Source organism: Schistocerca nitens, chromosome 12 (genome assembly GCF_023898315.1).
Source record: "Schistocerca nitens isolate TAMUIC-IGC-003100 chromosome 12, iqSchNite1.1, whole genome shotgun sequence".
In the NCBI taxonomy this organism is placed as follows: domain Eukaryota; kingdom Metazoa; phylum Arthropoda; class Insecta; order Orthoptera; family Acrididae; genus Schistocerca; species Schistocerca nitens.
In genome coordinates, this window is record NC_064625.1 from 179,524,037 (window position 1) to 179,596,125 (window position 72,089).

The following is a 72,089-nucleotide window of genomic DNA, read 5'->3' on the forward strand; positions in this document are numbered from 1 at the left end:
AGAAGATTGAATCTTCTAAGAGTTTGTGCTTTGAGCGGCTCCTGGGAGACCAGTATTAGATTCCGATGCACCAGGGCAGGTTTACTGTATCCCTTGGACCTTCACATTGACGATGAAACACAGAAATCGCATCGGAATTGAATATAAAAGGCACAATGCCGACTTAAGTACAAGAAGAGGGAATATTCTATGAGTTTGTGCTTCGAGCGGCTCCTGGGAGACCAGTATTGGATTCCGATGCACCAGTGCAGGTTTACTGTATCCCTTGGACCTTCACATTGACGATGAAGCACAGAAATCGCCTCGGAATTGAATATAAAAGGCACAATGCCGACTTAAGTACAAGAAGAGTGAATCTTCTATGAGTTTGTGCTTTGAGCGGCTCCTGGGAGACCACTATTGGATTCCGATGCACCTGTGCAGGATTACTGTATCCCTTGGACCTTCACATTGTCGATCAAACACAGAAATCGCATCGGAATTGAATATAAAAGGCACAATGCCGACTTAAGTACAAGAAGAGTGAGTCTTCTAAGAGTTTGTGGTTTGAGCGGCTCCTGGGAGAACAGTATTGGATTCCGATGCGCCAGTGCAGGTTTACTGTATCCCTTGGACCTTCACATTGACGAAGAAACACAGAAATCCCATCAGAATTGAATATAAAAGGCACAATGCCGATTTAAGTACAAGAAGAGTGAATCTTCTAAGAGTTTGTGCTTTGAGCGGCTCCTATGAGTCCATTATTGGACTCCGATGCACCAGTGCAGGTTTACTGTATCCATTGGACCTTCACATTGACGATGAAACACAGAAATCGCATCGGAATTGAATATAAAAGGCACAATGCCGACTTAAGTACAAGAAGAGTGAATCTTCTAAGAGTTTGTGCTTTGAGCGGCTCCTGGGAGACCAGTATTGGATTCCGATGCACCAGTGCAGGTTTACTGTATTCTTGGACCTTCACATTGACGATGAAACACTGAAATCCCATCGGAATTGAATATAAAAAGTACAATGCCGACTTAAGTACAAGAAGAGTGAATCTTCTAAGAGTTTGTGCTTTGAGCGGCTCCTGGGAGACCATTTATGGATCCCGATGCTCCAGTGCAGGTTTACTGTATCCCTTGGACCTTCACATTGACGATGAAACACAGAAATCGCATCGGAATTGAATATAAAAGGCACAATGCCGACTTAAGTACAAGAAGAGTGAATCTTCTAAGAGTTTGTGCTTTGAGCGGCTCCTGGGAGACCATTATTGGATTCCGATGCTCCAGTGCAGGTTTACTGTATCCCTTGGACCTTCACATTGACGATGAAACACAGAAATCCCATCGGAATTGAATATAAAAGGCACAATGCCGACGTAAGTACAAGAAGAGTGAGTCTTCTAAGAGTTTGTGGTTTGAGCGGCTCCTGTGAGACCAGTATTGGATTCCGATGCACCAGTGCAGGTTTACTGTATCCTTTGGATTTGATGATTAGTTTGAGTTGTGAAAGTGTCCAGGAGGCTTGCCCGCATCTCGTGGTCGTGCGGTAGCGTTCTCGCTTCCCACGCCCGGGTTCCCGGGTTCGATTCCCGGCGGGGTCAGGGATTTTCTATGCCTCGTGATGGCTGGGTGTTGTGTGCTTTCCTTAGGTTAGTTAGGTTTAAGTAGTTCTAAGTTCTAGGGGACTTATGACCACAGCAGTTGAGTCCCATAGTGCTCAGAGCCATTTGAGCCATTTTCCAGGAGGCTTGGGCAAGAAAACTGCTGTGAGTAAATTCACTAATTTAATATACAAAATTATGAATGAGCTCACGATTTGGAGGTTATTGAGAAGATAATACGTTTCTTTGCCTAAAGATAATAAGATTTAGCACCACTCATGAGTGTATTTACGATTTAAGCTAGCGACGACATGCACAGGCTCCCTACACGAAATCTTAACATAATCAAAGAAAAAGAAAATTATGTAGCTAAATTAAATTGCACCCTAAGGAAAGAGCTAAACAGAAATGGAACCCTCTTAACAATTAAGTTACATTAGAGATTTGTCGATTCTGGGCAAAGGGATGGGAACCCGAGTGGACCCACGTAACCCCACTCTGTTTTGGAATACATTCAAGAGAATCATTGGCAAAACCGTCACCGAAGAACAGGATTTACAAATTGATGACCACATCACGGCGGACGAAAGGGAGAAGGGTGAAATATTCCTCGATATACTCGAAAAAATACACTACCATCCACAGGCCACCAAATTTGACGACAACCACGAGGAAATTATTACTAGGGAACTTCATTTCTGTAGGAAAATATCACACCGTGATTGGACTATTACATCTTAAACTATTTCTACCGCAGAGACTTGTTCTAGAGGTGAAACTTGTATTTAATTCAGTCTTAACTCAAAAAGACCGTACTATTCCAGTGGAAACATACACATGTTATCATGATTCAAAACTAAAACTTATATTTAATTTAGCCTTAACTAAAAAAAACTGTTCCATTCCAGTGGAAACATACACATATTATCATGATTCCGTAACGTGGAAAACACAAAACAACCATTACTCATAGAGACTTAACACGTTACTTCCAATAATTGGCAAGACCTCGAAAGAAATAATTAATAACAGACAAAAACAGTTTGCAGAAGACAACAAAAAAATGGTTCAAATGGCTCTGAGCACTATGGGACTTAACATCTGAGGTCATCAGTCCCCTAGAACTTAGAACTACTTAAACCTAACTAACCTAAGGACATCACACACATCCATGCCCGAGGCAGGATTCGAACCTGCGACAGTAGGGGTCGCGCGGTTCCAGACTGAAGCGCCTAGAATCGCTCGGCCACACCGGCCGGCGCAGAAGACAACAGCGTTATACCTCATGAACAAGCTCGTTTCAAAACGTGACAGTACCGTTGATCGATAATTAAGACTAACTAACAATATAGCAGAAATCTGCAATTTAACAGATGCGACTGATACCCTCTTTTTGGACACAGAACGTACCTTTGAAAATGTATAGAATGCGCGTCTTCACAAAATGCTAAAATAAAACTGCCCACCTGAAATAGTCCAACTTTTATCTAACCTCATCATAAACAGAAAAGTGCGAGTTGGGGTCAAAAATCGTCCTACTCCACAGCTAAAGCAGTCCCTCATGGTGCCCGCATGTCCACTTTATGTACGATATATACAGCGGACATCCCAACACCTAGGTGAGTGAAAAACCTAGTCCTGTACGCTGGTGACACCACTTATTGGTGTCATGTACCCACCTGGGATGCAATTAATAACAAGCAAAGAGCTTCATCAGCAAACTTAAAACCTGGATAAATAAATGAAAAATCCGATCTAATCCAACCAAAAGTTAGCTTTTCCTATTCAGACATAGCTGTATCATTAATCGCCAAAAACAGGATACCCACAAACTCCGTTTTGGACACTGGGGACAAGAAATTACTCCACAACTAAACGCCAGATATCTGGAATCTATCTAGATGACCCCTGAAATCAGCAGAAAAACTCGACTATAAATATTAAATAAGTTGAAGGGCGACTTCATCTAGTGCGTTTCGTGAAATACCGAACGCGTGGAGTGGCTCAACCAATTCCCTTCTTACATACAAAATTCTGTAATATGGATCTCAACCATCGATTATGTAGTCCAATCAAACGATAAAAAGCTCTATCTACTGACTAGAATAGATCTACAACATGAATTCCCAAAAACTCCCTTCACTAAAAATTTGAAACCAAGATCATACTAACGGAATAAAAGAACATACTACATAGCAACAAACTTACAAAATCACTCCTCCAGCACGATCCTACAACGATTAATTTTCCGAAATTCAAGTATGCATTTCATCCCTACATTATTCTCGAAGCAGTATCGAATTCACTCCAACATAATCCTCTGGAAAACGAAGAAATCAGTGAAATTGTCCACATACGAAGAACACGTACAAGGATTTGGAATGATGTAGCAGCCTGATATAGAAAGAACAAACTACTCAGCAAAGTTACTTCAATGAACACCCACAGAAGAAGAGAATAGTCTCTACTCGACTAGATTTTAAAGTTTCTTTTATTCTACAGAATTAGACATAAATTTTCTGCATCAACAAAATTCCAAGATCACGCTATAACGTTATCCAGACCACTGAGATAATATGAAGATATCTAAGACGAACAACAGGCAACTAATCCTTACAGCGATTTTATCGACCGAGACCTTTTTAGCTCAGCAGTAAGGCAAATGCCAGGATTCGGTATGAAGGAAACTTAATGAACAACATCTTCCTCTCAGCTATCCATCTACATGCAGTTAAAAATCCTACAAAATTAAATAAGCAACCAGTTGTCCTAAATAAAGTTTGTCACAGGAGCACAAACTACAACTATTGGCTGAAAATGGCTATGCTTCCCTGCAGCCACCGTCTCCTTCAGAGGTGGAATGAAAGATTTAAAAATAAATAAATAAGTTCATCAGCGCACTTGACGATGGGACATGTCTGGAAGCCGTTGTGTTGTGCCCGTTGGACCGGCAGTACACCCGTAGATTGTTTGATCAACTAATACGCCTGGAGAAATTAAAGAATCGCAAAATTAGCTTTGTTTTCTAAATGCACTATTTGTGTGACGCTGACGTGAAATAAAATGTGTATTTGCAGACAGGAATGTGTGCATGTGGTTTTCCCCCCCTACTCTGATTGTATGAAGTACTGGTACGTCGATTGGTGTTGGAAATACGTAACGCACTGATTAATACTTTTTCTCATATAACGAAAAATTGCTGCATGGGAATCAGTATTTTTATTTTTAATTTACTGATGATGATGTTTGGTTTGTGGGGCGCTCAACTGCGCGTTCTTCAGCGTCCGTACAAAGTCTCAGTTATTACACAGTCCATTTTCTTTTCACACTCCAATCTAGTCTTTCTCACAAATCATGATAATGATGAAATGGAGGACAACAAAAACACCCAGTCCCCAGGCAGAGAAAATCTTCATCTCGGCCGGGAATCGAACCTGGGACACCGTGATCCACAGGCAATAACGCTAGCCTCTTTTTTTAGTTTTTTTTCACGCGAAAACAACCTCAGAAAGGAATACGATTACCACATTTTTGCACAGGAAACACACCGAAAGATACACTCAAATGGCAGTGTATTCCTTCAAAAAACTAAAATCTTCAGTTTTTTGTTTTTTGCAAGGCACTTATTGAGGACAGTCAATTAAAATAAAACAAAAGAAGTCATTTCGACAAAAACAAAAGGGTGAAATCAGAAAAACGTATGTGAAGGAATGGGGCGTTAATTTTAACGTGCCCACACTTTCTTTCCTCCGTCGCTTCTACATCGTGGAACATTTGAATCCAAACAAGAATGTCCACGCAAAAAACAAAGGAGGGGGGATGGCAACTCATCCAACCCCTTGTCGATGAAAATCAAGATACAGCATATTAGAAAAAAGTTCACGATAACGGGGCACCCTGAGCCACGTCCAATGGGCTGTGGCCATATACTGGGTAAAGGCACACGGATCTGCGTCATATCCACTCACCATCACGTGGTGGACGTAATGTCCAACAAGCCACATGATGGCATTGTCCTTCGATTGGGGAAAGAAGTTTGAAACGGGACGCACGAGAATCTCACCCGAGATAGCAGCCTCCGACGTCCTGAGTGGAAAAGCCAGTTGTCGGCGAAGCCATCTCCAATGGCTATGACCGCAGGAGATCAACCGATGATGTAATGTTTCAGTTTCATGGCAAAGATCTGTCACATTGAGACCAATACGAAAAAGTCGCATTTTGATAGGTACAATATAATTAAAAACTTGGTACCACGAGGACGCCACTTCCATCGGGAAAATCGGGAGGCTAATGTTAGTCCAAACAATCTTCCAGTTCTTTTCTGGCGACAGGGCTTCCACAGAGGGAATACTATGAGGAACTGGCCAGCTGCTTAACAACATTTTTAGGGGAAGATTCTCTTGGGAAAGGATATTTAGTCCTAAATAACTGACATCAAGAAAAAATTCCTTAACGTGCCGTAGTTTATAACTAATCCTACCAATATCTGCTGGAGGTTATAACACTCCCCATCTGCTACTGTTATACCATAACCTCAGTGCTAGAAACAGGTTGTGACATAAAACTATTTTGTAAAAGCAATTATGGTACAAAGCAACAGAGCAGTGTTACCCTCTGAGAGGAATTTTGTTATGTTGACCGTGTTGTCCCTAACGGAGGTGGCTTATCGGAAATGAAAGTCAGAATTACGTAAATATTTAAACAGTGACAAACAAAATATTGCCTATCTGCACTGTTTAACGGATAACGAAACCGGTCGCCAGCCTAACTAGGCAAAAGGATGATTAACATTCTCGTTGAAGAAAATAGTTATTAGTAATTTTAACGGATAAACACAACCTATACTTGGCCATACGCAAGTGCAATGAACTCTGACACACTCATAAGTTTACGGTAAGATTGAAGCTAACAGTTGGAACAGCACAAACTATTTGCAAAATTATAACAGCTACCGAAACACACTATTACTTTCAGGGCTTACACAAAGTGAGTGGCCTTTATACTGTTAATATGCACACAAGAGATACAAACAATTGGTAATCATGAACATATAACGTTTCACTACTGCAGCTTTCTACTTTTACTACATCGAAACACAATGTTAACAAAATTGCAAGAAACTGACTCACCTGAGATCAACAACAGGCAGTAATGTGATCATTTACTAAGCAAAACTCTATAAGCCTCAGTCTTGAGAGATTTTAATTTGAAGTTGGCAACAACACATTAATAAGCATTTTTAATAAGAATGTTATTTTCAGCAAGCATCATTAACTCTAACTCACTCTCTTGCTACATTAACTTTAACTTTCACTTTACTATGTTTAAGAGGCATTAATTAGAAAACTGGATTTTTAACGTACTTTCAGTAAGGACACTCGGTAATCACTTTAGTTCAAACGGAGAGGACCCTGAGAGGTGTTATGATGAGGAGAAAAGTCAAGGTAGGTACATAAATTCAAATATAAATTACCTTATATTTCAGCACATTAGCACATCCATTAAGCTGATCCTTCACTGTACATCATTATAGTATTACTTTGCAATGATTGCGCAATGTGGTGGCAACTGCATGTTGGTAGGTGGAATTGCTGGACTCTGTCATTTATTGGTGGCGATGATAGATATAAATTCCAGAATAGCCCAGCTATTTATCCATCCATACGAGGCATTGGAAAATATCAGAAAAGCCTCTCTCGAAACCAGAACTATGCAACTTTTACACGGCAGTGCACGGACTCGTAGCTCATCTCTGACTGCTGGCTCGTCCCCGACTGACTATCAGTTCCACCTTTTCCACCTAGGCCAACCACAATTTGCGCGCGCTACACAGTTCCGTTCCCGGGGGGAACCACAACAACTTTTACATATAGAATAACTAAGAATCCTAAGTGAGGATCAGCAATTTACATAACAGCAACCAAATGCATTAAATAAAACAAAACATTTACACATATTGACATCTCTACAAAAAATTATTCACACAAATTTACAATCATATACAGTAAGTTTTTTTCCCTCCAAATGGGACAAAGAATATAAATTGCAGCTACACTACTTTGCATAGAATCAAATCACGACATCAAATGTTTGACAAAGAAAAGAGTATACAATTTTGTGTTATCTGTTCAATCAAACACATTTACAGGTACTCAATGTTATAACATTAAATAAAACAAAGGCAAAATAAATCAGTAGGGCATTAGAGCCATGGTGTTACAAGGTGTTAAACTCGCCGGTCGGATACAGTCATAAAGGCGAGCTGTAAGTGACTGGGAGGGAGGGGGGGGGGGGGGCGCGTTGACGTGTTAAAACGGTGCGACGGATGAATAAGGCAGAAGCCTTGGCCCGAATGTCAGGGAGACCCAAACCTCCCAGCAGACGGGGGCGCGCCATGACCCGATAAAGGACGCGAAATATAGCGTTGCGCCAGTTAAACTTTGCAACTTGCGGTACATCATCGCAGGAAGGGGGAAGATTTGTGCAATAAAATAAACCTTACTTAACACATACGTTTCCATGGCCCAAACCTTATGAAGAAGTGAGAGAGAGCAACGCTCGTGTTCAATGATTGCTCCCTGAATCTTATCCTTGTCAAACTTCCAGTTTATCGTAGCCATCTTTAGCGCACATCTGTCAATTATAACACCCAACGAAAGATATCGGATGACCTTCAAAGCCCATGGAATTTCAAAAGCGTCAAATACTCGCAACTGAGTAAGTGGCATTTCTGGTCATTAGCCCACACCCCCGTAAGAGGACAAAAGGAATCCAAAACTTCCTTCGGCAGTGGCATATCATCATGGGTACAGAGTACCACCATAATGTCATCAGCATATGCACAAATGGTAAACATTTCTCCCTACAGCGACCAGCCACCCAAACGAGCTGCTATAGTTCGCAGTAAGTGTTCCAGAAACAGCACGTAGAGCGACATAGGTAATGGACTCCCTCGAAGAACGCCCTGACACACCGCGATGGGGCAAGTAAGACGGCCATTTACCTCAATGGACGCCCAAACACCAGTGATTAGAGAGCTAAACAGCCGTAGCGCCGCATCGTTAAAACCAACAGTCTTCAATACTCGCATAAGGAATCCATGATTAACGCGGTCTAACGCTTGGTGAAAATCAATTAAAAGCAAAGTGCTTGGCACGGGAATGGTGGAAGCAATCGAAATTATATCACGACATTCAGCAACGGGAGTCAGGAGAGTACGACCCGGAAGACAACTTTGATGGCTGGCTATAATGGTAGGCGACAGTCGGTTATTTACCAGTAGTCGGTTATTTACCGCTGGCGCCACTATTTCATAATCGTAGTAGAAGAGGGTTATCAGGCGAACTTGATCCACATGCAAACTTCCCGGCTTTTTGGGGATCAGGACAGTTGTAACAACCTTAAAGCTGGACAGGAGAACGCCTCTGTGGCATACTTCATTCACTATGGAAGTTATCGTACCTCTTATCAGGGGCCAAAATCGAATATAAAACCCTTTGGGAAGTCCATCGGGGCCAGGGGATTTGCGGGAGGGAGAACGAGCCACAGTATCAAGGATATCATCGTGATGGAATACAGAGAAATACTCTTCCTGGAGAGATGGCGTAACAACACTATCAAGAATGGAGGTGAAATGAACGGACAGTGGACCGTCTGAATCCACTACCAGTACTATTCCGCACTTTATACTGCAAAGTTCACGCATGATACAGAATGGGAGGACCACTCACGCCCATCTAGAGAAGGGATGGTAGAAAGATATGTCCTTTGAGATCGCTTGTGAAGCCGGAGAAGATGATAGAGAGAGGTCAACTCATCCTGTACGATTGAACAAGGCTGAGAACGCTATCGGACACCATCCATTTGCCTGCGTCTGAGTTGTAGATGGATGGTTGGTTGGTTGGTTTGTGAGATTGAAGGGACCAGACTGCGATGCTCATCGGTCCCTTTTTCCAGGACTGCAAACACCCACACAGGATAAAAACGAAGAATGGAAACGACAACAGACGACACAGGACAAGAAAGACTCAGACAGAGATCAGACAAAACGAATTAAAAACACACAGAGTGTGACAGTGGTTGGCCGACCATAGAGAAAAACAAAAAGGAAAAGCCAACCACCGAGAAACACATTAAAAACTCAGTCTAAAACCGTAGGCCAAAAGCCAGACTCAACACAAAATAAAGATAAACAGAGCAAATGATAAAAGCCCCCTACCGAATAAAACGCAAAACTAAGCCTCCCATGGCAGTGTCATTGGTTAAACGGGCAGGGAGCGTGTGAAGCAGTGCGAACGTCCGCCTGAGCATAGCTAAAAGCGGACACTCCAACAAAATGTGGACCACCGTCAAAACGAATCCGCAGCGACATAGAGGTTGGTCCTCTCGGCGCAATAAGTGGCCGTGCGTCATCCGTGTGTGCCCAATGCACAGCTGGCAGAGGACAGCAGACTCTTTGCGAGAGACCTACATGGATGACTGCCACACAGTCTTCGTCTCCTTGATAGCACAGAGTTTATTGGGCGTGGTCAGATCGCGCCATTCAGCGTCCCATAGCGCGAAAACTTTGCGGCGTAAGACTGGCATGCTAGGGACTGATTCGCGAGCAATGTCCAGAGATGGTTTACTGGTGGCCTGTTTGGCTCAGCTGTCAACATGTTCATTGCTGGGTATCCCAACATGGCCTGGTGTCCACACAAAGACCACAGAGCGGCCGCAACGGGCAGGAGTATGGAGGGACTCCTGGACAGCCATCACCAGACAAGAGCGAGGGAAGCACTGGTAGACAGCTCTTTAACTGCTCAGGGAGTCGCTACAGATAACGAAGGACTCACCTGAGCAGGAGCGGATCTACTCTAGGGCACGAAAGATGGCGACCAGCTCAGCAGTGAAAACGCTGCAGCCAGCCAGCAATGAATGTTGTTCGTAGTGGTCCCCTAGAGTCAGAGCATAACCGACACGACCAGCAACCATCGAACAGTTGGTGTACACAACGCCAGAGCCCTGATACGAGGCAAGGATGGATAGAAAGGGGCAGCGGAAGGCCTATGGAGGGACGAGTCCTTCGGGCCCTGTGCCAGTTTTAGCTGAAGGCAAGGGCAAGGCACACACCACAGGGGTGTACACAGAGGGGCCCGGAAAGGAGGTGGAAATAGGAAAACCCCAAGCCCAGAGAGAAGCACTCTGATGCGGACCAGGGTCGACGTTCTGGGAGATGGACAACCGACTGTGGGAACAGAAGACGATAATTAGGATGCCCGGGCAAGCTACAAATATAAGTAGCATAAGTGGCCAGTAAACATTGGCTCAGTAACCGCTGTGGAGGGACACCTGCCTCCACCAGTATGCTGTCCACAGGGCTGGTCTAGAAAGCATCAGTGGCAAGTCGGATCCCGCTGTGAGGGATTGGGTCCAGCACCCGCAACGCAGATGGGGGGATGCTGAACCATAAGCCAGGCTCCCATAATCCAGACGGGACTAGATTAACGACTGGTAGAGCCGGAAGAGGATAGAGCGGTCGGCGCCCCAGCTGGTGTGGCTAAAGCATCACAGACCATGAAGATGCCGCCAACACATCTGTTTAAACTGCCAAATATGTGGGAGCCAAGTCAACTGGGCATCAAAAACCACACCCAAAAACCGATGTGTCTCCACCATGGCAAGAAGTTCGCTGGAAAGATAAAGCTGCGGCTCAGGGTGAACTGTTCATCGCCGGCAGAAATGCATAACGCTGGACTTGGGAGCCGAAAACTGGAAGCCATGTGCTACAGCTCAAGACTGCGCCTTGCGTATAGCGCCCTGCAGATGACGTTCAGCAGCTGCAATGCCAATGGAGCTATACTAGAGGCAGAAGTCGTCAGCATAAAAGGAAGCTAAGACAGACATTCCCGAGCCTGTTAATTGCCATTAAAAACTGGCAGACACTGAGGACAGACCCCTGTGGTATCCCGCTCTCCTGAACTCGGGTGGAACTATGGTAGGCCGCGACTTGCACGCGGAAGGTACGATGCGACAGAAAATTTCGTATGAAAATCGGCAGTAGACTTCGAAGACCCCAACCATGAAGCGTAGAGAGGATGTGATGGTGCCATGTCGTATCATACACTTTCCCCATGTCTAAAAAGACAGCGACAAGGTGCTGATGGTGGGCAAAGGCCGTAAGCATGGCTGACTTGAGGCTCACCAGATTGTCGGCCTCAGATGGAGCCAGAAGGCCCCAAGACTCGAGTACCCAGCTCAACCTCTGACTCACCATGCATTCGAGCAACTTGCCAAGGACGTTGGTGAGGCTAGAAGGGCGGTAGCTGTCCACCTCCAAAGGGTTCTTGCCATGCTTCAAAACGGGGATAACAATGCTCTCCCACCATTAAGACAGAAGTTCACCCTCGACCCAAATTCGGTTGTAAAGGTCGAGGAGGCGTCGCTGGCAGTCCACTGAGAGGTGTTTCAGCACCTGACAGTGGATGCGATCTGGCCCGGGAGCGGTATCAGGGCAAGTGGCAAGGGCACTGTGTAATTCCCACTCAGTGAATGGAACATTGTACAATTCAGGATGGCATGTGCGAAATGCAATGCTCCGATGTTCCAACCGCTCTTTAATGGAGCGGAAAGCCAGTGGGTAATTCACAGATGCGGAACTGAGAGCAAAATTGTCTGCTAAGCGGTTGGAAATTATGTCGGAGTCGGTATAAATTGCCCCATTCAGTGACAGCGCTGAGATGCTGACAGGGGTCCGATAGCCATACAGGCATCTAATCTTGGCCCAGACCTGCGATGGAGAGACATGGAGGCCAATGGTGGAAACATACCATTCCCAGCACTACTGCTTGTGTTGGCAAATGATGCGGCGGGCCTGCACACAGAGCCGCTTAAAGGCGACGAGGTTTTCTAAAGATGGATGCCGCTTGTGACGCTGGAGCGCCAGTCGGCGATCTTTAATCGCCTCAGCGACCTCAGGCGACCACCAAGGCACAGTCCTCCGCCAATGGGACCCAGAAGAACGGGGAATGGCAGATTCTGCGGCAGTAACGATGCCAGTGGTGACCGAGTGAACCACCGCATCAATGGCTTCATTAGAAAGAGGTGCAATAGCGAGCATGGATGAGAACATGTCGCAGTCAGCCTTATTCATAGCCCATCTGCTAGGGCGCTCAGAAGAGTGACGCTGTGTCAGTGACAGAAAGATTGTAAAGAGGTCACTACCACACAGGTCCGCATGCACACTCCATTGGACAGACGGTAAGAGGCTAGGGCTGCAGATTCAAAGGTCGATGGCGGAGTACGTGCCATGCGCCACACTGAAATGTGTGTAGGCACCATCATTTAAAATGGAAAGGTCGAGCTGGGCCAATGCATGCACAATAGTGGCGCCTCGACCTGTTGCCACTGACCCACCCCAGAGGGTTATGGGCATTGAGACGCCCAGTAACAAGAGAGGTGATGGCAATTAGGCTATCAGTGTAGCGAGGACGTGGTGTGGGACATCACCAACCGGTGGAAGATACAAACTGCAGACGGTAACAGCCTGTGGCGTCCACACCCGAACAGCGAAAGCCTGTAAAGGTGTTTGTAGAGGGATGAACTCGCAGTGAAGAGAGTGAAGGACATAGATGAAGACGCCACCAGAAACCCTTTTTTTAAGCTACCTGGTTCTTATAATAACCCTGATAGCCACGGAGGGCGGGGGTTCTCATCGCTGGAAACCAAGTTTCCTGAAGAGCAATGCAGAAGAAAGGGTGAAGGCTGATAATTTGTCGGAGCCTAGCTAGACGATGGAAGAAACCACTGCAGTTCCATTGGAGGATGAGAAAGGCCTGAAGGGACTGGGGAGGCAAATTACGCCGCTGGGTCAGTTGCTGCCACCGATTCAGTACCCACGCGAATGACATCCATTGCGTATGAGGGTCTGGTGAGATCCAGACCGTCAGCAGACGCCATAATCTCGACCTCATTTTCAGACACGGAGCTTGTAGGAAGCAGTGGGATGGGTGCCACCGCACTGTCGTGATTCTTGGGAACGTTCTTCTTTTTCTGCTTCTCACACTGTGCCTTCGGTGGTTCAGGCTGGGAGGGCTTCACTGTGTCAGTCTCAGGGACGGACGACGACCGTGAGGCCCTACGACCAGCGACTGGTGGTTGTTTCAGCCACTTGCGAGTGAAGTGCCCCCCACAATCAAGGGGGCCGGTGGAATCTGATCGATCATACAGCCAACCGTATGTGATGACACAGGAGATGGGAGAACCGTTGTTGCAGCAGCAGCGTAGGTCGACGTCATTGGCACGGAATGGAGTCACTCATATTTCTGCCTAGCCTCGGTGTAGGTCAGGTGGTCCAGGGTCTTATATTCCATTATCCTCCATTCTTTCTGGAAAATCCTACAGTCCGGCAAGGAGGGGGAATGGTGTTATCCGCAGTTAACACAGATAGGAGGCAGGGCACATGAAGTATTGGGATGCGAAGGACGTCCACAATCTCGACACATGGACTGGAAGTACATCGGGATATATGCCCAAACTTCCAGTATTTAAAACACTGCTTCGGAGGAAGGATGTATGGCTTCACATCACAGCGGTAAACCATCACCTTAACCTTTTTGGGTAACATATCACCCTCGAAGGCCAAGATGAAGGCCCCGGTGGCTACCTGATTATCCCTCGGACCCTGATGGACGCGCCGAACGAAGTGTACACCTCGTCGTTCTAGGTTGGTGCGTAGTTCATCGTCTGACTATAGAAGAAGATCCCTGTGGAATATAATACCCTGGACCATGTTGAGACTCTTATGGGGCGTGATGCTAACTGAAATATCCCCCAACTTGTCACAAGCGAGCAACCTCCGTGACTGGGCAGAGGATGCTGTTTTGATTAGAACTGACCCAGAGCGCATTTTGGCAAGCCCTCCACCTCCCCAAACTTGTCCTCTAAATCCTCTACAAAAAACTGAGGCTTGGTCGGCATAAATGATTCACCATCAACTTGTGTACAGACAAGGTACCAGGGTGAATAATCGGCACAGCTGTCTTTAGCCATGTTCCTCCCATGGAGTGGCCAGGGAGGAAAATGATCTCGGATCATATTTCTCCCCGTTGAGGTTAGACCTCGATTGCTTAGAGACTACTGGCGGAGGCCCACCAGCGAGAGATGATGTACCACGCTTCATTGCGGGTCATCCTCCCTGATGCCATCCACTCCGACCAGGGGCTCTCCTCACGGGTCTGAAGGTGAGGGACGCTGACCTCGATGGTCTCGTGTGCAGTTATCTTTGGTGAAATCTAGTGGTGCATTCTGTGCGAAAAGCATTCCAGCAGATAACTAGTTTCCTGATTCTAGTAGCCCTTTTCGAGAACGTTTGCTTACCATTTTATATGTGTCTGAGGCTCAAACACTCTGTGAGTGGTTTTCCACTAGGTGACCAAGTGGATGAAAGTATCCATTCGATTTTTCTCGTCACAGTTTTTATCTAGTCAAACATACCTCACACATATTGAAAAGAGAGCAACCTCTCACTTGCAGACGATATCTTTTGTCATGATGTTCTATATACCCCGCAGTCCACCTTGGGGTGCGTGGTGGAGGCTATTTTGTATGCCGCTGTCACTTCCCACCTTTCCTGGTCCAGCCACGAATGGTTCACAGTTAGATCGATTGCCGGTAAGTCTCCGATTGGACGCGAGTCGCTCTAATTTTATATCCACGGTTCTTTCGCGGGGTACATTTTCTTTTTTTATTTAACGGCTTTGATCAACACGTGGCCATCGCACTGAATATGAATGGCGCACACATTATAAATTCTGGATATCATGGCAACATACAATTCGAAGGAAAAGGCCACCAATCTTTTTCTTTTCACTATCTTATTTATTCCGATAAATTCTATAACCTAAACACACAAATTCTATAACCGACAACAATAACACATGAGAAATTCCGCCCAGTGGGCATGGCTTTACATTGGTGATTCTCTATCTTATGGTCTCGTAATTATTTAACGCTACAGTGCACTTTCTGGATAGGATGGTGGATCTTTTGCTATATCTCACACTTCGACTCTCACAACCATCATCACGAAACTTTCCTCAAGACCGAGCGGTACAAAAGGAACATGCATAACCCACTACCTCTGAAACTACCTTGCTACTCTCCCATGCAAACCACACATACTTAAATTTCATGAAATACATCACACCGGCAACATACAATACAAAACAAGGAATAGTCACAACGTTATAATCACATCACTTTCAGCTTTCCCACTTCAATTAAAATTCATCCCAGTTCCACACGACACTGCCCCACTTCGTAACTTTTCTTTCCTACTACGAACTCTGGACGTTATATGCACGTCTTCCTGTGCAATGCAAGGCAAGTGGCGTTGCTGGATAGACGGCTGACTCACCTTGCTTCTGTCTCAGAGTGTTATAGTTTGAATCAAGCGTCACACGGAAACATAACACGCAAAGTAATATTAAGAACATATTAATCACATATGCGAGTCCTCAACTGGTACCATGGACGAGTACTTCTCTTTATCCTTTGTCTCATACACAGATTGAGACTCACACAGTACTCACCACGTGTAAGTACTCGTCTCTAATTTCAAGTCCTGCACACGCCATTTCTTAAATATTTCCAACTTATAGTACACACGCTAGTAATTCAGCTTAACTTAAGCACTCGGAAGTATTTGAACTTATTGCTACACGTGGTTTCACTGTGACCGTTGGTCACTTCCGAAGATTACTACGATCCCATTAATATTACCTGCCTGACATTTAATTCTCCCCACAAAAGTTCCTGAAATAGAGAAATTATTATTCTATACTACTCTTAAGTATTCCACATGCATACCATGTCTCCACTCTTTTGTCTTTACGGAGCACAACTAAAACAGGTCTTAACAGCACAAGATCCAGCGGCAGATTGCTGAAACATGGCCGTTCTCGAGGTCCTCTCACACCTCTGCCGAAGTGGGGGAGCACCTTGCTACCGTATTGGTCAGCCACATTTCAGGCTATCACAGCTCAGGTAAATTTCATCTCTTTGGTTCCACCAAAGGTGGCCAAAGGATCGTCTGAAAGATGATCATATATTCACATTCACTATCTGCAGTTAGCAGACGACCATACATTCATTCATATCACAGATCTCACCAAACTGGATGTAGGGATTTATTTTGTGGGAGTGCACATGTGATCAATTAAATAAATAAATTGTCATTCTTTCCCACACTGGTATCCGGCTTCGCTGTATTAATTGAAATTGAGTTATTATTAGAAAAAATGTGTTGTTCTGACAAGAATAATGAAGTATGTTGTACCTATTTTCAATGTCGGGCGGTACTGTACCCTTTCATACTCATTATTTCAGAGAGCACAGGTGCCTATGAGGGCAGAATAAGCTTGTCGCAACCGAACCTGTACACACAGGGTCTGCGTCTTCTGGGTAAAAAGGTTGGTGTCTCTCAGACGAACTAATGTGTGACAATAATGGCACCCATGTGCCTTTAAATTTAATACATAAGAAATGTTTGTACGTGGCAGGACATTAAAACTAGAACAACATGAACACGAAGGTGCCATGCAACAAATGATCAATTGCAACGAAGAGTACTTGCACCACGTGATTGGTTATGCAAGTGATTATCACTGCAGCACAACCACACAGAGCAGGTTGAACTAACGCCTGCGGCTGGTCCCGGCGGAGGTTCGAGTCCTCCCTCGGGCATGGGTGTGTGTGTTTGTCCTTAGGATAATTTAGGTTAAGTAGTGTATAAGCTTAGGGACTGATGATCTTAGCAGTTAAGTCCCATAAGATTTCACACACATTTCATTTCATTTTCAACTAACGCCATCTACATTCTGTATACAAGAAAAGGTTACGCAGCAGGTTTCTTATTCATAAATCGCATTTGAATCTTGGTTGTTGTAAGTCGTATAAGAAGGAGAATTGTCTACCGACACATTTTGGAATTAGACTGCAGCAGTATCGTGACCTATCGGGTCTGCTGTTTATCATTCCACAATGTTGTTCGGCCATCGATTGGAATTCCACGATTGCCACATAAATATCAAATTGATAGGTTCAGTAGGTCTCTACTCAGCACCACAGAGGGTCTCAATGGCCCCACACAACTAGAGTCCAAGTAGACTCACTCGGCCCTGCAGCATCGTACAGTAACATCACTTACCTTGAGTCAGGAAATGGGCTTGTTTGCAGCAAGGCAAGTATGTGTACGCGACCACATCTGGAACACCGTAGGATTGTAGCATGGTATCCATCGTTGGAGCAGCACAGAGAGCTACGCCAGCAGAGGTATGACAACAATGAACACAAGAGTTGCACCACGGCAGCTTTTCAGACAAATCTCTCTCCCACGCACTGTGTCACGAGAGGCGTATCCGTGTGTGGAAGGCTCCGAAGTGAACATAATATTGCCGTATCCACACAGCGCGTGGCGTGTTGGTGAAGGATGTCACTGGGTATACTACTCAATCATTTCTGGTTTACATAGTAAAAAGAACAATAGTTATGTATCTGCTCAGGCCACAGGCACCATTACATCATATCTAAAAAAGGCACTCCAAAGTCGCAGGCTGCTAAACTTGTCATGACCTTCCTTGATGCTCTTGGTATTCAACACTTCCCCAGTTCATGTTCTGCGCATGCATCATCCATTGAAATTATCTGGTAAGAAGTTATCGACAGACTGACATGCTGTCATCACTAACCACCATGGTAATGGAGTCTATGACAGAGTAGAAGCGCGATTACATACCCATACCCGTGATCCACCTCCATTACCACTCAATACCTTGATAGTCTAGAGCCATTGTTGTCGTCAGAGGTGGAAACTCTGTGTTCTAAACGTCACAATTTTCTTGTGTCACGATTTCTCAATATCTCATGTGGCAGAGTTAATGTCAGTACCCATCATTATTTGACACAATATGGTTCAGGGTGGCAGGAGAGAGGAGGCCGCCTAGGCGTCCCTTGGCAAGAAGCTCTGGGTGGCCTGGGCTGACACAGCAAAAATCACTATCTACACCTTACCCCACATATGCGACTCACCATCAGAGGCGAACACTGAGAGAGCAGCAGGAAAGAAGGCAGGCTTTAGTAGTGCCAACTGTTACTGTGGTGTCACCGCCAGAAACCACACTTGCTAGGTGGTAGCTTTAAATCGGCCGCGGTCCATTAGTACATGTCGGACCCGCGTGTCGCCACTGTCAGTGATCGCAGACCGAGCGCCACCACACGGCAGGTCTCGAGAGACGGACTAGCACTCGCCCAGTTGCACGGACGACTTAGCTAGCGATGCACACTGACGAAGCCTCGCTCATTTGCAGAGCAGATAGTTAGAATAGCCTTCAGCTAAGTCAATGGCTACGACCTAGCAAGGCGCCATAGCAATTGATAGTTATCGTATGAAGCATGTCTCATCATGAACGATGTATACAAATGATGGATTGAAGTTAAGTATTCCAGCAGCTACGTACTTTTCTTTATAGCATTCATTACGTATCCTGTTTCAGACCTCACGCCATCCGGCGTGAGCTTATAGCGTACCTTTCGGTTACCCGTCACTGTGGACTGGCTGTCTTGTCAGTCCACAACAGTTACTACACCTCCTGGTCCAACACCTGGCTATTCTGTGTCCTAAGTGACAAAATACGCTGGCTCAAATACCATTTGTGGGTAAACCCCCATTAATACTGCCCGTTTTAGCCAGGCAGTATAAGCCACGGCCAGAAGATTTCGAGAAATGCTCCATGTCACTCATTGTGCTGATATGGTTCATCCAGCTGCCATTTCTGGATGTTGCTCCACTAGCTGTTACTGGCAGGGCCGAGGCCTGATGTTGCAGAGAGTCGAACTGGTGCCTTCAACCAGGGGACCACTCACTGGCTGACTGCTGCTGACTCCAAAACACCCAACTGGTAGTCCAGTATACGTATGACCAGCTGACAAGTCGTTGCATCCTTACTATATGCACACTTGGCTGCTGTGTTGTGCAGGAACAGTAATTCTGCGGGCTACTGTTGTGCCGCCCCCATGCAGGGCCAACTCAGTGCACTGACAGCATTGTGCCTGCATATCCTCCCTCCATAGGAGTCTCAAACTAGGCTGGCAGCCAAACTTTGCACTTCTCCACCTGCCCAAGTACTGACTCCATGACACCTCACCTCAGCCTACCACTGCTGTAAACTGGTTGGCCTGTCAAGGCTGCTTGCTGAGTTGGCAGCACTCTGGGCTGACGTCTGACATTCGCTGCTAATGGTAACAACACAACTGCTATAACTGATGGAATAAATAAATTAATCTCTTTTCACATTTCCCTGGCGTACTAACTGGCGTCCACTTGACTGCTGTCTAAACAACACTCGCCATCGCCGCAATCAGTAGTGGGGTACCTAAGTATCTACATCTACACCTACATCTACATCCATACTCCGCAAGCCACCTGATGGTGTGTGGCGGAGGGTATCTTGAGTACCTCTATCGGTTCTCCCTTCTATTCCACTCTCGTATTGTTCGTGGAAAGAAGGATTGTCGGTATTCCTCTGTGTGGGCTCTATCTCTCTGATTTTATCCTCACGGTCTCTTTGCGAGATATACGTAGGAGGGAGCAATATACTGTTTGACTCTTCGGTGAAGGTATGTTCTCGAAACTTCAACAAAAGCCCGTACCGAGCTACCGAGCGTCTCTCCTGCAGAGTCTTCCACTGCAGTCTATCTACCATCTCCGTAACGCTTTCGCGATTACTAAATGATCCTGTAACGAAGCGCGCTGCTCTCCGTTGGATCTTCTCTCTCTCTTCTATCAACCTTGTCTGGTACGGATCCCACACTGCTGAGCAGTATTCAAGCAGTGGGCGAACAAGCGTTGTGTAACCTACTTCCTTTGTTTTCGGATTGCATTTCCTTAGGATTCTTCCAATGAATCTCAGTCTGGCATCTGCTTTACCGACGATCAACTTTATATGATCATTCCATTTTAAATCACTCCTAATGCGTACTGCCAGATAATTTATGGAATTAACTGCTTCCAGTTGCTGATCTGCTATATTGTAGCTAAATGATAAGGGATCTTTCTTTCTTTGTATTCGCAGCACATTACACTTGTCTACGTTGAGATTCAGTTGCCGTTCCCTGCACCACGCGTCAATTCGCTGCAGATCCTTCTGCATTTCAGTACAATTTTCCATTGTTACAACCTCTCGATGTACCACAGCATCATCCGCAAAAAGCCTCAGTGAACTTCCGATGTCATCCACAAGGTCATTTATGTATATTGTGAATAGCAACGGTAATATGACACTCCCCTGCGGCACACCTGAAATCACTCCTACATCGGAAGACTTCTCTCCATTGAGAATGACATGCTGCGTTGTGTTGTCTAGGAACTCTTCAGTCCAATCACACAATTGTTCCGATAGTCCATATGGTCTTTGTTCATTAAACGACTGTGGGGAACTGTATCTAACGCCTTGCGGAAGTCAAGAAACACATCTACCTGTGAACCCGTGTCTATGGCCCTCTGAGTCTCGTGGACGAATAGCGCGAGCTGGGTTTCACACAACCGTCTTTTTCGAAACCCATGCTGATTCCTACAGATTAGATTTCTTGTCTCCAGAAAAGTCATTATACTCGAACATAATACGTGTTCCAAAATTCTACAACTGATCGACGTTAGAGATATAGGTCTATAGTTCTGCACATTTGTTCTACGTCCCTTCTTGAAAACTATAAAATGGTGGGGAAATCTACTCGAAATATTTTCCAAATTATCCTTCAGGTGCTCAGCCACAACAGCTGCTGAGCCAGGGGGCCTATAGAGACATCCATTTACCATGTCTGAGCCTGCTTTAACCGTGACCTTCGCCAAAATTATTTCACATTTCGCATCTCCGTCAATTTCCTTCGATACTATTGCACTTCTTATCGCTGTAAACACGCCTCCCCCTTCACTGTCCAGCCTGTCTCTGCGGTATACATTCCAATCTGAGTTTAGGATTTCGTTACAATTAACATCTGATTTCAGCCAACTTTCTCTCCCTAGTACTAGGTGGGCATTGTGACCGTTTGTTAATGAGAGCAGTTCTGGGACCTTTCTACAGGCGCTCCTGCAGTTTACTATTAGCACATTAATATTGTTATTCCCTGTTGCATTTTGCCTACTACTATCTTGCCGGGTCTCAGGAGGCGTCTTGTCGGGAGTAGGGAGGGAATTCTCTAACCTAAAAAACCTACATGTGCACTCTACACGTACTCCGCTACCCTTGTAGCCGCTTCCTGCGTGTAGTGCACGCCTGACCTATTCAGGGGGACCCTACATTTCTCCACCCGATAGCGGAGGTCGAGAAATTTGCACCCCAGATCTCCGCAGAATCGTCCGAGCCTCTGGTTTAAGACTTCTACTCGGCTCCAAACCAGAGGACCGCGATCGGTTCTGAGAACGATACTACAAATAGTTAGCTCTGATTCCACCCCGCGAGCGAGGCTTTCCGCCTTCACCAACTCCGCCAACCGCCTGTACGAAATGAGGATGACCTCTGAACCCAGACGGCAGGAGTCATTGGTGCCGACATGAGCAACAATTTGCAGTCGGGTGCACCCAGTGCTCTCTATCGCCGCCGGCAGGGCCTCCTCCACATCTCGGATGAGACCCCCTGGCAAGCAGACGGAGCTATTTCCCTAAGGGGCTCCATCACCAGCCTAACGTTGGAGCTCCCAATAACTAATAAACCCCTCCCCCCGTGTGCCTGCTCGGACCTTGCCGAAGGAGCAGCCACATGTCCACTTACAGGCAGAGAGGGCGATGCCACACGGCCAGCATCCACATTGACCCTCCGCCTCGTGCGCCGCGAACGCCGCTGAACCCGCCACTCCCCTTGGGGAGAGGGTGGCCCAACCGCGCCCGGTACCTGCGAAGATGTCTCGACAGCAGGGACAGTGGGTGAAGCATGTAACACCTGGGGTGTAACATGCGACGCACCAGACTCCCCACTGCCGCTACACTCCGAGGCAGCAGCCTGAAGACGGCTGACCGCGGCCATCAACACGCTCAGCTGTTCGCGAACAGTGGCCAGCTCCTCCTGCGTCCGTACACAGCAGTCACACATCCTGTCCATCCTAAGAAATCAATTTACTGTAGAGAGTTAATCAACTTTTAAGTAGACTGCTAATTCACGAAAGGCGGCTGATACTTGGCTAAACTGTGCTTACTAGACATTTCTTGTAGAAAACAATGAAAATAGCACTACCTGTCTCTGGACTGTATTGAAAACAAACACTAGCACTACTGGCACTATGGTTGACTAAAGGGATTCTCTCTGACTGTATTCAGAACAAACATGAAATCTATGGAACACTATTACTAGCATTCGACAAATAAAGCTTCCTAAAAGCAAAAACACATAGAAGAAGAAGTGACAGTAAGAAAAATAAGTACAAGCGCCATTCTCATATCACTCTGAAACTTATATGTCTTCAATGAATAAATTTAATCAAGTGCTTCTCTGCCGTACTGTATACATACTACTGCACTATAAACAGAAGTAAATTATTTACTATGCTTTGTGTTACCTGGTTTTTAATGTTCTGCAGTATATTTTTCATAGTTAAAATATAGCTACGATACAATGAGTTTCTAGCATTTAATAGGACTCAACCTTACTTCCTTCACCAGCTCACTGCATTATTGTGGCTTGTATGTTTCTCTTATACTACCTTTGAGAAGTATTTATTATAAATCTCTTAGCAGGTTTTAAAATGGAAACAAATATTATCAGTGGGCATTCAACTGGGTTCAAATTTTCCAGCCAGGTAATCAACGCCCACAACCACTACAACTGGTAGTGGGATGCCTGATTTAATCGCCATCCTCGTGCACCACTGCAGCTGGCGTGGAATGTGCTGGAGCCGCCATCACAACTGATGACAGAAGTATTTTATGGCGACCACAGAAAGAAGGAACAAATTGTATTCATTCTATGTTGACAGCCGCGACATACATCGTCAGCACTACAGTAGCGTCAGTCCAGAGACTGTTCTTTCCCATTGTCCTATTGCATTGGAACGTTAAATGGTAAAGCGCCTCAACTGGCACTGGAATTTAAGCGTAGCTTATAGTATGCCAGAGTCGCGCATAGAAGTGGCCCAGTTTTTGGAGAACACTGGGGAGGACCATTGAGCCATGTGTCCAGCGTGGTGTGCACAGTATGAACTGTTAGGTCACCGGGATTCCTGTACATAATCAGCACCGGTGATGTGCCACAGCTATGGTCACAATGTCAGGCTGAAACTGGGTCCAAGTGGCTTATGATCAGACGCAAGGCTTACAGGTAGTGTTAGACTGTTACGATTGACTATGTATTTTTTCTTCTAGTGTGTATTTATTGTTTTCATCTATCGTTATGTGTTTTCCTTATTGTATAAAAACCACATATCGGTCGAGTCAGGAACTCAGACAGTTAGGAAGTAGATCAGTTCTTGTAGCAGTAGGTAGCTCATATGAGAGAAGATAATATGGAAATGAATAAAGCGTTAAGTGATATGAAGAATGATATAATCTTCTCCTTCTAACTGCTCCCGTTTAGATTCAGTTATCAAGGGATTAAATAATTCTTTCTCCGGCGAGGCAGGAGAGGAAGTGCTGCCATTTTTAGATAATTTGTCAGCGGCTGCAAGGCCAGGATTGTGGACATATGAGCAGTTGTTATAGATCACCAAATTCCGTTGCTATGAGGTCTTACGAAACTAAGTTTGACAAACTCAACAAGGTTCTGGTATAACGTTGTAAGAAACAGGATAGCGTTAGATTTTACCGTGAGCAATTGTGTCGTATCACAAAGCGAATTACTCTGTCGAAAATTTTGTAGTTATAATGTGGAAGATCCATTTTAATATCCGCAAGTGCAGAGATAATATTGAGGCCAATGGAATCATTCTACAGGGAGCAGATCATAGACCAAAAGAGGTATTCTCATGAGGACTGCACTTACTGTACCAAGGAAGTTGGGTGCTGAATTTCCAAAGGACCTGCGTGATTCTATTCTTTTACCCCATGTGTTGGAGGAAATAGGCATAGAAATGAAGGTCCTCTACAGGAGGAATGTGTCCTCTACTAATGTCAGCTTCTGTCGCTGTGTACCTTCAGGTCACATTCAAAAAGAGTGTGACCAGCAATTGTGTAACAAATGTGTGAAAGTGGAACACCTGGAGTGTGACTGTAGAAGTAAGGGTTATAATGGTAAGAGATTAAGTTCAAATAATCAGCTGATGACAATGGCAACTTTAAAACCACCAGACGGTATTCCTAGTAATATTTGATCAAGATTCAATGTAGAAGTGATGTGTTCCGATTGGCATGTTAGACGGGAAGTCCATACGTTTGTGTCGAGTCTAGGGACAGTTAGAACTTCCACATTATACACTCCTGGAAATTGAAATAAGAACACCGTGAATTCATTGTCCCAGGAAGGGGAAACTTTATTGACGCATTCCTGGGGTCAGATACATCACATGATCACACTGACAGAACCACAGGCACATAGACACAGGCAACAGAGCATGCACAATGTCGGCACTAGTACAGTGTATATCCACCTTTCGCAGCAATGCAGGCTGCTATTCTCGCATGGAGACGATCGTAGAGATGCTGGATGTAGTCCTGTGGAACGGCTTGCCATGCCATTTCCACCTGGCGCCTCAGTTGGACCAGCGTTCGTGCTGGACGTGCAGACCGCGTGAGACGACGCTTCATCCAGTCCCAAACATGCTCAATGGGGGACAGATCCGGAGATCTTGCTGGCCAGGGTAGTTGACTTACACCTTCTAGAGCACGTTGGGTGGCACGGGATACATGCGGACGTGCATTGTCCTGTTGGAACAGCAAGTTCCCTTGCCGGTCTAGGAATGGTAGAACGATGGGTTCGATGACGGTTTCGATGTACCGTGCACTATTCAGTGTCCCCTCGACGATCACCAGTGGTGTACGGCCAGTGTAGGAGATCGCTCCCCACACCATGATGCCGGGTGTTGGCCCTGTGTGCCTCGGTCGTATGCAGTCCTGATTGTGGCGCTCACCTGCACGGCGCCAAACACGCATACGACCATCATTGGCACCAAGGCAGAAGCGACTCTCGTCGCTGAAGACGACACGTCTCCATTCGTCCCTCCATTCACGCCTGTCGCGACACCACTGGAGGCGGGCTGCACGATGTTAGGGCGTGAGCGGAAGACGGCCTAACGGTGTGCGAGACCGTAGCCCAGCTTCATGGAGACGGTTGCGAATGGTCCTCGCCGATACCCCAGGAGCAACAGTGTCCCTAATTTGCTGGGAAGTGGCGGTGCGGTCCCCTACGGCACTGCGTAGGATCCTACGGTCTTGGCGTGCATCCGTGCGTCGCTGCGGTCTGGTCCCAGGTCGACGGGCACGTGCACCTTCCGCCGACCACTGGCGACAACATCGATGTACTGTGGAGACTTCTGAGGTCATTAGTCCCCTAGAACTTAGAACTAGTTAAACCTAACTAACCTAAGGACATCTCACACTACCATGCCCGAGGCATATATATATATATATATATATATATTTGAATTACAAAAAACAAATACTAAAAAAAAATTGCATAGCGTGAGATTCGATCCGGCGACCTTTGACTTACGAACCCAAGCACTTACCGCTGCGCCACGACGCTATAGGATGTTATACACCGAAGCGCGAGTATTTCACGGCAACGGTTTCTATTAACTGTCGATTTTCTCGACAACGGCTGAGAAGTGCATCTTGGTGCTTTGTCACATTACACCTCTGGCCATGAGCTTTTATTATGCGCAGTATGAATCGAATCTGAATTTCACAATTGGCGGCCTCCCCTTGTAAGAGTTTGCGCCATCTCGCGTCCGTCGGCCGTCGTAATTTATTATATTATAATTCTTGTTCTTATTTTTTGGTTGTTGCCGACTTACGTGGTGGGCCTTAATAAAAATATTTCATTTAATTTTGATTTACGATTAAATGCTTTCCTGAAGTTCTCCTTTTTAACAATATTAATCTCAAATTATTTGTTACGTTAATGAATGTTAGACTCGCTGGATCTTAAAACATGAGCATATAAGCTGAACAATGTAATAAATTTTTCATATTAATTTCCTCGGCTAGTCAGCTCACTTTAAAGTAAGAAATTTTTAGTTATTAATTACAATTGCGGCCCACACATGCGCGAGAGTATTTTTTCTTACCTCCGTTAACCATTGCCACGTAGTCGGAGTCCTGGCTCTGGCTGTCGACTATGGTACTGAAAATTAGAATCTTAAAGCTACGTATTTCTGCAACTTCGTGCGGCTGTGGAGAAAAATTAATATTATGTTAATAGCGGGCGAGTATTTCGCTTCCGCTAATTTTCCATAAGTTAATATCGCCACGTAATGGCGTCGTTGGCTGCATCGGCCGCTGCGATTGTTGAACTGTAAATTACTTGAATGCAGGTTAATTCAAGGAAGGCGGACATGAAATCGGGATCACCTCTTACAAATTAAAAGTGCACAATAATATTAAATGAATATATTATATGCTTAACTCATACAAATATGCTTACAATTGCCAGCACTCGCAAGATGTCCGTCTATACACAATCAAGACAAGAGAAGAAGTGAAGACGACTAAAAAATTAAAAAAATGGCGTATCTTGTCACCTCTTTAGATCATTTTGTCATAAATTATTTCTTTGCAATCGAAACTTACATAGAGGAATTATTATTTTACGGCTACATGATAAAAATATATTATTCAATTTTTAAATGTCTCTTCTTTATAAATACTGTTATTTAAGTCTTTTCGTAATATAGCACTGGGGACGCTATAGGTGTTAATGGATGGCTGGTCAGTTTATAGATCCAGTGAAGAAGTTGGCATACCTTACAATACGCTAAAGAATAGACTAAGAGTTTGCGCCGATCCTGCGGACTGTCCTCTCGTGAAAAAGGGTCGCCCTTTCTTTTTAACAAAGGTAGAAGAAACTAAACTCGTGAAGTATGCAATTGAAATGCAAGAACTGGGTTTCGGATCGTCGGCGAGTGATATGCATTATTACGCTCACAAATTACCATCAAAGAGACCTCAAGGCAACACATTTGGGGAAGAAAGATACAAGGCAGGATGGGACTGGTGGAGTTCATTTCAGAAACGATATGGCTTAAGTTTACGTCAGCCATCAAATCTATTATATCACAGGGCCGCAACGTCGACTTTTATGATGATCAGGATGAAACGGGTTTTTCAGTGGTGAATAAGCCGAGCAAAATTGTTTCACCGAAAGGAGCGAGCCGTGTCCACCAGCAGACAGCTGCCGAAAAGTGGGCGGGGGGGGGGGGGGGGTGGGTGGGAGGGCACAACAGCTGTGATAGCTGCCAGTGCCGAGAGGGATAAACAGTGCCTCCTGTGTTCATTTTCAAGGGGATTCGTGTCACCGATAGCTTGAAGGAAAATACTCCTCCACTGAGCCAGGTAGCTGTGTCAAAAAATGGCTGCATAAATTCGGAAATTTTCTTGGAGTTCTTGAAGCACCTAATTAACCCCATTCCTGCCGCTCGTCCTGTTCTGCTATTGATGCACTCACATTCTAGCCATGTCCCTCCAGAAGCTCTAAGATTCAGACAAGAAAATTGCATTATTTATGTTACCTTTCCTTCACACACCACTCAGATCTTACAGTCGTATGATATATCCGTGTTTGGTCCTCTAAAACGGCTTGGAAAAGGAATGTGAGAGACTTTATGAAAACTTCTGGTTGCAAGACAACAAGGACGGATTTTTACCATCTATTCAATAACCCCATGGACAAAAGTATAACTCCAGTCACCATCAAGAGTGGTTTTTCTAAAACTGGAAGTTTTCCCTTGAATAGAGATGCCATTCCGGATGTCGCTTTGAAGGTTTCCCAAGTTCATGAGACCTTTAATGCTGGGCAAGTAGAGTCACCTGAGAGAACAGTAGATGGATGCGTATCAGCAGAGCAAAAAGAAGCTGTCGATAATGTTCCATTTGAGACAACGGCGTCAGCAAATCAAACTGAAAATATCCAGGAGGAAATTAACACGCCTCTTCCAAAATCCATAAAATCATGGAGGAAAAGAAAACATGCAGCTACTTCAACCAGAGACTTATTAATATGGTAAATTAGCCCTATTTTTAAGAAAGCTTTTTTTGTCTCTGAAATTTAACTTTCAATATTTACCAATTATACCATCGAATTATACCACTTTTACTTATAATTTGATACAAAAATTCCATTTTTAATATATCTCTTTTAAATACTAGAGGCAAGAAAACCTTATTACTGCGAAATTAGCCGAGTTTATATATCATTTTATTCGGAAAACTGCAAATTTTATAACTAGACAAAAATACGAAAATGTGAAAAAAGTTTTTTCCTTTCTAACACCCCTTAATAGCCGTGTTAGAAAAACGCACTTCATCTCAGATTCAAGAGAAGTAAAAACCTAGCAGACAAACAAAAGCAGAACGAAGCTAAAATGAGCGTAAGGAGAGCAATGAGAGAAGCGTTCAATGATTTTGAAAGTAAGACGTTGGCAACCGACCTGAGTAAAAACCCTAAGAGATTTTGGTCGTATGTAAAATCAGTATGTGGGTCAAAATCATCTATTCATTCTCTCAGCGACCACACCGGCACTGAAACGGAAGATAACAGAAGGCCGAAATACTGAATTCGGTCTCCCGAAGTTGTTTCGCCGCAGAAGATCGTATCGCTGTCCTTCCTTTAAATCGTCGTATGAACATAGAAATGGCAGATATTGAGATAACTGATCGCGGAATTGGAAATCAGCTACAATCGCTTAGTAGCGGAAGGGCCTCAGGACCAGGTGACTGCCTACAAGATTCTATAAAGATTATGCGAAAGAACTTGCTTTCCTTCTAGCAGTAATGTACCGTAGATCGCTTGAGCAAGAAAGGTCCCTAACGAGCCGGCCGGAGTGGCCGAGCGGTTCTAGGCGCTACAGTCTGGAACCGCACGACCGCCACGGTCGCAGGTTCGAATCCTGCCTCGGGCATGGACGTGTGTGATGTCCTTAGGTTAGTTAGGTTTAAGTAGTTCTAAGTTCTAGGGGACTGATGACCTTAGAAGTTAAGTCCCATAGTGCTCAGAGCGATTTGAACCAATTATGACGTTTTTGTAAAATGAACATCTCTCCTACAAAAATCAACATGGATTCCACAAACAGAGATCCTGCGAAACTCAGGTCGCTCTGTTCCTCCATGAGATCCAGAGCGCAGTGGACAATAGCACTCAGGTTGATGTCTTGTTCCTCGATTTCAGTAAGGTATTTGACACAGTCACGCACTGCCGTTTAATCAAAAAAAATACGAGCTTACGGAGTATCGGAGCAGACCTGCGATTGGATTCAAGATCTTCTTGCAGATAGAACTCAACACGACGCTCATAACGGAACTAAATCGACAAATGTAAAGGTAAATAAATAAATGGTGTGTGGCTAGGGCCTCCCGTCGGGTAGACCGTTCGCCTGGTGCAGGTCTTTCTATTTGACGCCACTTCGGCGAATTTTTCGTCGAGGGGAATGAAATTATGATGATTAGGACAACACAACACCCAGTCCCTGAGCGGAGAAAATCTCCGACCCAGCCGGAAATCGAACCCGGGCCCATAGGATTGACAGTCTGTCGCGCTGACCACTCAGCTACCGGGGGCGGACAATGTATATATAAATGATCTAGTAGAGAGCGTCGGATGCCCTTTAAGACTATTCGCAGATGATGCAGTTGTCTATACCAAAGTAGCAACGCTGGAAGATGTAACAATTTGCAGAACGACCTGTAGAGAATTGACGAATGATGCAGCCTCTGGCAGATGACCCTGAATGTAAACAAATGTAACATATTGAGCATACATAGGAAGAGAAATCCGCTACTGTACAGATACACTACTGCTGACAAAAAGCTGGAGACAGCGTCTGCCGTTAAGTATCTACGCGTAACTACCCAGAGCGACATTAAATGGAATGGCCGTATAAAACAGATAGTGGGAAAAGCAGACACCAGAATCAGATCCATCGGAAGAATCGTAAGGAAATTTAACTCATCCGCGAAAGAAATGGCTTATAAGGCGCTTGTTCGCCCGATTCTTGAGTATTATTCATCTGTCTGGGATCCCTATCAGGTAGAACTGATAGATATAGAGAAGATCCAACGAAGAGCGGCGCTTTTCATTACGGGATCCTTTAGCTGGCGAGAGAACGTTGCGGAGGTGCTAAACACTAGCAGACGTTACACGAGAGGCGTTGTGCATCACGGAGAGATTTACCATTGAAATTTCGGGACAGCACTTTTCAGGAGGATTCGGACAACATACTCCTTCACCCCACATACAGCTCGCGTATTGCCCACGAGGAGAAAATTCGTCCGAGAAATTAGAGCCGACACAGAGGCTTACCGACGATCATTGTTCCCACGCACTATTCGCGAGTGGAACAGGGTTGGAGGCATCAGATAGTGGTACCGAAAGTAGCTTCCGCCACACACCATTAGGTGTCATGCGGAGTCTGATGTTGACGTAGATGTAGGTCTGTATGGCAACTCAACTCTCTTTGGTTTAGAGAAACGTGCTCTTCATTTGAGTGTGTAAGTAGGCTGTTTATGTTTTCTTATTGGTAACGCCACGTAGCGCTCTGTATGAAAATCACTGGCTGTGCTGTGTGCAGTCTGTGGCTGGGCGGCATTGTTGTAATATTCGCCATTGCAGTGTTGGGCTGTTGGCTGTTAACAGCGCATAGCGTTGCGCAGTTGGAGGTGAGCCGCCAGCAGTGGTGGATGTGGGGAGAGAGATGGCGGAGTTTTGAAATTTTTAAAACTGGATGTCATGAACTGCTATGTATATTATGAGTTTTCAACATTATTAAGGTAAATACATTGTTTGTTCTCTATTAAAATCTTTCATTTGCTAACTATGCCTATCAGTAGTTAGTGCCTTCAGTAGTTTGAATCTTTTATTTAGCTGGCAGTAGTGGCGCTCGCTGTATTGCAGTAGTTCGAGTAACGAGGATTTTTGTGAGGTAAGTGATTTGTGAAAGGTATAGGTTAATGGTAGTCAGGGCCATTCTTTTGTAGGGATTTTTGAAAGTCAGATTGCGTTGCGCTAAAAAAATATTGTGTGTCAGTTAAAGCACAGTCTTATGTATAATTGTTCTAATAAAAGTGATGTTGTTATTCAATGGAAAGTTGGAAATTGAGATTTAGCTTACTGTTTTATCAGTCACAATTGGCGTAAGAATCATGGATTGACCATTGTCATAAAATATTGCATTATGAGATGTGATTAGTTTTTACTTGCAGTTTCGCGTGGCTTGAGGCAATCACAACTAGCGTGCTATTGATTAAGAAATCGCATTATCGTCTTTCTAATTACTTCATGATCGTAGATACGATCATACCCGGTTGTGAAGTTATTGTTATGACAAAACAATTTCCTAAGGGACCAGAAAGTTCTTAAGGGCGCAAAAACAACTGTAACATCACACAAAAGGGAAATTCAATATTAAAGCTGATGCAAGAAGACGATAAAACAGTTTTCTTTTTATCAATGTAACACGCACATTGGACTGCTGATCTCCGTGTCTGTAATCTTAGCAAAATGCATAATTAAAATGAAAATAATACTGAGGAGATAATAGGAATGAGTACTGCTAAATGATTCAGTATTCCCAGAACAAATATTTATTATAACTAAAACATATATCGTACCTTAAGCTTAGTACTACAATGACAATAGATTTTTATGTCTGTTTAATGTCCATTGAGCGCTCTTTTATATAGCCATTGTCTTCTTTGAGTCGCTCGTGCGTCGTCACGGTAAGTTATAACAGTTCTTTACACTTCACTGAAACTTAGACATAACACGTTCATATACATTTAGCAAAAAATTAGATTAGGCTGCCACAAATCTGCGTCCGTATTACTCAAGAAAAACAGTAGAAGTCTCTTTAGCGCTCAAGGCTTCATTTGTTCTCCAGCGAACAAAATAGTGAAGGATCACATATCTATCCGTATTTTTCTGTTTATATTGCCGCCCAAAGACGACGAATTACATTATTTAGAAAATTCCACCGTCGCCATGCGACGCCTCATTATACATTAATCATTATTTACAAACAAGTATTTGCCTTCTGGCTGAAAGTATTAACTACTCGTATTTGCTGTTTTCATTAAGTCAAAAATAGCGAATATCACAATGTCATGAACTGCTATGTATATTATGAGTTTTCAACATTATTAAGGTAAATACATTGTTTGTTCTCTATTAAAATCTTTCATTTGCTAACTATGCCTATCAGTAGTTAGTGCCTTCAGTGGTTTGAATCTTTTATTTAGCTGGCAGTAGTGGCGCTCGCTGTATTGCAGTAGTTCGAGTAACGAAGATTTTTGTGAGGTAAGTGATTTGTGAAAGGTATAGGTTAATGGTAGTCAGGGCCATTCTTTTGTAGGGATTTTTGAAAGTCAGATTGCGTTGCGCTAAAAAAATATTGTGTGTCAGCTAAAGCACAGTCTTATGTATATTTGTTCTAAGGGGACGTTTCATATGGCGACCCTGCCAGGATACCTCACTGGAATCTTCTGATTTTTTCTTGTAGTTTGTGTAATTAATGTAGCTTTTGTTTATTACTAGCGCGTAATTATAGAGAGAATTTCCTTTGTAGTTGTAGTTTTTCATTGTTGTACAGTAAAACAGTTGTGGCATGCATGTAGATTTGCAGCAAGTATTTCGCAGCTGCGCTAGCAATTAATGAGATATTATTTCCAGTGCTATGTTAATGTGTTTTCTTATTTTACTCTTCCAATTGTGTTTTCTGTGTTATTGTGACAATAATGGCGTGTGAAAAACGTAATACTAGGCTCCAAAGTAAACTGAGAAATGACAGTGAAGACGAAAGCAGTGTGTTAGCGCCACCGAGTACTGAATTAACTAATGTTCAAAGTAGTAATTTGGTAATTGTGCATAGAGAAATGGAGCGGGCGGCAAACAATGGGGTAGGCAGTGAAACAATTAGTGAATAGGGAAGCATTATCGATCGATCGCTCGGCAACAGCTCGCCTCAGGAAACCGAAATGACAGGACACAATTTTGCAAATACTGTAGATTCAGGTTTTGCGTCCTCACCGTTTTCTCAAATAAGTCAAGACACATTTTCTGCTTGTCAAAATGTGAATGTTGCCGGTGCAAATGCACTGCCGAAAAGCGTAGAGGAACAGATTCCAGACACTAATGCACTGTTATTACAGCTAATGCAACAAATGGAACAAAATCAGAGACAAACACAGCAAAAGCTTCAATAGTTAGACACAATGGAACTAAATCTTCAAAAGTTAGACGCCACACTTGAACAAACATGTGAAGATTTAACTACTGAGTTACATAAAATCGAATCGAAATGTCAAAAAGTCTGTAATGACGTAAAAACACAAATTTGTGAGCATTTCGAACCTATTTTTTCGCGTCATGAAAATGCATTACAAAATCACGAAGCAGCCATAAAAGAACTGCAAACTACTGTTCATGAAAATCATGAGACCTTGCAAGCTAAAATTGACTCAGTTGCATCTACCGATTCGGTTATGCAACTTGCAAAAACTCAGGAAAACTTAAAGGACACAGTAGATACGATTTCAACACAAATGGACACTCTGAAACTTGGTTCAGAAAAACACACAGAGGAAATAATTTCACTAACGGATAAAGTAGCCAAACTGTCAGATCAGTTCACTAAGTTATCTACAAAGGTAGATGATGATCTGAATGACACAAGACCTGTAGCCATCACTGACACAGAAGACTATGAACAAATTAAGAAATTCAAACAAAATCAGAATCAAATTAATACGCAACACAAAAGAGAAATCCGGGAAGTACAAGATCATTTGGCACTAGTAATACAAAAATTTCATATTTCAGAGGACACTCGCGCTCCAACACGGGAAGAGGAACTTAGAAATACGGAAAAGCTACAAAATAATAATACAGGGCATTTCGGAAATTATGAAAGAAATTGGCAAGGTGCACCGAATTTTGAGATGGAACCACCGACACGACGTAACAGTGACCGATATGCTGCTCGCCGACACGATGATTTTGACTATAAGCTGTTCATTACTACACGTAAATTCAAAACGTTTAAGAACCACAAGCGTGGCTTCATCAATTCTCTCATTGTTTTCCTCCCAACTGGTCATTAGAGCACAGATTAGAATTTATGTGTGGCTACTTAGAGAATGAACCAGCTGTAAGAATGCGGTCGGTCATTCACGATTGCCACAGTGAAGGAGAGTTTTACCATGCCTTCCTCTCAGCATATTGGTCTCAAGCTACACAAGACCGAGTAAAACATAGCATCATAATGATGAAACATTTCGAACAATCCGAATTTTCCAGTCTTGTGAAATATTTTGAAGACATGTTGCACAAGAATCAGTACCTGTCAAACCCATACAGCCCCTCAGAACTCATCCGCATTTGCTTAATCAAATTACCTGAACATTTACGACACATTATTTTGGCAGGACGTTGCAAAGACGACATTGAAGCTTTTCAGGGACTGTTACAAGAACTGGAAATTGACACTGACAATCGCGGAAAGCGAAAACAGGGGCAAACAATTACAGATCACATCCGTCACAATTCCGTGACGACAGAAATAATAACTGGACACGACAAGGTTATTCTTACAACGCAAATCGTGAACAAAACAGACACCACCCATATGACAACCACTGGCAGAGTAACAATAGTTACAGAGAAAGATCGCATTTCCGTAGTAATGAATATGACAGAGATTACCTTAGAAACAGACAATATGGGAACCAAAACAGTTATTATCAAGGGAGACAGAATAACTTCAGATGCAACAGTTCAGCGCACAGTTACGATTCAGGAAGAAATTCTCCACCACATGACCGACAAGAAAGAAATTATGAAATCTACCGACATGACGACAGACGAGATAATCATAACGACAGACCTGAATTTCATTAGAACTGGCGGTATTCAAACAGAGCAGGGCACTTCCGACAACGTGAATTTGTAGAAGCTAGGTCTCCTAATCCCAATAACGACGCACGCCAATAAAGGAACAGACAATGACTCGCACAGCAGGCAGCCACCTGCGCCGGCTGGCTCAGAGAAAAATAACACAGACGCTAACCTTGAGAAACGATTTAGCATTCCTTACCGACGTATAAAACACGACAATTGCTTTGAAGTTGAAACTCTGTGTACTAGAAAGGGTAAAGGATTGCACCACATTTCACATGTAAAATCGTTTATTCAGAGATGATCTGCTTTTTAACTTAGTCTTAGCCATAAAACTTTTCACTTCACATTTCTAGTATGCTTTGTCAGACTTAAGAAACTGTTAACATGCAACAATGTTTGAAGTTAAATATCCAGTCTAGAACCTAGGGAACATTTTTAAACAGAAATTACGAATGCATTGTTATTGTGAACAGACGACACAGTGTTATTGTGTGTGTACATTCTTGCTTGTTAGTTGCTCGATTACGCAACGACTATAAGGCTTACATACTTAGAACATATACTGCTAATGAGATTTTTATGCAACATTTTGGTTTACTTGAAAAGACATTCCTTATTTGAAGTAGTTTGTGTGAGATTAAAGATGACTTAGTATTTGGTTTCTGTGACAGCTACACGATTTTATCACGACGCTACTAATGAGTGACAATTTACAATGTTGCTTTTGCGGTGTATCTGTTTTATATCTGCACAGTTTTTTCTGTATTATTCTGGAAAGTAAAACATGTTTTAGTAGTAACTTTTGTGGTATAGCTACAATGAGACAGCCTTTTTCGGAGCACAACAATACATTACATTACAGTACTTTCTTGATCATGGTAAGGTACGTAATAACTACGGTATCCATACGCAAAGCATTTCAGTTTCGTTTATGATGAGGTAAGTACATTGACTTCTGCAGAACTTAGCTTTCGGAGGACGATAACTACGACACTTCCACAGAGATTATGTTGAAACAAGACGCACATTTAGCGCTACAGGACACGTATTTGAGTGATTAATTTTGCACTTAAATCATCTATTTTTAAAGATATTTCAAGTACAATGATACAAAGGTTTTCCGTGATACATTTCATTCCACTGCTGTAATCTGTAACACCTGAGGGTATAATTACATTAATCCTCAGGGGGGTACGTGCTTACTTTGTGTACCATGTGTTTGGCAAGCACAAGGAGCCCTAGCTAATATGGTATTTGCTTATACAAATTTACACATCGGTACCATATTTCTCTAACACACAAATTACACAGCTATCTGATCATTTAACTCAGAGATAAACATTTTTTTTACTACATCAGTGACACATGTTTACGCAATTACACAGTTGGATACCTTCACACTTATGAAATTGTATTTTGTCTGTACTTTGTGAACTGTTCATATTTTTTCGGACCCATTGTGATATTATGAGAGCTTTGAATGATATATTTGGTATGGGATCATGATTTTTAAAGTACGTTTGAGGCAGATGACACTTTTAACATGAGCAGAGAATTTTTTTTAGCTTTTGAAATTATGGGAGGAAGCTACGACGATTTTGAGAGTTGACTGAGGTGTTATGATATTATTACGATGGCTATGTGTATTATGCTGTTGCGGTATGTTTATGATCAATAAGCTGATGCTATATGAGTTATTTGAGTATGCTACGTATCTGTTATGATGAAATAATGAAGAAGTGTCGACGAATAAGGTAAGGCATAATGAATAGTGGTTAGGGACTCTGACTTGTGAAAAAGGATGTTGGAAACCAAGAATCGTTCTTTAAGAGTTGTGTGTAAATGCGTGAATGTATCACAATGCCGGCGAAAATTTATTGGACACTGTTATATTTATAGGATTTTGTTTCTAGACGTTTGTAATGCAAATTTTCGACCTGTAAAATTTTTTATATGAGACTGTCACTGTAGCGGCAACTGCTGTCGTAAATATTTCGGTAAGAAAGCTAGGTGATGTAATATCCCCACGGAAGATTACCCTCTACCACGCACTAATTAATAGTGATCCATCAAATCATCCACATTTATTTACGTTTGAAAAGTATCGGATTAGATTTTTCTAGTAAAATATGCGCCGACAGCTCGTCGACGCCAAGGTATTTTTCTAGTACGTTTATTCTTTGGAACAACAGAGGTACAGATATGTAAACTCCATGGTTATTATAGTTTAGAGAGAGAGAGAGGAACAGTTTTCGGAAATATCGGTGGGAGGAATTTTGGATTGCTAAAGAAGTTTTAGGTACTCTTCTTCGCACTAAAGCGAACAAGGGAAATTTGTGCCGATAGCGGGATAGATAAAGAAATGATAAACCTGTAAAAAGGTAAATTTCCTGAGACTTAAAATACACGGAAATGGAACCTGTAATTAACAAGGATTCAATATACATCTTTCATCAGAAATAAGGTTTGTGATCATTTTATTACAGAGTGAATGAAGAATGAGTTCTCTGTATGAATCATTGATGATTGTCTAGGCCTGTAATTAATTGGGAAGTTTCAGCTGTGACGAAGAGAACCTGCAATCTATGAGTTTTATAAATCGTCCAAAAAGGCTTCGTCCACATCTGAAATATTAGATCTGTCGTAAACTGAACGAATTGTTCAAACGATCGATTTTCCCAACTGAATGCAGCGCTTAATAATAATAACAAATGTAAAGATTTTTTCTAGCAAGACCGCCGCTGAGTATTAAGACGAAGGGCTCTACCGGAGATTCGACCAGGCTGATCTCAAGTAATTTATATTTGAATTGTACACAGATAAATTAGAGAGAGAGAGAGAGAGAGTGAATGTAATTCTAGAAAGAACTTAGAATCCTCCAGTAGTATAATTGTTTGTCTGTCCTTTTACGGATCAGCCAATCATAATACACGAAGCCCTGACTTTACTGTACTGATTCAGGTGTGAGAGTGAAGGAGCGATAAAGACGACAGACACACTTCTGTACAGACAAACATTACACCAAGTTAGCGGCAAGCTGCATTCACACACAAAGACTTTCATCAGAAACAAAACCACACAATAAAGAGGTAATCAAAGAATTCATTAGAGTGACCTTGATGTAATGCATTGTGGTGCCCAGCTGGGCCAGCCGCCTGGAGAAAAAGCCATTAGGTGGAGAAAAAAAGAGGCCATTAACCTCGCTTCTGACATTCCTTTGTAGAAAACATCGCAAATACGACACGCTCATTACTTGGAAACATATCGTACTTTGTGCTACTTACTGAAATGCTTATGAATTGATGGGAAACATTCTTACATCTGCAAACCTGATAATGACAAGTGTCTTTCTACGAGAGTTGAGAGCTACTGACTTACGAAATGCCACATAGCTATTGAATTATGTTTTTATGCTTTGGTTTGTGTAATTGCTTATTTCATTTGATATCTGTTTTCCAGCTGTGTTGCAGCATTGGTTTTATAAAATAAACTTAAATGCATTCGCTAATGTGAAAACTTTCTGTCAACAGATCTATTAAATAATTATTTGATGATCCACATTCTTCGAAAAAAGGAGCTCTTGGAATGGAAAGAACAATAAGAAGGGACTAATAACAGTAACTGCATATATAATTTTCTTTTCAAGTACTTGGTAATTTTTTGTAGAATTGGTTTTTGTGGTGCACCACTTTAATTACATAGACATGAAGATGTGAATAGACGTTTCCCTTATATGTATTGTTGTCTTTAGTGTACTATTTTTTCTGCTTGAGCTTTGTCATGTTTAGGTATAAGCTATAGCATTTGCTGCTGCTGTTTGCCAGGCATAGTGTTACTGAATTTGACTTTGTGTTACTCTGCTAAGCCAGTTTACTACTGATTTATTTTTCTTGTTTGCTGCTCATTGCCTTATATTAGTCGTAATATTGCAATTGATTTGCCAATGTCCATTTTTTTGTCATTGCTGTTTGTGTTAATTGTTTTGTGCTGCTGCATTGCCTCGTCCCTTAGTTTAGCATCTGAGCACAGTAGATTTAAGTTAGATTAAGAGGGGGTAGCCTATAAGAGAATGAGTTGCGATGAATTTGAAGAAATGCATTGAGAGGTTATACGAGAAAAGTACAGAAAGCAGGTATAGATAGGACTTTTTGGAAATAATGAAGAACGAAGAGAGATCTCCGAGAAGTAAAGAAAGTTTTGTTTGCAAAATACTGCAGTACAACAAACCCTGTCCTTTCCTTGTGTTATCCCACTATGTGTTTGTGTACCCTAGTGTATTTGTTTTCTTCCTGTCTCTGTGTAGTTTCATAGAATTTTTTCTTCTTCTAATACTAAGCTACATTCACTATGATGAGGAATACTGTTATCCTCAAATATAATTGGCATTAATAATATCTTATTTACCTTGTAAATATGCTTAGACATTATTTATTCTGTTTTTTTTTAATGCTTATGTGTAAAGTTGATGTTTCAAAAGTTATTCTGATCTTTTGTGTATTTACTTATCTCGTAATTCCTGTAACACTGCTGTATATGTTTATTTCTATTATTTTGTAAAGCCTGTATTACTACAAATGTTATCTGTATTGTCATGTTATTTAATGATGTATTTTGTACCTTTGTAATTGTATTCTCATGTTATAAAATTGTAATTGACACCAGTTCATCAAATTAAGTAACTTGTAAGTTACATTTCACTGCACACGTTTCTGTTGGTCATAGTATGTGGACAATATGTGAGAAGTAGGGACTGATAGTGTTTGCACGTGTGTTAATAATTCAGCAAGGGACTGGATAACAGCATTCCTGGTTCTAAGGACATTTCAAACAAATTTTTTGTGAGTGGACAAGTGGTGGTTTATGGACTTGCTATATTCTCCGCAGGACTCTTCGATGGTGATTGTGCACCTGCACAGTCACAACAGATGGCTGCTGGCCATCTCTACAAGGACTACAGTGGGTCTGCATCTTTGATGACCCACCAATACCATTATTTCTACAAGGAATGCAGTGGGTCTGCATCTTTGATGACCCACCAATACCATTATTTCTACAAGGACTGCAGTGGGTCTGCACCTCTGGTGGCCCACCAATACCATACTCTCTACCAGGACTACAGTGGGTCTGCTCTGTGATGACCTACCTACCAATATTCTTCAAACCTTCGACACTCTGCTGTGGGTTTGCTCTGTTGTGGCCCATTACCTGTCTGCATGTCAAGAGTCAGCACTGTCTTTCCGTTGGAAGGACAACACTACTTCTTCAAGATTGCATGGAAATCCACTACTTCCGTGTGCATTCTCTTTTACTGCTCAGTTTGAGAAAAATAAAAAACACTGCAGTTTTACTGTGATGAATTATTAGGACTGTCTTTATGGGACTGTGAGAAAATTTTAGCTTTTGACCAACATTGTATCAATAAGTGTGTGCATTTGATATCTTTGTTATTGTAATCATGAAAAATTTTTGCAAATCATTATTGGCCAGTGCCCAAAACAATTTGTAAAATTTTTTGTGGGGAGCATGGGGACTATGTAAGTAGGCTGTTTATGTTTTCTTATTGGTAACGCCACGTAGCGCTTGTATGAAAATCACTGGCTGTGCTGTGTGCAGTCTGTGGCTGGGTGGCATTGTTGTAATATTCGCCATTGTAGTGGCTGTTAACAGCACATAGCGTTGCGCAGTTGGAGGTGAGCCGCCAGCGGTGGTGGATGTGGGGAGAGAGATGGCGGAGTTTTGAAATTTTTAAAACTGGATGTCATGAACTGCTATGTATATTATGAATTTTCAACATTATTAAGGTAAATACATTGTTTGTTCTCTATTAAAATCTTTCATTTGCTAACTATGCCTATCAGTAGTTAGTGCCTTCAGTAGTTTGAATCTTTTATTTAGCTGGCAGTAGTGGCGCTCGCTGTATTGCAGTAGTTCGAGTAACGAAGATTTTTGTGAGGTAAGTGATTTGTGAAAGGTATAGGTTAATTCCATAGGCCATTCTTTTGTAGGGATTTTTGAAAGTCAGATTGCGTTGCGCTAAAAAAATATTGTGTGTCAGTTAAAGCACAGTCTTATGTATAATTGTTCTAAGGGGACGTTTCAAGTGTTCTAGTTTAATTTCCTGTAGATACGATCTGAAAACGCAACGTTATCTACAGAACTTACTTTTTATGTCAATTCACATACGATCAATGATTGTCGCTTGGTTATCCCTGTGGCAGTGTTAATCAGCTGTGGTAATACACTATAGCTGTACATAATGGCGAAGAATGTATTGCAGAGCTCATCTGAGTCCACTGTGTTGAAGTTAAATCTCCTCAAATGAGAATTTTGCCCTTGAGATTAGGAACTGTCTAGATTAACTGGATTAATTTTGCAACGAACGTATGTCACCACTGGGAGAATGATAACAAGCATATATAATAATCTCTGGAACATATGTTGTTTTCATGTGTCTATAAAATGGTTCTGAGCTCTATGGGACTTAACATCCGAGGTCATCAATCCCCTAGAACTTAGAACTACTTAAACCTAACTAACCTAAGGACAGCACACATATCCATGCCCGAGGCAGGATTCGAACCTGCGACCGTAGCAGCAGCGCGGTTCCGGACTGACGTGCCTAGAACCGCTCGGCCACAACGGCCGGCCTCATGTGTCTATATCTGATGTCTCTACCATAATGTTTTCCTTCACTTGAATGAAATAATGTTCTTTCTATCGTTATGCATAATCTCCTCTTTTCAGAAAGTTGTACACCTGATTCTCCACCTCTCATAGTGATTGTACTGTAATGGCATGGTAGATCATAGGAATTTAGAACTACTGTATACATGTTATTTCAGGTTCTCTACAACAATGTTCTGTGCCGTAATGTACGTAGATAAGTGAGGTACGGTACGTATAGTCTGCAGTTCCACTGTTAGCTGTTGTACTATATGTCTTATGGACTTGTATTTTTGTGGACACCTCAGAAACAATGAGCTTTGCTTACCTTGAAGACTTCACGTATCCCTGGCCTTAGGCTAAAAAATCGTTTGGATAGTGGGAATGTACAGTTTTACTAACCGTTCACTTCGCTGTCCACTGCTGCTTCTGCTGACTCCTCGCCTTTTGTGCAGTTTCCGCTGCTGCTGCACTTTCTGTTGGAGCTGACGCTGGTGTTACTGCTTCTGCCTCCTACCAGTGCTATTGTTCTTGTAGGAGATAATGAATTTGCTACTATTTTTTTGCTTTAATATTTTGGTGTTTTCTTTACTACCACTACCATGATTTTCAAGTTCACTAGGTATTCTTTCCCCAAGTCGTTCAGATGTAGTCCATGTTATGTGTGGAATCTACGTCCTGTGTTAGTTTTCTGACATCAATGCGTTAACATTTTATAAACGTCTGCAGACTTTGGCAAACTGATTGTTAGTAAATTGTGTTTCTCCGTTAACACATGACTGTCTCAAAAGATGGTGGCGATGTGGGATATTCACTATTACCGGCTAAGAGCATTGTTTGATGTCGCGCGAAACTCTAGCTGTTTCATTTTTGTAGACGTCGTTTGTGCTTCAAAGAAGCATGGCCAAGTCTTTGTTGTGTATTTTCCTAACTTTTGCAGACAAAAACTGAGAATCAAGTTGCACTATACAAAACAAATTCACATTAGTCTTAACTTTCAGTTTATTTGCAAATCCTTGACCATGCCTGTCTGCAAGCACTTGCCGTTTGCTATTATGGGATATCTCACCTTCATGATTTTCAGTTTGGATTTCCTGTTTCAAGTAATTGACACGGAGCGTCGTAACAGTTTCGTGTTTTGCTTTTTTCATGCCGTTTGCGGGTCGATTTAAGCCTGGCATCAATAATTTAGATTTTTGGCTTTCGTTTTGCCCTTAGTTCTTGGATTGTTATTGATGCACTGTCTTTGCCAAGTAAGTTACGGTATCGGTACCGTACTTTATACGTGTTTCTACCCCAGTTTCAATACTGCGGGTACTTGAGGCATTGTACAATAAGACAGCATTGGTGTTTGTTCTGATACCAACTACCAAATAGTCATTGCAACACGGTGCACAGTTTTTTACTCTTTTAACACTGTAGTTTTACTGTACCTACTTATTCTATATTCTTTTTGATGTGTTGGCAGAAGAGCCAACACCGTGTAGCTAGAGGAGGCCGAAATGCACGCGTTAAACTCACGCAGGCTAGCGTGAGGTCTGGAACAGTAAAGTAGCTGAGTCTAGTAAGGAAAGAACGTAGCTGCTGGAATACTTAACTTTAATCCATAATTGGTGTACATCGCTCTTGATGATACATAAGTGCAATCTCAATATTAACTGTTAATGGCGCCTTGCTAGGTCGTAGCAAATGACGTAGCTGAAGGCTATGCTAACTATCGTCTCGGCAAATGAGAGCGTATTTGTTAGTGTAGCTTCGCTAGCAAAGTCGTCCGTACAACTGGGGCGAATGCTACGATCTGTCTCTAGACCTGCCGTGTGGCGGCGCTCGGTCTGCAATCACTGACAGTGGCGACACGCGGGTCCGACGTATACTAACGGACCGCGGCCGATTTAAAAGCTACCACCTAGCAAGTGTGGTGTCTGGCGGTGACACCACACTTTTCCCTGGGAGGCATTTCGATGATTGGCAGTTAAAGGTGTATGAAATTGCTGACACCATAGGCATATCACAAGAGAGAGTGCTGAACATCTGTGGAACATTTTGTGCTGAAGGTTTGTGGAATATGGAAATCACATTTGTTGACTACCCACCGAAAGCAAGAGAGAATATAAATTTGCGAGAAAGTTTAAAAAGTGTCCATGATTTTCTATGGCAATTGGTTCACATGGTGTGAGATATAGGCTCCCCAATTCAAGTCAGAAACAAAGTTGGGAACAAACTATTTTGTGTTCAGAATTACTTTTAGACTGACATTTTGTCGGGAGCATGTGGAGGCGTGAATTCATGTTACCACATCCCATAGGGAATACACATGTAATCAATCTTACATTTCATTCAACTCACTCAAACTCACGTAATATTCAACGTACAAATATGGGACTAGCATTTGTCTATTCTGAAAGAGATGCACTAAGTTTTCATTTGTTTTATTTAAGGCAACAAATTATTAACACTATATTCAGGCAGGTTACAGAGACGATTTTCCTGAAAACTAGATTTTGGCGTGTGGGAAATTTTATTGTTACTGGTTCAAAAAATGGTTCAAATGGCTCTGAGCACTATGGGACTCAACTGCTGAGGTCATTAGCCCCTAGAACTTAGAACTAGTTAAACCTAACTAACCTAAGGACATCACAAACATCCATGCCCGAGGCAGGATTCGAACCTGCGACCGTAGCAGTCACGCGGTTCCGGACTGCAGCGCCTTTAACCGCACGGCCACTTCGGCCGGCTATTGTTACTGGCATAGGGCAAACACATTATGGTAATGAAATTTTTAAGAATACGTGACGCTACCATCTACTATATGCAGGAACCCTGTCGCGATGAAAGGTCAGATAAATGTGACGCACAAAGGACTGCTAGACAGCAGAGCAGCCTACGAAGCGGTCGTCCGTGAGATTTGTTAGTACTCTTGGCAACTAATTGTTTAATCTTGGTTCATATCAACTCTGATAGGTGGATAAAATCACATGCCCACCACTATCCCACAGCCATTTCCAAGTCGTAATTTTACAAAGATAAGCACACAAATTACGAAGTGGTCATTCCACATACAACTGGACACCTGAAATACAAACAGACAGACAAAGCTAGTGCACTAAAAAGCTTAATCGCGCTTTCGTATTGTGACACTGTAGTGCCTTTCATGGCGTGAAAGAAATCTTTCAAATAAAATTGCACTTGAGAGTGTTACAGTATTAGTGAAAGGATAAAAGGAGGAAAAGTTTCAAAATATTGAACGTTTTTAATACATTAGTACATTAACTGTACGCCCATTACCAGGACCATGTCGGTCCAAATACTATAAGGAAAAAAAAAAAAACAAATAGAAATGAGAGGTGAAAGACAAAATTTCTTTCGTTTCTTGGTTTGTTCGAAATAGCATCGCACGTAAATATTACAGAGTAATTAATTAAGGCAAGTTGAATATACTGATGTAGAACTAAATCTTTTTCTGTGGACAGATCTGGCAATGAAGGAACAAGTACCCAATACACGGCTGTAAAGACTACTCTCTAACATCCATACTGTGTGTGTGTGTGTTCCAGATTTCCTCCTACACCACTGGAGCGATTTTAACCAAAGTTGGTACACACATCCAGTACTGTCAGGCTACTGTGGGATTAAGAGCCTCTACGTAGCTTAGTTCAGGAGATATGACGTCACAATCAATGAGATGCGTGAGAAACTGTCGCATCCTGCATCTTCTTTTGCCTTATGGTACAGACGGAGATTTACGTAAGTGTTAGATTCTCGTATTCAGTGTTGAGAACGCAGGGAGGATGAAAGCGTTAAGAGATAATGGGTTGTAGGAATAGAAATGTGACTCGAGACATTTTGAGAAAAAGAGGTTTACGGCGCGTCTTTACAACTGAAAAGTCAGTTGAAGACTTAGTAAAGGAAAGAAACCTGAAGAAAAGTCTTCAAGGCAAAGAGGACCCACAGTACAAATCTAGGGCCTTCTGAAGAGGTGACAACAAAAAGAAAACATTTTGCATCTCCTGAAAATTATGTCTTTTATAGTTTATGTATCTTATTACCACAATCTATGAAGTCGAGAATTATGCAGTTTTGTACCCTTCTTTTGTTGTTGTTGTTGTGGTCTTCAGTCCAGAGACTGGTTTGATGCAGCTCTCCATAATTATCCTGTGCAAGCTTCTTCATCTCCCAGTACCTACTGCAACCTACATCCTTCTGTAGCTGTTTAGTGTATTCATCTCTTGGTCTCCCTCTCCGATTTTTATCCTCCACGGTGCCCTCCAATACTAAATTGGTGATCCCTTGATGGCTCAGAACATGTCCCACCAACCGATCCCTTCTTATAGTCAAGTTGTGCCACAAACTTCTCTTCTCCCCTATCCTATTCAATACCTCCTCATTAGTTATATGATTTACCCATCTTATTCTATAAACCCAATAAATGTTGTATAGAGAGCAAATTTTGAAATTCTGGTCGTAAGTTGATATATGGGCCAAAGTGCTTGGAATAGTGCATGAATTTTGTATTGTACTTACAGAATAATGTTTGAAATATTACAGTTCTTCTTTTAGATATATTCCAGAAAGCCCATGAGAGAAGGTTACAATATGCAAAGAAATTAAAGAGATATAATTTTTTAGAAATCTCTTGAATAATTTCTGAGGAAAGATACACATACATTTTTTGAAAATAGACTTTTTAAATTCCATTAAAGAAATTAGTTCCTATTATGTAAAGCACAGTACAAAATTTCATTGCAGTATCTTCAGAAGTACGAATTTTGTGCATTTTTTTAAATACTGTGTGTTTTCCATGAAAGTGTCCTGTTAATAAATGAACACTGGATTCTGGAAGGAACATACCAGATTAAGAAAGGGAGGAGATGTCCACAGATTCCTTCTGAGTTGTAGGCTGGCATTTCAATGCTAGTTTACTACCGCCTCCCCCCCCCCCCCCCCCCCACAAGGGGGGCACTTGCAACAGTGGCCGAAATGTTGCTGCATCATATTTCATCGTGGTGCAGTCTAAAACACAGAAGAATTCTATGGCGTTGACTCGTGGCAGGAACTTGCAATGAAAACAGAATTTGTTAAAACGGTGTGCACTTTATTTTCTGCACTTGTCTTCAGTGCGAAACAACACAACAATGATACACTCAAGTAAGCAGCACACGGTGGCTCAGAGGCCGCTATCGGCCACCCGTTCCCGCCGCCGTTCTCGTTCTGCTGGCGGTCGTCGCTTTCAGCTGTAGGCGCACCACTGCCTCGCTGGACGTCCCCCGGACGTCTGGGGCGCCCTCCCTCCGTCAGGTCTGGCGCGGGGGCGAGCCGGAGCTGTCCTGGGGCATGAGGTTCCGCATGCAGAAGCCCTCGAAGTCTTCGTACTCCTCGAGCCAGCCGTCGAACAGCTGCTCGCAGTTTTCGGCGCCGTGTAAGATGGCGTGTATCCCGCGCTCCCAGCAACGGGTGACCACCTCCCTGCGCAGGCGCTGCCGCTCCGCCTGCAGGGCCGCGCTGCGCGCCGCGGGGCTGCGGGGGCGGGAGCGCCGCGGAGCCCTCTCTGCCCCCGGCCTCTGCGCCCCCTCCGCCCCCGGCCTCTGCCGCGGCGCCCTCTCCACCCCCGGCCTCTGCGCCCCCTCCGCCCCCCGCCTCTGCGCCCTCGCCGCCCCCCGCCTCTGCGCCCTCTCCGCCCCCGGCCTCTCCGCTCCCGCCGCCCCCGGCCTCTGCGGCTCCTCAGCTGGTCGCCTCTGCGTCGCCTCGACCGCTCGAGCCGGCATCACCGCGGCTGCTGCGGGCACACAGCACACAGGCGCAGGGGTCAGTCTCACAACAGTCGTAACATTCGGGAGAAAACAGATGGCGGAGCTTCCAGATCGCTGCACCAGCACGACCAACAGAACGATACAGCCAACGTCCGCATGTCGCCTATTTTGCGCTCGAAAGTAAATGCGGGCACAGCCAATCGCGTGAAGCACAACTTGACCTGTAGAGGGTGGTTCTTGTTAACGTTAAAAAAAAAAAACGCAAAGCGACGTATGTGACATCGGACCAACTCATACAACGTGAGACACAGGGGGCCACAAATGTTGAGAAGTAGCCCAACAGTGGATGACAAATGTTGAACGTGTGACGTCACCAAATGACGTACCTCCTGGAAGAGACGCTACTTTTTGTTGTGCTGTACTGTGTAATGGACTTGCGGCTTCCGCGAGACTGGTACGTGAAATAGTAACTGTTTCAACCAATCAAAGAAAATACTTCCTGCACCGTGCAAAATTCGTACCATGGGCTACACGCGCTACAGTCGTGCACGTACGCCCTGAGCCACATTGACGGGAATAGTCGACTAGGTTGGGGATGACCGGGCGGCACAGATCAGCAAGTTCAACCGCTGCGCGTATGGCGAGGTACGTCATGTTGTGACGTCACATGTTCAACGTCTCTCATCCTCGTTTTAGCTATTTCGAAGCATTTGTGTCCCTATGTGCTTGATATTAAATTACTTGTCTCAGCGTCATATACATCGCTTCGGTGGTTTTTAAACGTTAGTAAGACTCATCCTGTATTTTCCTGACGTGGTCAGTAGGGGTAATCTGCGATGCACGGTAACTGAAGAAAACATTGCAAGTTAAGATCTCTAGAAAAACATTCGGTTTCATCGGACCTTGTGGTCTGTGACGTTCGCAGCACATTGTCCTTCAGTGTCACAAGTCACTTCACATTGCACGTGCACTTCCCACTGCCATGAAGATCACTGCATATCCGCGTGTCCAGAGTAAACGTGTTATGCGCAAACACAAACGTAACTATGTTGCACGGAACTGCAGCTGGCAGCTGATAGTGAACACGGACGCTTGCAATCTGCGCGATATATCTACGTTTATATTGGTACATAATACTTTTACATCCGACATACCAACGTGCAGTGACCTTCATGGTAGTAGGAAGGACATATGCAACGTGGAGGGACTTTTAACACTGACGGACTGTATCTTGTAAACATTTCAAAGCGTAAGATTCGATTATGGCAGCATAGGCCTGTCGAAATCGCTCGTCGAATAAAAAAAAAAAAGTTTTCTTAGCAATCTTCACTTGTGAAGTTTTCTTCAGTTAGGGCAACTTCGTACACTCACAGTCTGTGTCTAACAAATTCAAGTGAACACGTAAATTCCGTCTTTATATAATATAGGGAAAAGTACGGCATTGCGTCACTTTGTTCAGTAATACCCAAGATAAGAGTACACAGACTACCGTCAGAGATACGTGAATAGCTCGAGGAATTTTTGAGTAATTAGTACCTTAGACAAGACGACGCGTGCTCGAAATGAGAAAGTTCAACGAAGCTTCCGAGCTTCGGTCTCGTCATTCATAAACTATATAGAAGATACGATCAGCAACGGCAGGAAGTTGTCTGCTGGCTATGCTGACATTTATAAAGAAGAAGTAAGGTCGTTGTACGATCATAAAGAAATGCTGGAACAGTTGGGTTCAAATGGTTCAAATGGCTCTGAGCACTATGGGACTTAACATCTATGGTCATCAGTCCCCTAGAACTTAGAACTACTTAAACCTAACTGACCTAAGGACATCACACGACACCCAGAGTTGGGCAAAATTTCAATTTGATGGAATGAATGGTAACTCCCAGTAAATGTGGATAACACTGGGATAATCCGTACAAGAAAGGGAAAGAACCCGAAAACTAGAGATGAACACGTGGATCACGTCACACCGTTAAGCTATTCATGTGTAATGTTAAAAAGTTGTACGAAATAGGACGACGTAGTCGAATGGGAGACCTACAGTCGATTTGTTGCTGAGTTCTGGGAAAGTTCAGAATATCTCTAAAGGGAGTCTAATACAAGGTGAGAGGGCTGCCACTTCTACAGTGTGATCCACAATCTCATTTCCTTATCAAGTAAGTGCTTTAGTAAACACCGTACAAATTCAGAGATGCATTGCGGGACACTAACAGACTGGTATATATTGCACGTGAAAGTCTTCAAAATACACGGAACCTCAACTGGACTAACTGCAAGAAAGATGTCGTCGTCCCCAATAACCCTGCCGAGTGCGACTTACTGCCTGTCGACTTGAGGCTCCGGTTCTTCGGCTTCTCACGTTTCCCTGGCGCGAGTGGCTGCTACTGTCACACGTCCGCCTTCCACTGCCGGCCACGTCAGCCAAAGGACTGAGACAAAAGGTGACAGGCAATACGGCAACAAGTGGCCACGAAAGCCTTAATAATTCCATTGATTATGTTTAAATATTCGGTAAGCGTGGTACGCTGTGCGACCATTCTGCTTTCACGACGGCATATCTCTCTTACGAATAACGAGAATAAGGCAGGGGAGATTATAGAGTATTGAGAAGAATACAGCCAGTAATTTTTCCGTAGAGTTATTCGGGAATGGAGTGGGGCGTAAAATTGATGCTTTTGGTAGACAGTACCCTCTGCCACGCACTGTACCCCAAGTCGCAGAGAATACTTGCGGACTTGGGTACGACACGAGACTGGCAGAGCTGATGGAGGTGGCGATACTCTCAGGAAGGTGAGAGTGGAGCAAAACGCGGTCTGGGCGGCTGCTTGCAGCAGCTCGCTGACCACCGCGGTGAGAGGTGAGAGCTCCCCGCACACGGTTTGGGGCAAAACATGGGTACACCGCGCCAGATGCGCGATAGAGCATACGTACAGAGGCCGGCCTATCCTACAGGCTGTGCTGCTGCGTCGGGCCAAGAACTGCGCCTGTGCCGTTGTTGTTTTTGTGGTTTTAGGGCGCACAACTACAGCGGTCATTAGCGCCCAGACTAAATTATGAATGCACTGCGAGGCACAATGTTAAAACAGCAACTAAAAAGGACAACACTATAAAGGGCACATTAACAGGCAAAGGATTAAAAGAAAACAGCGTAGTCAAATGTCCTTGACAGGTTTGTCAAGTGGATAAAACGAAGAACGCGAGCAGCTGCTCCTGGGTCATCCGCTAAAAGTCATCCAGAGTACACGGCAGGCCAAGATCAATGCATAGTATATTAAAATTCGGACAGGACGTTAAAATGTGGCGTACAGTCAACAATTGCCCACACGGGTAGAACGGCGCCGGCGCAGCCGTCAGCAGATGGCGGTGGCTGAATCGGCAGTGTCCGATCCGTAACCGGGCCAAAACGACCTCCTCCCGCCGAGAAGGGCGTGAAGAGGTCGTCCGAGCCGTCGGGAGAGGTTTCGAGGCCCGAAGCTTGTTTTCAGTAAGTGTAGACAAATCGGCATGCCACAGCGAGAAAATGCGCTGACAAATGACCCTGCTAAAATCGGATGAAGGCCCACAACGAGAAGCTGTCCGAGGCTGGAGGATCGCAGCCTTGGCCGCGGCATCTGCAGCTTCGTTCCTAGGGATACCGACATGGCCAGGAACCCACATAAAGGTAACTGGAGAACCGTCGTCGACCAGCTGCTGAAGAGAGCGTCGGATCCGGTGCACGAAAGGGTGAACCGGATACGGACCACTGAGGCTCTGGATGGCGCTCAGGGAATCACAGCAGATGACGTAAGGAGAATGTCGGTGGCGGTGGATGTAAAGAACAGCCTGGTAGAGGGCAAAGAGCTCAGCTGTGAAGACCGAACAATGGCCATTGAGTCGGTATTTGAAACTGTGTGCCCCGACAATAAAAGAACACCCTACACCGTCATTGGACTTAGAGCCATCTGTATAAATGAAGATCGTATTAATCAACTTCGAACGAAGTTCGACAAAGCGCGAGCGGTATACCGAAGCTGGGGTAACCTCCTTTGGGAGCGAGCTGAGGTCAAGGTGAACGCGAATTTGAGCCTGGAGCCAAGGTGGCTTTTGGCTCTCGCCCACTCTAAAGGTTGCAGGGAGTGGAAAATCAAGTTGCTGAAGGAGGCGACGAAAGCGAACTCCAAGGTGTAGCAAGGCAGATACATACAACCCGTATTGACGGTCGGGGGAGTCGTCAAAAAAGGAACTATAAGACGGGTGGTCGGGCATTGATAATAGCCGACAGGCAAACCGACAAAGCAGTATATCGCGCCGGTAGGTTAGTGGCAATTCACCGGCTTGAGCATGAAGACTCTCGACGGGACTAGTATAGAACGCTCCGATCGCAAGACGTAACCCCCGATGCTGTATAGAGTTGAGGCGGCGTGAGATGGACGGCCGTGCAGAGGAGTATACGAAGCTCCCATAATCCAGCTTGGAGCAGACGATCAGTGTAAGTGTCGGTCGCGGTCAAAACAGTCTTCCTTACAGTACTCAGTGCACTGTAACTGAATTCGAACGTGAGCAAATTGTTCGTGCTTCCCTAACAAAGATAGCCGAAGTGTTCAAAAGGCACTGTATCGAACATTTACACCGTACACAGGCAAAGCGGTTAAACACAATCTGCTAAGCACAACGTGGGCGTAAGTGTGTGTTGACTGATAATAGCGGAAGGCTATTGAAGAGGACTGTGATGAAAAATAAGGGGACCGCAACTGCAAAACTCACTGCAGAACTGAATGTCGCACTCGCGAATCCTGTCGGCACCAAAAGAAGGGAAAAAAACAAGAAGACAGCTCCATATGTTAAGCAGAGAATTATAGGGCGAGCTGGAATTCAAAAACAACACATCAGTGACGCAAATGCTCGCACCAGGAAAACGTGGTGCCGGAGACATAAAAACTCGACTGTGGAGCCACGAGATGAAAGTAATTGGGTGGGATGAGTCTCGTTTTACACTGTTTCCAGCTTCTGGCCGAGTTCACGTTGCAAGACTGGGTAAGCATACCGTGGTGGTGCATGTGACCCACGGTTATTCTGTATAGTCGCGTTACTGCCAAGGGTTATGTGACAATTTTGGTTAATTATGCCCATCCCGCGTTTGTTCCCCATTGGTGATGTTGTGTTCTAAGACGAGGGAGCCCTGTTCACACATAGCTCAGGACTGCTGTTTTTATGTATAGGAATGAAATGTCGGATCGCATTTGACCACCGGAGTCCCAACACCTCAATATTGTTGACCGTTTGTGGTCTACTTTGGAGACAAGGGTATGTGATCGCTTCCAGTCGCACCATCGTTACCTGAACTTGAAACTAATGTGCAGAAAGAATGGCATGAGGTACCTTAGAAAACCATACAGGACCCGTATTGACCCATTCCGAGACGACAGGAAGCTGTTTTGAATGCCAAGTTCTTTCCTCTACCATAATAAGCACGGTAACGTATTTTTGATGTTTCCTTGTTTTCCTCCACTCCCAGTAGATCCATAGTGTTGTCAGCAGCTAGCAGCTAGCGTTCAGTTGTCTCCGAGCTGTAGTGCCTAGCCGTCCAGGTGAGCGGCGACGTGAAAGTCGACACGCTTTTCTTAAGCATCAGCAGCAGATACCTTCTCCGATGATTCGCGGGAATCTTTGGCTAACGGACTGCGAGGCCGCTGACACGAGAGAATGTGCGCATGTGTCAGTGTCTAACGGATATACTTGGAATGGAGCACACCGTGACAGGATCCAAGCCTCGCTTGGTAGCCGACAAACAGTAGAGTAGCATGTCGGCATCACGGAAAATGGACACGGTGAAGTTAAAGTACTGGAAGAAATCTTGACAGCGAAGAAGGCAAGAGGCTGTCACTGCAACGTGGGAACTAAAGTAGCACGCTGTTCGTCCAGCTGCCAGACGCAACGAATTGGTATACATGAAATATACACGCTTTCGTCGATTATCCTAAGAACCTGGCTAATTTTACCAGCATGACAATGTACAAAGTAACACGAAAACAAAACAGATGTAAAAAGTAAGTAAACTGTTCATTATTACATAATCACCGCAACTGTTAATACGTTTATCCCACTGTGAGAGAAGAGGCCAGTACCTTCGTGGAAAAAAATATTTACGGTTGCTAAGGAACTACGGTTCTACCTAAGCGTGCACATCTCCAAAGCAATTCGACGGCTACGAATCGCCCTCTTCAGGGCTCCAAAAATATATAAATCGCCTGGGTAGAGAACGGGATTGTGTCAAGGATATGTAAGGGCTTCGCAGCGATACTTCTGCAGCGTAGGCAAAACGGCCACATGGTATTGCAAGGCAATGCACGCCCCCATGATGCCAAGATTGTTTTGGACTACGTTGTAGAAGCTTTGCTGGGAATGCCTTGCATATCCTCCATGCAATCCTTACCTCTCCCCGTGTGATTTCCATATTTTTGGAGCCTCGAAGAAAGGCATTTGTGTCCGTCGATTTGCTTCGTACGAAGAGGTGGACGCCTGTGAACAATCACGATTCCGTAGCAACCTGAACCACTTTTGCACGAAGGCTCTGACCGACTTTTCTCACAGTGGAATAAATGTGTTAACAGTTATAGCAATTACTTTTGAAATAATATACAGTTCACTTATTTTTTCCATCCGTCCCGTTTTCATTTCACTGGCTCTTGTATATCACATCCACTTGCTCGTGCCTGCAGATAGATCACATAATCATTTCACATTCAGATGGTCTTCTGTGCCTTCAGTTAACGTTCGTTCGAAGCAATGGAGAGACTAAAACTCAGCTGGAAGTAATTAGCTAGTGATATCGTTTTCCGAGACAGCAAATTGGTAATAGTAAGTATTAAGTGTAGGGTGCTATCCAAGCACATGTAAAATTATCAGATTTTTGAAGTCAATACTTTACCATTTGGTGTGCAGATTGGTGTATCGAGGAATAAAAATGACGGCCTTTTTTCATATGAAAACAAGCATTTGATAAAAAAATCTCCAGAAATAAGTGTAGCGTACTCGCATCTCCATAGGAACAGTTCTTACACTAACAGGTTCTTCCGGCTTCCATCTACTGCTGCAAGCGGAAGACCGCAAACTGGCTGAAGAAAACAATAGATCTGAATTTCGGCGATCAACAAAAAACTGCACGATTACCTTGCACTTGACACGTAAGAGCCTGGCAGAGTGTTCATCGAACCACCTTCACCCTATTTCTGTGACGTCCCATTCTCGAACAGAGCTTGGGAAAAATGAACGCTTAAATCTCTGGTTTCTCTCATTTTATTATGATGATTCTTTCTTCCTACATCCGCCCCGATAGCTGAATGGTCAGCGTGAGCGACTGCCCTCCTGAGGGGCCTGGGTCCGATTCCCGTCTGGGCTGAGGATTTTCTCCGCTCAGGGACTGGGTGTTGTGTTGCCTTCGTCCTCATCCGGCGCGCAGGTCGCCCAATGTGGGGTCAAATGTAATAAGACCCGCACCGAGGCGGCCGGATCTGCCCCGTAAGGGACCTCCCGGCCCGTGACGCCAAACGCTCATTTCTATTTTCTTTCTTCCTACGTTGTTTGGCGTCAATAAAATATTCTCTCATTGAGAGCACAAATTTGGTAATTGAAATTTCGTGAGAAGATCTCGCCGCAACGAAAAATGCATTTTTTGTGTATATAAATGACATGAAATATTTTAATGACTGCCACCCCAACTGGCTTATCACGTATCCGTGACACTCTCTCCCCTGTTTCGTGATAATAAAAAACGAGCTTCCCTCCTTTGGGCTTTTTCGATGGCTTCCGTCAATCCTATGTAGTAAGGATCCCATACCGCACAGCAATTGCCCAGCACTGGACGGTCAAGCGTAGTGTAGGCAGTCTCTTTGGTAGACCTGTAGCCTCTTTTAAACGTTCTGTCAGTAAAACAGTCTTTTGTTTGCTTCCCCCACAACTATCTATGTGATAGTAATTGTTCATAATTGCAATTTGTAGGTATGTAGATGGTGTGACGTTACGTGTGGATCACCTCTAAGTTTTCTTAATTTAAAATCAGTTGCCGCGAACTGGAACAAAGGCTCTGGGAGATAAATGAGGTGTGAGAAAACGAATCGCGTACGCAGCCTTCGTGACGACAGGGCGCCGTCCACATGGAGTTGTCTAGAGGAAGATGCGTGCCGGCCACGGCCCGCGCACTGCGTTCTGCTGTCTGGCATCGGCGCACTTACTCCTCTTCAAACACGGCACTGTACTCAGTTTTCTTTCTTCTACAGAGAGCGGTTGAGAACCGTTAAAAGCGTATGAGGCAACTTCGCGTTGTGACAAACAGTACAATTCAGCAAACCTATCAAAGACGTAATAGAATTGTATTTGCCTCAAAGAAACTACTTTCAAAGGGGCGACTGAGCAGAATGCATTTCGAAGAGAAACTTGAAAACTGTGAGCGGGGCAGTGCTATGGAAATAGAGTTTTCGAAATATAACAGGACCTATTGTTCTACGGAGTAAGATTTATAGTGAAACTCTTAGAGCCCACCTTTTACGCCAGTCGAAGCATGTTCAAATCGGCTCCATCTTTAGGCCTCCATATGGATTACAAGAATTAGAAATCCCACGAACGTGGCAGTGAAAAGATATCGGCGATGTTCTTTAACAAGGTGAAGCAATGAAGTATGTCGTGCGTTTTAACGTTATCCTTACTTTCAAACGTTTGCCTCGAACAGACGCAGATCTGTTGAGGTGAACTAGGTCGAAATGATGTCTCTCTTGAACTGCCCCATAACGCATGAGAGTCGCAGAGAAGGCTTCAGCCTCTGTACTTCTGACTTATATGGGGCGATCAGAAAGTTTCCGTTCGAAGGCCGTTCGGTGCAGAATCGTTATGTGAATCAGGCGAAATCGCTGTGAGCAATGACGCGGCCATTGCACCGACACACCGTGTTGACGATAACCGTTTTGTAAAGCACCGTGCCCTTCTGCGTGAAGAAGTGCTCAACTGCCTCCTGCTCGTGCTACTCCGACAGGAATCGACGCCCCTTCAGCGTCTTTTCTAACATACCGAAGGAGCGATAATGGCACGCGTGAGAGACGAGGACTATGAGTGGCTCTCACTTGTAACTTGTGCGTCACGACATTTGTGATATGGGGACTTGCGTTATCGTGAAGCAGTAGCGTCCGTTGTCGCACCATTTCACAGCCGCAGTTTTCGATGACATTCTACCCCACGCACATTCTTCATTCTCCGATTGGTGTTTGTCCTTCGGCAGCACGGTCCTCCTGTCTGCACGCCTTTCCTTATAACGTCACCGCGGTTCACGTTTCCTCATTTACCGAAAGCACGTCCGACAGACAGGACCGCCACACCAATCACTTGTCTACACGTCGGTGCTTATAGACCCTCGTTGGACTCGCGCCACGTTGCATAGACGCTGCAGCAACGCCCTCAAACGGTGTCTTTTTGATCGTCCGTTGTTTTTATCAGACTCCCAACGACAAATGATATATATCCTTGCTGGAATTAAACCGTGACAAAATATGACGATGAATTTTGAGCGTAAGTTTTAAAATTAGCAGAATGTGTTTAACAATACGCAAAGAAATATCGTGTATAAAAATATCGTGCTACAGAAATAAAGTATTAACAAGGGAACCTCCCCATCGCACCCCCCTAAGATTTAGTTATAAGTTGGTACAGTGGATAGGCCTTGAAGAACAGAACACAGATCAATCGAGAAAACAGGAAGAAGTTGTGTGGAACTATGAAAAAAATATGCAAAATATACAAACTGAGTAGTCCATAAGCAAGATAGGCAACATCAAGGAGAGTGTGAGCTAAGAAGCGCCGTGGTTCCGTGGTTAGCGTAAGCGGCTGCGGAACGAGAGGTCCGTGGTTCACGCCTTCCCTTGAGTGAAAAGTTTAATTTTTTATTTTCAGACAATTATTATCTGTCCGTCCGTTATGTTTTCATCACTTTTTTGGGAGTGATTATCACATCCACAAGAAAACCTAAATCGGGCAAGCTAGAAGAATCTTTTTACCCATTCGCCAAGTGTACAAGTTAGGTGGGTCGACAACATATTCCTATCATGTGACGCACATGCCGTCACCAGTGTCGTATAGAATATATCAGACGTGTTTTCCTGTGGAGGACTCGGTTGACCTATGACCTTGCGATCAAATGTTTTCTGTTTCCATTGGAGAGGCACGTCCTTTCGTCGACTAATCGCACGGTTTTGCGGTGCCGTCGCAAAACACAGACACTAAACTTATTACAGTGAATAGAGACGTCAATAAACGAACGGACAGATCATAACTTTGCGAAGATAAAAAATGTAAACTTTTCACTGCATGGAGGACTTGAACCAAGGACCTCTCGTTCCGCAGCTGCTCACGGGACCACGGCTCTCCTTAGCTCAGACTCTCCTTGATGTTGCCTATCTTGCGCGTGGACTACTCAGTTTGTATATTTTGCTTATTTTTTTCATAGTTCCACACCACTTCTTCCTGTTTTCTCGATTGATCTGTGTTCCGTTTTTACAGACCTATCCACTATGCCAACTTATAACTAAATCTGACGGGGGTGCGATGGGGAGGTTCCCTTGTAAGGAGTAATATGTACCGAGTGATCAAAAACTCAGTATAAATTTGAAAACTTAAACCACAGAATAATGTAGATAGAGAGGTAAAAATTGACACACATGCTTGGAATGACATGGGGTTATATTAGAACAAAAAAAAAGAAACAAAGTTCACAAAATGTCCGACAGATGGCGCTGGACAGCAAAACGTCAGTGACTGCGCATAACAATTGTGTATAAAAGGAGCTGTAATGAGAGAGAGAATCAGATGCGCCAGCAGTCGCAGCATGTTGATGTTACCTGAAAAGGCGCTTTTAGTGAAGCTGTATTATCAGAATGGGGAATGTGCTAGTTCAGCGTTACCATCCTATCGCCATAGGAAGGGGATTAGAACGGGTAAAGGTCCGTTGACAATTGCAGCTGTGGACGGAATGATTTCCAAGTTCGAAGCCACAGGTTGTTTACACGATAGACCCCGTAGTGGCCGACCGAACACAAGGCGTAGTGCTGCTGAGACAGTTCAGCAAGAAATGTAGACTGTAGCGGGTTCGTCTATACACGGGGAAGTCAGCGCTCGTGCAGTCGCACTTCGCACCGGCATTCCAAACACTACTGTTTGGTTGGCACTTAGGCGTACCCTCCGATGCTATCCGTACAAAATCCATCGGCATCATGAACCGGCATCATGAACTGTTACCTGGCGAAGTGAAGTGGAGGGCATTTGCGGTGTGGGCGTTTCAAAAGATGGCGGAAGATGACGATTGGTTGAGTAACGTGTTGTGGACCGACGAAGCTCATTTCACACTCCGAGGGTCTGGCAACGTCCACAACTGCAGAATTTGGGCTACCGGAAATCCTAGAACTGTCGTGGAAACTCCATTGCATGACGAGAAAGTCAAGGTATGGGTTGGATTTACCACATCGACCGTTATCGGGCCTTTTTTCTTCGAGGAAACGCGTGATTCTCGTTTTGTAACTGCTACCGTGACGGGTGAGAGGTACGCCGCTATGTTACAGAATCGCATCATCCCCAGCCTGGCTGATAAACACCTGCTGGAACGTACGATGTTTCTGCAGGATGGCGCTCCACCCCATGTTGCTAGACGCGTGAAAGATCTCTTACGCGCGTCGTTTGGTGATGATCGTGTGCTCAGCCGCCACTTTCGTCATGCTTGGCCTCTCAGGTCCCCAGACCTCAGTCCGTGCGATTACTGGCTTTGGGGTTACCTGAAGTCGCAAGTGTATCGTGATCGACGGACATCTCTAGGGATGCTGAAAAACAACATCGGACGCCAATGCCTCACCATAACTCCGGACATGCTTTACAGTGCTGTTCACAACATTATTCCTCAGCTACAGCTGTTGTTGATGGTGGACATATTGAGCACTTCCTGTAAAGAACATCATCTTTGCTTTGTCTTACTTTGTTATGCTAATTATTGCTATTCTGATCAGATGAAGCGCTATCTGTCGGACATTTTTTGAACTTTTGTATTTTTTGGTTCTAATAAAACCCCATGTCATTCCAAGCATGTGTGTCAATTTGTATCTCTCTATCTACATTATTCCGTGATTTATTCAGTTTTCAATTTTATACTGACTTTTTGATCACTCGGTATATTGAGCAAAACTGCACTATGATACTATGTTAAAAAACATTTGCAATATGTTTCAACGACTGAGACATACTGACTACGAAGATATCCGGTATCGTGCGTCATGTATCGTAATTCACATGAAAGTTCCCATCCACATGCTGTCAGAGAAACAACGGGGCGGGTTACAAGAGGATATTCCTGCGGCTTTGGTGTGAAGGAGAGCCTGAATAAACTTAATGTACCAGAAGAAATATACATTATCTCACTTCTATTTAACGCGGAGCTGATCAACAGACCTACCAGCATAAAAGGAGGCGCGAAGTATTGTGTTGTAGCTATGTTCACGAAGAAAATAACTTCCCCGAATACAAAAATCTCTGTTCCAGGCAGAATGCTGTAATGGAGTGGTTCGGAAATCTATTTGGGCTTACAGCCTGACAGGGGCCTGATATTCGCAAAGCAGATGAATAGGATAAGAAGCCACGGTTGCGCTGCTTTCTACCAAGTCTGTCCGCACCTGAAAGACGGGGAGTTCTGCCTTACCATGTCATTCATCAGTTAGGTACGCACTACCCTGACGCTTCAAATAAGAGACCAATTTCCAAACTTTTCAGATACACCGCCATTTTCATTGAATCACTTAATACATGCTGCAAGTCAGACAGGCCTAGACCTGTGATGCTTGCAACAGACAAAATCCAGGCACCGAGACGTGTCGTCAGGAGAGACGCAGAAACAGCAGAATGGGTCGGTCAGAAGAGTCCAGTGACATCGAAAGTAAACAAGTCACTGGATGTCTTCTGAGTAGAAGAGCAGTGAGGGATTCTTCAACTATTTTAAAGCTCCACAACACGACTGTTGATGACGTGACTGTGAAGTGGGAACTCGAAGGAACAGCTACAGCTGAACAAAGACCTGGAACACGGTACATGCTGATGAGCAGCGAAGGTCAAGCGTTGCGGGGGGTTGTTACAAAGAATGGCACGAAATCAACGGAAGGAACCACTCACGAGTAGCACAGTGCCAGCAGCGGTCCAGGCAGTGCAATGACTGTGCGCAGGGAATTAAAAGTAACGGGGTACAGTCACCGAGCAGCTCCTCATCGACCACAGATATCTGTAGTCAGTGCCGAGTGATATTCGAGATAGTATAAAGAGCCACGTCACAGGACAGTGGATGCGTGGATCACACTACGCACAGTGCAAGTCCGACAGATGGGTTTGCGTTTGGCTAATGCCTGGACAACGTTACCTGCCATCATACGAGGTGTGGCTGGAAAAAAACCGGACTAGTACTGGTGAAACAATAAAACGAATGCAATAAGGCTGAAAGTCGCGTGGCCTGTCACGTGACTCTCGCTCCGCCTACTGCTCGAGTATCATCTGCCTCCTGCACTCAGTCTGCCCGTGGCGTCTGTTTTAAGTAGTTGACGTTTTGTCTGTGCGTCGGAAAATGTTGAGTGTACAGAAAGAACAGCGTGTTAACATCAAATTTTGTTTCAAACTAGGAAAATCTGCAAGTGAAACGTTTGTAATGTTACAACAAGTGTACAGCGATGATTGTTTATCGCGAACACAACTGTTTGAGTGGTTTAAACGATTTAAAGATGGCCGCGAAGACACCAGTGATGACACTCGCACTGGCAGACCATTGTCAGCAAAAACTGATGCAAACATTGAAAAAATTGGTAAACTTGTTCGACACTTTCCTTGTCAACTGCTGTTAACTCAGACACTGCTCTGATTGTTAAACGGCGATCTTGTCGAACAAGTTTACCGATTTTTTCAATGTTTGCATCAGTTTCTGCTGACAATGGTCTGCCAGTGCGAGTGTCATCACTGGTGTCTTCGCGGCCATCTTTAAATGCAGAAGGCAGATGAAACTCGAGCAGTAGGCGGAGCGAGAGTCACGTGACAGGCCACGCGACTTTCAGCCTTATTGCATTCGTTTTATTGTTTCACCAGTACTAGTCCGGTTTTTTTCTAGCCACACCTCGTATGTAATGCCACAATGGAAGAGGCGATATTAGGGTATTCGCACTGTTTCCCTTCATTAGGGTGTGTTCGCTTTATTGCACATAAGAACTCTAAAAGCTGAAGGATACGAAACGTTTTACAGTCGTAAGTACTGAGACAGTAGAGGAACAGTTCGAAGACGATAATTGTACCAGTATGATAATGCGACCTATCATAAAGCAGCTCCTATGAGACAAATGATTTGTGGACAATAAAATTCCTTAAATGGATTGGCCTACCCTGGACCTGGACCGAATGGAACTCCTTTGGCCTGAGTTAGGACGTCAACTTCGCGTCATACGCTAACGTGCAGCATACTGCCTTCCTCGGTTTCGGCCCTTTAGGATGAATAGGTAGCCATTCCACCACATACAATCAGAAAGTATCGCTAACAGAATTCAAGCCGTTTTAAAGACAAAGGGAGGATGAACCTCATATTAATGTCCAGTAATAGGTGACTGGACGGTGGACATCTGGACAATAGACTTCGACAATTTACAAACTAACTGTTTCCATAATTCTCAATCGTTCACAATTTCTAAGTTTCTGTTCGCCACCCCATTCTGCTCAATACGTATATGCTTCGCAATAGCGCTACGTCAAATACCTCACTTTCTCTGACTTTCCCGATAGTTCATCAAACGTGTTCGTTTCCTAAATCATACTCATTGCTTACTGGAAAGAAAGAAAGAAAATTTATGGTTTAAAGTTCCGTCAATAACGACGTCGCCGGCCGAAGTGGCCGTGCGGTTAAAGGCGCTGCAGTCTGGAACCGCAAGACCGCTACGGTCGCAGGTTCGAATCCTGGCCTCTCCGCTGTATGTACTGAGACTGCTTGGACTAAAAACTGTAAACAAAGGATATCAACTTGACTAAGCAGATGTAAGCAAGCATGGATGTTTGTGATGTCCTTAGGTTAGTTAGGTTTAACTAGTTCTAAGTTCTAGGGGACTAATGACCTCAGCAGTTGAGTCCCATAGTTCTCAGAGCCATTTGAACCATTTTGAATAACGACGTCAGTAGAGTAAAAAGTATGGTTGCGGATGGATAGAGAAGAAAGTGGGCCCCACCCTTTCAGATGAACCATCCCGGCATTTGCCTTAAACGATTCAGAGAAATTACGGAAAAGCTAAATGTGTGTGGGCGGAGCAGGTTTAGAGCCGTAACAACACTGCGGCTCCTCGCTTGTTCATTGTTTCCTAGATGATAATGATGTTTGGTTTGTGGGGGCGCTCAACTGCGTGGTTATCAGCGCTCGTACCAATTCCCAACCTGAGCTCAGTCCAATATTACCACTTTCATGAATGATGATGAAACGATGAGGACAACACCAACACCATGTCATCGCGAGGCAGGGAATCGAACCCTGGACCCCGTGCTCGAGAAGCGTGAACGCGACAACACGAGCTGCGGACTTGTTTCCTAGAGATCCATAACTCAGACACTGGGTATGCCCCCACAACAAGTAGCGCGTTTTAAAGGCAAAGGGAGGATGAACCTCCAATAATAGGTGTCTGGACAGTGGACATCTGGACAATAGACTTCGACAATTTAGACACGAACTATTTCCATAATTCTCAATCGTTCACAATTTCTAAGTCCAATAATAGGTGTGAGTGAAGTTTCATTACCAAAGGCGCACTGCCATCTGCCGACAGGTTATGGTGACCACCACCAAGTGCTGTCATACCTGCGCTTCATCTCACACACACACACACACGCACACACACACACACACACACACACACACACACACACACACACACACACGCACAACTTCCGAGTCTGATTTTATTGTTGACATCTCCGCTGTATGTACTGAGACTGCTTGGACTAAAAACTGTAAACAAAGGATATCAACTTGACTAAGCAGATGTAAGGAAGCATCATTAAGAAGTGGACATCGGGCTGCATTGCCTCAATGTTGCTGTGTCATTAATCGCAACGGAAAAACGTACTGAACCTCTCTAAAACAGGTGTTCAAGACATTCCCAGAACGTTTTGTAAGGAGATAAGTGTGTGCAGAGACTATCCCGAAAATCTTGACTCCCGAACAAATACAACTACGCGTGGACGCCTGCGGTGACTTGATTGAAATGAAAAACGCGGACAACTCTTTTCTGGCAAAACTCATAACGGCTGGCGAGACTTGGTTTTATCGACGTGAACCTACCACAAAACGACAACGTGCAGAATCACTCTCTGAGCGTTCTCCAAGACCGAGAAGGAGCGAATGTGACGTGTCAACTGAAAAACATCACAAACAAGGACATTTCTGACAGTTTCAAATGACTGTTCGAACTTTCTGTACGTTGTAATTAATTAGGGAGGGGAGGGAGTGAGGATATGTACAACGCCTGAAGCATTAAAACCGGCGTCTTAACTTTTCCGTATTTCTTATTAATCCGGTCTGGAAACGTTTTGGGCTGATACGAGTCGTAAATAGTCATGTCGACGTAACAAACTAGTAAAAAATACACGGAGGATTACTATATTCATAAAATTGGAAACTATGATTCTTTTTTTAAATGTAAAATTATTTTGTGAGAAGTTGTCGCTTGTAAACAAGTGGTAAGAAACTGAACGTCGTTAAATTCTTTTCTTGCTGTCGTAAACATTCCAGAGGCACTTGGCAGCCACTTGAAGAGAGAACGAGATACACCTGTTTCACATATTAAGCAATGGTTCGTGCCTTTAATTCGTTTACAAATTTGTAATCGCTGAGTTGAAGCCAGTAGAGAGCAGTGATGAAGAAGTTATGATTAACTTTTGTTTACAGACGCCGTGCACTGAGAGAAATTGACAACCAGTTTACATCAAACAACACAAAAAATTAGCTTCGGCATTTAGAGTATCTTGCGATCAATCATTCGGAGTGTACATTAAATATGTTCTCAAAACCGTCACCTTCCAAGCAGTAGTTTCACTTTTTAGTCGGCCATCACTTTCTTATCCTGTATCAAATCTCTCACACTATCTGTCGTTGCTTTAACTTTTTAGGCTCTTTACTGGCTACTTTTCATTCATGTGCGTCATGTATAGAAGTAAAGCTACTCACAGCCCGCACACTGCTTTGAACACCAGAGTGCCAAAACTAGGCACAGTCCTACAGGGGGCGCTATGTCCCCGCCTCGGACACACCATCAACTGACTCAACTCGTCCAGCCACAGGGGGCGTGTTCTCTGACACTGGCTGCTAACCACCGTGCAACCCAGCAATTTCTACATTTTGCTGATAGGGGCCAAAGAAACTACAGCGACATAAAATAATTCTAGAAGTGAGTCTCAGTCGAACTCTATATCTTCGAACATAAATTCTAGCCCTAACCTCCTGGAGTACAGCTGTTAACAGATGTTGTGATCGAAACAATGAACTAATTCCATATCTGACTTAGATATACAAATGAAACTCGTGGAGTAAATTCTGTTAATACATGACTTATGGCAACTTGTCTCGCAACTTTCAAACATCATAAAATATAGTTTTAAGTACTGATATCACTTTTTCGTAATATAGTTCAACGATCTGACTGAACTGCCAAAATCGTATTAATCGATACAGAAAAAGCAACAAATTTAGGAAAAGGTAAAGTATATTTCGGAACTTGGTTGAAGAAAGAGTCTCTTTAGTTGTTGCACAACAGACAATTACATTAGCGGGATAAGACAGTGCATGGCTCTGCACAGCGTTCTGAGAGCCACAAATGGACGCTGTATCACCCAAATAACAAACAATAGCTGTAGTTACAGTTTGATTAGAAGTATTAAGCATCTTTTCTGTATACAACCACGAGAGTATACTTAATATGGTATCAAGTAACAGCAATCATTGTTGTTCGAAATGCTGTAGTTGCAAGAGACGTAGTTGCAAACTGTTAGGAATAAGAAATAACTCAAGCTAACTGTAGGCTATGACTGGCTTCAAAGGGTTTGATTTTTACGCGGCAAGAAAGACAAATCACGGTAAAAAATGAATCAATAAAAACGGATGGCCCAAGAACAGAAAAAAGAGCAATGGTATCACTAATGGCTGCAGCAACTGTTACATAATAACAACAGAGGCAGAAAAAGGTAGAAAATTTGAAGGGAATAAGATATGTACAGCAATAAACTGTAATGATCCATGTTACCTCCCACTCAATAGAAAATTTCTTTGATTAATGACCATCCAAAACTGTGTAAACAGGAAGCCACCAATCATTTTTCAAATATAACGGAATTTAAAAGTGCGAGGTCTTTCGTGACTCTTACGTAACACAAACGAACGAAATCTCTTTTCCTCGGCTACCGGGGGTGAATAACAACCAAAAATTGTTGTGATCCGTACGTTCTTTCAAACAATAGGTTTCACTACTGAGCACCTACATATTAAACTTGCTAGTACATGCCGTTCTAGCCGAAGCAAATAAAATTACTTTGTAGTAGTGCAAGGGATTATGATCTGTATATGTCACATCATAAACGTCTCTTTCGCTAAAAAAATTCTGATACTTAAGTTTTAACTAATGCAACGTCTGAGAAGAGCATAAGTCGGAAAAGATGAGATTTCAATTCAGTAACAGAAGAAAGATTAAGGAAAGGCAAACCTACGTTTCTAGCATTTGTAGACTTAGAGAAAGCTTTTGACAATGTTGATTGGAATACTCTCTTTCAAATTCTGAAGGTGGCAGGGGTAAAATACAGGGAGCGAAAGGCTATTTACAATTTGTACAGAAACCAGATGGCAGTTATAAGAGTCGAGGGGCACGAAAGGAAAGCAGTGGTTGGGAAGGGACTGAGACAGGGTTGTAGCCTAACCCTGATGTTATTCAATCTGTATATTGAGAAAGCAGTAAAGGAAACAAAAGAAAAATCTGGAATAGGAATTAAAATCTGTGGAGAAGAAATAAAAATGTTGAGATTCGCCGATGACATTGTAATTCTGTCAGAGACAGCAAAGGACTTGGAAGAGCAGTTGAACGGAATGGACAGTGTCTTGAAAGGAGAGTATAAGATGAACATCAACAAAAGCAAAACGAGGGTAATGGAGTGTAGTCGAATTAAGTCGGGTGATGCTGAGGGAATTAGATTAGGAAGTGAGACACTTAAAGTAGTAGATGAGTTTTGCTATTTGGGGAGCAAAATAACTGATGATGGTCGAAGTAGAGAAGATATAAAACGTAGACTGGCAATGGCAACGAAAGCGTTTCTGAAGAAGAAAAATTTGTTAACATCGAGTATAGATTTAAATGTCAGGAAGTCGTTTCTGAAAGTATTTGTATGGAGTGTAGCCATGTATGGAAGTGCAACGTGGACGATAAATAGTTTAGACAAGAAGAGAATAGAAGCTTTCGAAATGTGGTGCTACAGAAGAATGCTGAAGATAAGATGGGTAGATCACATAACTAATGAGGAGGTATTGTATAGGATTGGGGAGAAGAGGAGATTGTGGCACAACTTGACTAGAAGAAGGGATCGGTTGGTAGGACATGTTCTGAGACATCGAGGGATCACCAATTTAGTATTGGAAGGCAGCGTGGAGGGCAAAAATTGTAGAGGGAAACCAAAAGATGAATACACTAAGCAGATTCAGAAGGATGTAGGCTGCAATAGGTAGACGCTTGCACAGGATAGAGTAGCATGGAGAGCTGCATCAAACCAGTTTCAGGACTGAAGATCACAACAACAACAACAACAACGGTAGTTTAGACTCATAAGCTAAGGCACATTACTTCTACGCTACCAGATAAACTGTGGAAACATTGACAAAGAAATCTGATACTTCAGAAATAAAAGGAAAAAAAGAAGGAAAGAGAGACATGAATCGTACTAGCAGCGAGTTAAGTACGTAACAGCAAAGACTAGTAGCGCGTTGCAAAAGATTAAGCAGCAGATACCATTACTGCGATGAAGCTGAATCTTTCTGTATATAAATTTAACGAAAACTGTGAGACAGTGCACATACAAATCAGATTTTGCGTACGTGTGGGACCTGTAGCACTGAAGAAAAGGAACAAAATAGACCGGGACCTAAAGTAACGACTGGAGAATGGTTTCAGATAGCTTCATCCTCTATGAAACACAAAATACTTTCTTTCCTTCTTTTTCTACCTAGATATTTTTCTAGTCCTATGCTCCATGATCTGTAAGTATCGCTTTATTTCTACAAAACTATCTTACTGCCACGTCTGCCTCTCAATCTTATTATTGCAAGCCTAAATAAGTACTGTATATGTTAGTTTTTGTTGCGATATCCTCCGTCAACTTCCGTCTTGGAATTAACAGAGCAACATTCTTTGATACATACTATTGATAGATTATGCCATCTGCTAAGTAACGGTAAGTAAAAACCGATTATTAGCCTAAACATTTCATGTGAGTAACATCAGCATACTGGCTTTACTTAGCTTTTCTTTCCTTGTTGAGGCGCTACGTATGGTATAGTTTTGAACACGTCTTTATTCTATACACCTTTAACTTTTTCAGTGCACCCTCGTTCTGTCAGTATGTGGTAGCAGTCAAATGGTTAAGCGTTTATAGGAGAGAGTATTCAAAATTTAATCAAAAACAACACATCAAGGAAGCAAGATATGGTGAAAGAAACATAAATTTTTGACATCCACCACTCCACTCTCGGGAAATTGTATGCAAAAACAGTTTTTAAAGAAAACAAAATTATTAGTCCTCGCTATTTTACAGGCCATGTTGTGAACGAGAGCACAGTGCATAACATATAAATGACGCATTAGAACAAAAATAGACGCACATTTAATTTTCAACCTAAAATAACGACATTAAAATCACTAAAACGTGTTTATCGTATTAACGATGTTATATCGGGTGTTTAGTCGAATTGCTGATTCAATTTATACACTCGCTCAATATTTCGACGACCGATTGCATCGTCTCCTTCAAGTGCTGCGACCTCAGGTGGTATGGGACTCCCTGTCTGGACTCCGGACAGCGAGAGCCCACGAGAAAACAGCTCACAGCACCTGAAGAAGACGGTCGAGCTGTGGGTCGAAATATTGAGCATAAAAATGGAACCAACGTCCAGGCTGCACTCCACTAGTCGAGCACGCTTAGAAAACCTTTAGCCTATTTCTGAATGGCAGAAACGTAATATTTTGGTTCTTGCATAGGACAGAGTTTTAAAAACATTATTAATTTCCAAAACACAGAAACGACACTATGAGCTTCTCATTTCAGTACAACGATTACCAGGACTGGCGAATGGACAACGAAACAGACTGTAAGACGTCCACAGAGGCGCTCAGCTCAGAGCACAAGGCGGCAGCAGCAGGATGGCAGAGCGTCTCTCACCTGTTTGCTTCCCTGGTGATCTGTTCATCGTGATATCCCGTCAGCAGTAACAACGGCGGCGGCGGTGGTGGTGGTCGTGTGGTGGTGGTGGTCGTGTGGTGGTGGTGGTCGCGCAACGTCCTGGAGCAGCAGCGGCGGCTGTGCTGGCAGTGATGACTCTCGCGCAAGGTCCAGCAGCAGACTGGAGGCCGCAGCTCCACGTGGTCACGCCCCCTGCTCACCCCCTATCCCTTCCCCCACTCCATCCCTCCATACCTGGGCTCTTATCTCCCGTACCCTGGTGCTAATAGCTTCCCCGAAATTTCTATCTCTGCCCTCCTCAGGCAATTCTTGCAAACACTTTGTAGTCCTTACTACTCCACTGTGTGGCACGACGGGCGACAATACCATTTGTGTTCTGGTTATCGATGAAATTTTTCGGAACGAATTTGCAGTAAAGTATCACGGCATTCTGATACCTGAAACATTGCTATCCCCGCTGATTATGTTAACGAAGGCAGACTCCCAAATGTCCGATCACTCTATTAGAAACATTCCTTAAGTATCGATGTCAGGCACCGTGTCATGACTGCTGCTCTCTGTGGGAGGCTGTCATCTAACTCACTGACTCTCATCTAACTCATTTACAAGTTCATAATTGGATAGAAATTGACCTGAGTATAAAATACAAATTTTTCGCAGCCTAAATTTCCTTCCTTATGATGATGTGTGTTTCCGAGTTTTAGACAGAGTCTTCGCCTCACTTTATACACATCGCTTCATACATGTACACCTAACGTCTCCTTCCAAAGGCAGAATAGTATGCCCAAAACACAGACACAATCCGTCACCAACGAGGAAAAATCGGTATCCTTTAGAAATATGTTACAGGCTAAACGGTTCTATTTACTTCTCCACAATCACGTCTCCCTACGTATTCTGCGCGATTTGATTCAGTATTAGCAAGTGGGAGTAAAAACACAAAGACGACGTCAGCTAACTAGTCCTGCAGCTATGCGACCGGTTTGGTTCAAATGGCTCTGAGCACTATGCGACTTAACTTCTGAGGTCATTAGTCGCCTAGAAGTTAGAACTAATTAAACCTAACTAACCTAAGGACATCACACACATCCATGCCCAAGGCAGGATTCGAACCTGCGACTGTAGCGGTCGCTCGGCTCCAGACTGTAGCGCCTAGAACCACACGGCCACTCCGGCCGAAGCGACCGGTTTCTACTACACGCGTTCAGAGAACGAGAGACCGACCGATAAATACGAATCGCATCCAAAAACGATCTTAACTGCGTCGGCACAATGTACCACAAAAATTAGACAAATGATTAGTTTCAAAGATAATTTCCAAAATAATTTGGACGGTTTCTACCATCGCTGAAAGTTTTTGACTGCCGGGGCAAGGTGTGCATTTTCTTCTTATTGTCTGGACAGGAGTGCCTCATAACGTTTCACTCAGATACATCTGCAGTCACTCCTTCTGTGACAGAGTAGCTTTTGGCTCAGGTGTTCCGATCGAACGCGAGTAATAACTTAAGCATTACAAGGAAGAGCCGATGTCATCTTTGTAGTCACTTCATTTTGATGCAGTCCCGCGTGGTGAATCCTGAAAGTGGACCTGTAGCTGTTTAATCGTGTTCGAAGGGGAAGAAGATCATCCGAGAAACTACAATTTTTCCCTTTTGAAGGGGAAGAAGATGTATCGAAAAACTACAATTTTTCTTCTACTACAAAATAGAATACACAGCTGCAGATGCAATACAAACATCCTCCACACGGAAACGCGTCAAGTAACATTTACCCTAAAAGCGTTGATAACGGAAATACACATTTTCGAAACCGATCAAAAAGTAAAGTTTGATGAAGAACTGTAGTTGTGCGTTGGATATCCTTCCGCTACAAAGTTAATGAAACAAACTTGTTGAACATGCTGTGGAGCACAACAGTTCAGAACAAAATGGGTTGAAATATGATTCTGGAATGCTTTAGAATATTTCTGTTCCTTCTCAGGCAATATGATTGAATTGAATTAAGGCATCTAGACTGGGAACAAGTTACAACGATTGAGACTGTGGAAACTTGTGATCGGTTTAGAACTTAATTTTGCAAGAGGCAATGGATTACCAACAGCAAACCTGTGTTACTATATGTATCCTAAAATAAGAGGTAGTACCAGTTTTAAGAAGAGAAAAATTTTGAAGTACAATGAGAAATACTTTGATTTTTTAGTTGATCGTCTTCCATGTTTTGTATTCGAATTACTGATAGACCCGGTATATACAAAATATCTCAAATACTTGGTAACCTCAGTAAAAAGCGGCCGATCGGGCGAAGCGTAAGAATTTCTTCGGTGTCATTGTTTATAGGTGCTTTGGGTCTAGGACTGTGATCTAGTGCCCATTAAACTACTGTTACTACGAATACAAGTAACAGCAGTGGAAGCCAATATTTTATGATTAAAGTTTAGACTAAGGAATGTATTGCTGTTTTCCATTAAAGAAAGGAATACGTTAACGATTCGTGTTGTTCGTGAGTAAGAACAGATAATACTTTTCTCTGCTT